This window comes from Bufo gargarizans, chromosome 7 (assembly GCF_014858855.1).
Source record: "Bufo gargarizans isolate SCDJY-AF-19 chromosome 7, ASM1485885v1, whole genome shotgun sequence".
Lineage (NCBI taxonomy): Eukaryota > Metazoa > Chordata > Amphibia > Anura > Bufonidae > Bufo > Bufo gargarizans.
In genome coordinates, this window is record NC_058086.1 from 151,191,963 (window position 1) to 151,264,051 (window position 72,089).

Below are 72,089 nucleotides of genomic sequence, written 5' to 3' on the forward strand. Positions count from 1 at the left end.
TCAGAATGCAACGGTTCCCATAATTCACGGTCTATAATGGTGGTCTGGCAAGGCTATAAATCTAATATGCACACAGTATACTCACACGGAGTATCTAAATCTGTACTCTGTTCAGGGGAACTTGTCACTATGAAAGGTTCTTTTGAGATTAGGACATCTGTTCTATGTTATAAAGATGAACTAGTGGATATACAATGTGCCAGTCTGTGACCCAAGACAGGTGACTGTGGCTGAAATAGCCACATACATGGCAAACTGTCTGCCAGGCTACAGGTTGGCACAGATTGGTAAACACTAGTCCAATCTAAAAAGGGCAGAATATCAATGTCATAATCTTAAGGGGAGCCATGCATACACCTTCTGAGTGTTATAGATGGCATCATTGGATGCTCCAACCAATTCCCTTTAGAGGTACCTCCAGTCACAAGTAGCTTCTGCAATGTTATGGCACTTACTAAGCGAAGCCTGTTTGCTATATATCCACGTCATTGCCTCTACTTGGTAATAATCAGCCAAGGGAAATCAACTGCATCGCTCTGGTTCCAAGGCTTCTGCACCCATGAGGAGCCTCAGTCTCTGCTAGGAAATTGGCAGCAGATATGGATGCCTTGGAGATAGACCTACCAACAAGTCTGGTTCCAGAAGGGAAATGCAACGTTACAGTGAAGGGGGAAAGTGGTGGCTATAACTGACCAGAAGCGTGGACCTGTAGTGGAGTATACTACGAACAGACTTCTCTTACCAAGTATCCTAACTAGCTGTTTCCATACACCTAGTCCCCTCTGGATGCAGTGGCCAGTGGAAGAAGGTCAGAGGTACCCCGTTCTAGACATTTAGAACATATCCAGTGGATGAGACATGAGAGGAGAATACCTCTTTAAAAAGACCACCCTTATTGTGTGTGAATTACGTTTCCTACATACTGAGAAAAGGCCATTAATACTAAACTCCTAGACAACCCTTTCGATACCTTGTACAATACATCCAATATTGTTTGTTTCTGGAAACATTTTGGCACAATTTGGTCTTGCGGTGCGCACTCCGACTGCTCTTTCTTGCATATGATCTCGGCAGGAACCTTTCATAATCTACTACCCCATGCTACAAGTATAGGTCATTTACTATTAGTGGGCAGTAGTACAGGGTGCACCAGTGGAGGTTCCAGATTGGGTTAGACCTTTTCAGGATGGCTAAATGCTTTAAAGGGGCAGTCCAACTGTTACAAGTTTTCCCCTATCCACAGTATGTGGGATAGCTATTAGATAGTGGGGGTCTTACCGCTGGGATACCCAAAGATCATGAGAAAGGGGACCCCGACCCCATAACCCTGGGAGACCCCCCCCCCCCCCCCAAAAAAAAAATGAAAATGGAGCAGCAGGCTGGGCAGGCGCACTACTGCTCCATTCATCTGTATGGGAGCTGCTGCAGAGATGAATAAAGTGGCAGGAGCAGCAGTGCACATATCCAAATTCTTGTTCCATTCATTTTTTTTTTCGGAGGGACCAACAGGTGTAGGGTCCCCATTCTCATGATCAGCAATAGGACTCCCACCGATCTAATAGTCATCCCCTATTCTGTGGATAGGGGATAACTTGTAACAGCTGGAATTGCTCAGGGACATAGTGGGGTAAGTCAGTTTTTTGTTTTTTCCAGTTGTGGAAGTAAAGGTTATGATTTATTGGTTGGTTTTTCAGTGATTTTTAAAAAATCTATTTTATGTATTTGCTTAGACACCCTGAAAGTGCCATAAAGTGTGCATAAGGCTGCGTTCACATCAGCGTTCAGCCTTTCCGTTCTCCTACTCCGTTATAGAAGCAGGAGAACGGAAAGGATGGATTCGGCACATAACTGAGCCGAACGGAGCCTACGGACCCCATAGACTATAATGGGGTCCGTTAGGTTTACTCTCAGAAGATGATTTTGGAGTGGAGACAAAAAGTAGTGCATGCAGGATTTTTATCTCCGCTTCAAAAATCTTCCTCTGGGCGGAAACCTAACGGACCCTATTATAGTCTATGGGGCCCGTGGGCTCCGTTCGGCTCAGTTATGTGCCAAATCCGTCCTTTCCGTTTTCCTGCTCCCATATTGGAGTAGGAGAACTGAAAGGCTGAACGCTGATGTGAACTCAGCCTAAATGGTATATGTACAATATGAATATTGGCCTCATTCTGGCCATTTAAAACTCAAGGACTTCTGAATACAGAAAGGCTGTCAAGCCAGTGTGGAAGGAATACTAAAAACTTCCCCTGTCCTAAAACTAATCCTCAAAGTAACAATAAAACTGGCTTTTATCAGCAAGTCCAACATAGTCATTCCATGATTAGAAAGCTGCATTGCTACCTTATTACAGGAATTACTACTGATTGATCGTGGATTGTACATTTCTTCCGTTCATAAAAATACAATCTGAGCAATAAATCTTTTAGATTTCCACCTTTGCACTTCTATTTGTTAAAAGGGTGGTCCAGGAACGGAAAAATATGGCCGCTTGCTTCCAGAAACTGTACCACACCTGTCCATGGGTTGCGTGTGGCACTGCAGTGCTGCCCCATTCACTTCAAAGGAGCTGAGCAGTAGAATCAGACAGAACACATGGACGGATGTGGTGCTGTTTCTGGAAGAAAGCAGCCATGTTTTTCTGATCTTCAACAACCCCTTTATATGGGTTGCTAAAATACAATCATTGGATAGTTACAGTAGTTTAAAAATGCTGTAAGAAGCTGTGTGCTGGGGATGTACACAATAGGATACCTCTGGGCGCAAAACCACAACCGTGAATGACGTCTTATAAAAAGGTTTTTATTTCTGATGTTGTGGTTTTGCGCCAAGAGGTATCAGATTGTGTACGACCCCAGCACACAGCTTCTTACAGCATTCCATCTCACTCCTTTGGAGAACTGGCAACTCCAAGGACTGAGAAGATACCGGCAGCACCAACCCCACCCCCTCCCCCCCTTCGCGAGTGTTGTACTGACGCATGCACAACACCAGAAAGTGAGCATAACAATTGACACTGCATACTCTCTAGATCTGGTACCCAAAACGTACTACCCTATGAGCGCCTTCTTTTGCCAAATTTGCAGTAGTTTAAAAATGTCTGCAATGCCTATAGCCGGTGAAAATTAGATATTGCGTCTAATAAAAGATCCACAGAGTAATAGACCTAAAAGCTATGGACACCTTTGGGGCTTTTTGTACGAGTGCATTTTCCTAATTTTCTGGCAAAAAACAAAAACAAAAAAATTAAAATTACGTTTTTTTCACTTGGTCTTTATTAAAAAAGCTCAGCCATTTCAAAGGTACAGGGGTTAAAAATCTGTCTGTTTGCATTCTGTCACTTTGTTTTCTTTTAATCCCATCATCTGACAGCTCATGTGTAGATCTTACTTTTGATTGCCTAAACCCATAAAAACTCAATTCTTAGTCAAGGAGATCAGTGATCAGAGCTACACATGAGCCGTCATATGACAGGATCCAAAGGAAACAAAGTAACAGCTTGCAAACAGACTGATTTTTAACCCGTGTACTCAGAAATGACTGAACATTTTTAATAACGACTAATGGAAAAAAGGATTTTTAGCCCAAAATGGGGAAAATGCAAACAATGCCCCCCAAAGGTGTGAATAGCCCTTAAAGAGGTTGTCCCACTATATGACTTCATTGATTAGCATCTGATCAATGAGGTTCTGACCACAGACACCCCCACCAATCATGAAAACCAGGTCCACGAGTCTCTGGAATGGCCATACTTCATTCACCTCAATGGGGCTGCCAGAGATGCCCGAGCACTGCACAATGCAGTCCCATAGAGTTGAATGAGGTAGCAGCTCAAATGTGTGACCACTGCTCCACTCACTCCAGGAACCTGTGATTGTGGAGGATTTCCCAGCGGTCAGACCCCCACTGATCAGAACTCTTACCTATGGACAGGCGACAACCCCTTTAATATAAAACTGGAATGGCAAACAAAACCAAGAAGTAATGTGAAGTCAGAGCAAAACCTAGGATTGTGCTGTACTATTCAGGTAGAAGGCCGTTATGGCTGCTCAGGGATGAGTATTGTTATCTACTGGTTGGAAACTCTTGTGTCCAGTAACATTAGCCTTGTTGAAAATCTAGACATTTACATATCTGCTCCATGTGGTTTCATGCTATATATATATATTGTTCCGTCCTGGCACATGTGGATCCACGTGGATCGCCAACAACGCTACCTCTTGCTTGTGCACAATGTGTTAAGGAACCAACCAAAAGACAATAAGTAGGAAATGCGGGAAAGAACTTCTTCTTTCTCATTTACAGGAACCCATATCAGTAATTATTGTCCATGAGGAATGTTGACTCGGTCCCTTTACAGGGAGAAGATGAAGTGTTATAAGAAAAGTAATACAGAGTTCCTGTGAGGAGATCCCAGAATTTGGAGACTGAGTGGAATGGCTCATGTCCAAATAGTTAGGAGCGATACTTCAGGATAATGGGAACTGTCAGGAAAAAAAGACAGAACATTATGTTTATTATTAACATAGTACATAAGGCCGAAAAAAGACACTTGTCCATCCAGTTCGGCCTGTCATCCTGCAAGTTGATCCAGAGGAAGGCAAAAAAAAAAAAAACTGTGAGGTAGAAGCAAATTTTCCTCACTTTAGGGGGAAAAATAATTCCTTCCCGACTCCAATCAGACTAACTCCCTGGATCAACTGAGAATTACTTTTTGTATTATTACAGGGGTTGATCAGGACTAGGACAAGATGGCTGCTTTGTATACCTGTCCACGGGTAGCGTGTAGTATGATAGCTCAGCCCCATTCTCTTCAATGGAGGATAGCCTCAATACCATGGACGGGTGTGGCACTGTTTCTGGCCTTAAAGCAGCAATGTTTTTTTTCTAATCCTGGACACTCCCTTTAATGGGTATGTGCATTCATCTGTGTAATCTGATTAATGACAAGTTGAGTAGATTTCTTAATTGCATAACGTACTTGTATTGATCTCAGGTTATAGCCTACATTACCGTCCGGGGCTGTATTCACAGCTCTGCAGGTTGCCATTGGAAACAGTCAACATGCTTGTTGTCAGACATACCAAAAAGCCACATTAAACTCTCATAATGCAGATGGACAGTTAGGCTATGTTCACAGCAGTGTTGTGAATCCGGTACCCTGATCCGACAGGCTGTCCCAGCATAAATGCAGGCAGTTGGCTGGTCAAAAACGATGCATGCAGTAGTATTTGTCCGGCCAAAATCCAGCATTTACACAAGAAAGTTGTCCGGATCGCTGCCAGATCCCATTATAGTCCATGGGGATCTGGCGGTACATGGTTGTATCTGACAATTCCGTACACGGTGAGCTCTGGTAGCCTGATCCTCAGCTGGATCAGACTACCAGAATTCAAACGTGACTGTGAACGGGGCCTAAGTGTTTCCTACATCATATTACTGTGTATTGCCTTGTGTACAGACTACACTTCCCAGAACCCCAATTGCCAGGCCAAACTGCGGAAACTGGGCCAGCAAGAAATGCTGGGAGATTACAGCTCTGAAGACTGCAGTATTGTGACTGCAGCTCTGGACTATAATAGAGCCTGCAACAGAGAATCCAAGCAAGATAAGTAGAAAAGAATGGAATAACTGCTTGCATTTCCAACCATGAGGAGACATGAAGTACAGAGAGAACGAACTGTGGTAATGTAGACTACATACAAGTGCTGCTGCTCATCAGTCACATCCTCACCTCCTCTCTGTACTTCATGTCTCCTCATGAACTCCATTCCTACTGAGATTCAGCTGAAGATCTTATTATACTGTATTCAGGATCATAATCCCTGACAAGCAGAGCAGAGAGGAGGATGAGGCAGCTCCTTAGCTCAGTGTTGTGAAGTAACTTGTGCGATTAGGACGGTGGCCATTTTATTCATCCCCTGATGATTGCTCCCCAGACTAAACAAGCCTTTATAACTAATGAAAGGTATTTAGGAATACATTTGTAATAACTTAATATTTATGTATTTTCAGTAATTTTATTTTCTTAATTCTCCGGGGAACCCCTTTAAGTGTGTGATTTTAGACTCAATTAGTAAGAGTTATGTTTTATGGTTTGTTCATACTTTCGAATATTGAATCCAGATTTTTTTGCTATTTTTTATTACACTCAAATATTAAACATTTGAACAAATAGCATTTTCCACAATACGTACCAATAATGACTAGCAGGATGAAAATGAAGACCAACGCGACAATTGCTTTCATCTGGAAGATATATAATATGTATGTCGTTATGGAAGACCTGAAAACTTTGAGAATACTCAAGAATGGAGCTTCCTACCTTACCACATTCCCCCATTTCTGAGGTCTAGCTTAAGATGTATAGGTATGAAACAGTTTGAGGACTACAGATGAGCGAATAGATTAGTACAAGCAGCTACTACATGCACAGTTGCTCTGGTAGTGGAAGCCAAGCATCTGCGCCTGCACCGCTAATTGGAGCGGCGCAAGCGCAAGTTGTCCAGCTCTATCAATCAAGCATTGGGGGGGGGGGGGGGGGGGGGGCTTCTTCAGCAGCAGGGATGGCTCCTCACAGGTGAAGAACTCTTGCTGATGAGATGAATCAATTCATACAAATCGAGTCGCTCATCACTATTGAGTACTATAGTTTAGGGATCGACCGATTATCGGATTTACCGATATTATCGGCCGATATTCAGGATTTTGAACACTATCGGTATCGGCATCTATTTTGCCGATATTCCGATAACGTATGGGGAACACAGATCGCGCTGCTGACAGCGCTCTCCGTGTTCCCCTTAGCAGCACAGGGGAGAAGGAGCAGTGTCTCCTCCCCCTGTGCTGCTCCTGCCGCTGCCGCCAATGAAAGGACAGGGGACAGGAGGAGGGGAGGAGCTATGGCCACTGCTCCACCAATGAAGATTAATCTATCATTCATTCATATACAGGAGGCGGGAGCTGCAGGATCACATAGCCGGCTCCCGACCTCTATGAGCTGTAGCTGCGATCTGCGGTAGTTAACTCCTCAGGTGCCGCGGATCGCAGCTACTGCTCATAGAGGTCGGGAGCCGGCTATGTGATCCTGCAGCCAGCTCCAGCCTCCTGTATATGAATAAATGTGAGATTAAGCTTCATTGGTGGCGCAGTGCGCCCCCCCAAGCCCCCCAGTATCAGACATTGGTGGCGCAGTGCGCCCCCCCCAAGCCCCCCCCAGTGGTGGCGCATAGGGCCCCCCCACCCCAGTCGCAGTGCGCCCCTCCACAGGATCCCCTCTCCCTTGCTCCTCCGATCGGAGCCCCAGCAGTGTAATGCTGGGGCTCCGATCGGTTACCATGGCAGCCAAGACGCTATTGAAGCCCTGGCTGCCATGATAAGCTCCATTCTGCTGTGCACAAAGAACACAGCAGCAGGGACAGTGTGAGCTCCTATTCACCCTGATAGATCTCTATCAGGGTGAATAGGACAAGGGTTCTAGTCCCTAAGGGGGCTAAAAGTTAGTTAAAAAAAAAAGTTACAAAAAAAATAATAAAAACACCAAAATATTAAATATAAATGAAAAAGAAAGATTTACAAAAAAAATAAAAAAATACACATTAACAATAAACATTAATTTTCAGCAGATTTGTGGGAATTTTTTATTTTTTTTCAAAAATGAAAATTCCCAGAATATCGGTATAAATTATCGGCTATCGGCCTGAAAGTTCACAAATTATCGGTATCGGTATCGGCCCTAAAAAATCAATATCGGTCGATCCCTACTATAGTTAGCATTGGAGGGCTGGTTTAGCTGCACTGACTGCACAGACCCTCTACCCCTGTTCATATAAATATTATTTAAAGAGCACATGCGAGAAGGATCAACCCCATTAAAACAGACCTACTGTCTGTTAAGAGTTTATTCTGCTGAATAAAATGATATTTCTCTTGTGAAAATCTGTTATGGCATTCCCGAAAAAAAAAAAAAAAAAAAATGTATAATAATAATAATAATATTATTCTTTATACAAATGAGGTTTAGCCCCTCATTGCAACCCAGGTTTCCAGTGCTGGCCACACCCCTTGGTGCACTGAAGCCCTCATTTGCATACAGAATAAAAGTCTGGAATACCACAACTGATTTTGACAAGGAAGGTATAATTTAAATCAGCAGGCTCAACTCTACCAGTCAGTACACCTAGTTTAACAGGGTTAAACCTGCTGACAGATGCTTTTTAAAGGGGAGTGTATCACCTAGATTTTTCTTTCATAATTAAAACCAGATACTCAAATATATTATTTTTTCTAATCTGGTTTTATTTTTTGATTGTAGATTTCTTTATTCTATTTTCTGTAAGTGATTATGAGGGCAGCCATCTTGCTGCCGTTAACAGCATTCAGATGCTTCTATGTGACAATAATGAGGAAGATAAAAAAATAATAATAATTAAAAAAATATATTAAAGCACTGACTGTAAAGCAAAATAAAACCCTTACCTTGCATTCCCGCCACCACATCTGTCTCCTGAGATGTCTTGCTCTGCTGCTGAATGCTGTCGCGTTATCTGATAAACTTTCTGTGGGTCAAAGCAGAAATAAGGAACGCAAAAGTGAGTAACCAGGAAAAGCAACAAAACCAGCTGGAAGACACTCTTGAGAACTGAAGCGGCGGACTGGGAGATATATAGGACATTTACATGTCTACTATGCATCTGAAAAGTCTTCAGACCCTTTCACTTATTTTACGTCATAGCCTTGTCTTAAAATTACAAAACAAAATCATGTTTTCCCCACTAATATAAACTCAATACCCTATAAAAAAGTAAATTTTTTTGTCAATTTATTTAAAGGAAAAAATTAAAAGATTGCATAGACAAAAGTATTCAGACCCTTTTGAAATTTAGCTCTAGGAGGCGCCCATTTCCCTTGATCTTCTTCTTGACTGGAGTCCAACTGTGGTAAATTGCATTGATTGGACATGACTTGGAAAGATACATTCCTGTCTACATAAGGTCTTACAGCTGACAATGCATATCAGAGCAAAAACCAAGACATCAGGAAGAAAGAACTGCCTGTAAAGTTCAGAGACAGGATTGTGTGGAGGCCTCCATAATTCTAAAATAGAGTTGACCTTCTCTATTGGAACAGATCTGACCGTTGGGCTTCTTTCACATTAGCCTTTTTTTGCGGATCAGTCATGGATCTGCAAAAACGGAATAACGCTTGCAGCGTTATTCTGTCCGCGATGGGGACGAAACCAAACGGAATGGAATGCATTCTGGTGCATTCTGTTTCGTTCAGTTCAGTTTTGTCCCCATTGACAATGAATGGGGACAAAACGGAAGCGTTTTCTTCCGCTATTGAGATCCTATGATGGATCTCAAAAGCGGAATTGAAAAACCCTAGTGTGAAAGAAGCCTTACCAAACACAGATGTGAGCCTACCCTTACTTAGCCAACTTTGCTCTGGAATACTTGAAGGTAGGACAACTCCAGACCATATAAAAAAATAATTCCACATCTAATACACTCATTATTAGGATGGCACCCAATGGCCTAACCCCTTAGGAATGCAGCTCTTTTAATCCTTAAATCGGTCTTCCAGGACTTATATATTTATCACCTATCCTCAGGACAGGTCATCAATATCAGATTTGAGGGGTCCAACCCCGACACTCCCACCAATCAGTTGTTTCAGGCAGTTGCCGACACCTGTGGTGTCAGAACCGCAGTACTCTCAAGGTTAATGATAGTTGCCAGGCTGCATCTGGACTTGCCACCAAAAACATGGTCTGGGTGAGATACCAGTGGCTTCATGCGAAGTGCAATTAGGGGCAATATACTTCACAAGGGAACCATTGGTCCAACAGCAGCTGTCTATCAGTGTCCCATCTCACCAGACTTATCTTGCAGTTCATCCAGTCTCTCTCCTCGTTCTATCACTTTGGTGATATTTTCTTGCATGACATCAATGACCTCGTCCACCTGGTTCTGCACACTGTGAAGAGACAAGTATACAAGTCAGTAAACAGGAGAACGATACATATTTTTTTTTGAGCAGGTCGATCTGGGTGGCCTCTTACGCGTCTAGAAAGTTGATAGCCTAATAACTATGGTATTTCCAACATATCTTAGATTGAGAGCTCTTCCCACTTCCAATGGCATTATAGGCAAGATACTGAACCGAGGATGATGGTGCCATCTAGATGCTTAATAATGAAGGGACAGTGGACATGGTGGGCCATGTGGTCTTCAACCTATTTACAGCACATGGATCACTTAACTCGTTCAGGAAATATTTGCCTATATGCATTCTGCAGAGTTTGTGTTCCTGTCCAGGAGCTGGGAGAGCCCTCTACTCAGTGACCAGGAGTCATGGGTCAAATACCAACACTAGGAAAACTGGATATAGGAAGAGTCTGGCCTGTGATTTATACCGCAAACACTTTCCTTTTGAAGTCCAACTGTCTCCACCATCCTTCCCATAGCCATCAGAAAAATCTACTGCAGGAAAAATCTACTGTTACGGCCAGAACGGATTTAACTATAATCCCGGCCATTAAACTCCCTTGATGCCGCAGTCGATAAAGACTGAGGCATCGAGGAAATTACTGTAAGTAAGGCGCTCCCTGTCCCTATAGGCAAGTGTAACAGCCCCCAAGCCTGCCATGACTGTGTCTATTACACTGTGTTACAGATATTATAAAAGTGGTGTCCCTTAGTGGGAATTAAAAAAAAAACTATTTTTTTTTTCATAAAAAGTGGTTTTATTTAGTTAAAGTGGTAAAACACACAGTACTCCACAACCCCTCTAAAAATAATGTTATTTAAACCATAAACATAAAAAACACAAAAAAAGTATTACATTTTTTTTGCTACCCCCGCCCTACCCCCCCAAAAAAAAAAAAAAAGAAATGTAATCAATAAGTCCCATGTACCTCACAATAGGACCAATCACATTTGATCCCTTAAAAAACAAAACAAAACAAAAAAAGGGCTATGTTAGCGGGAAAATGAAAAAAATAAAATAAAATTATTAATATTAATAATAATAATAAATAATAAAAAAAAATATATAAAAAATGCCCCGAATGACGCCCACCCATTACACTTCATAGGGGAGGAGGGGGATAGATTGACGCATGCGCATTGCAAATCAAGAGTAGCCTAGATTACAGCGTGGAGTCCTACTGTTCACCATTGAGATCCAATTACCCTTATGGATCATGCGAAGTACAGCCACAATGCCCCAGCAAGGTAGTTTTTAATGTATATGGCTCCGTTTTTAAGCACGATGCACTTTATATAACTATGTCACTATTATAATACATCGACACTAAGATTAGTACTGCAGATATGGTCACCTATATGGTTGCTACTGACTATGCACATTGCACTTATGCTTTGGTTCACATTGAAGAGTGTTTTAGGCCTAGTTCACACTTCAGTGTTTGGTCAGTGATTTCCATCAGTGATTTGTGAGCCAAAACCAGAAGTGGGGCCTCCATAGACATGAGGTAGAAGGGAAAGATCTGCTGCTGTTCTGTGTTTAGAGTTGCACCTGGTTTTGGCTCACAAATCACTGATGGAAATCACTGACCAGACACTGAAGTGTGAACGAGGCCTTAGGCCTCTTTCACACTTGCGTTGTCCGGATCCGGCGTGTACTCCACTTGCCGGAATTACACGCCGGATCCGGAAAAACGCAAGTGTACTGAAAGCATTTGAAGACGGATCCGTCTTCAAAATGCGTTCAGTGTTACTATGGCAGCCAGGACGCTATTAAAGTCCTGGTTGCCATAGTAGTAGTGGGGAGCGGGGGAGCGGTATACTTACCATCCGTGCGGCTCCCGGGGCACTCCAGAATGACGTCAGAGCGCCCCATGCGCATGGATGACGTGTCCATGCGATCACGTGATCCATGCGCTTGGGGCGCCCTGACGTCACTCTGGAGCACCCCGGGAGCCGCACGGATGGTAAGTATGCTGCTCCCCGCTCCCCACTGCACTTTACCATGGCTGCCAGGACTTTAGCGTCCCGGCAGCCATGGTAACCATTGAGAAAAAGCTAAACGTCGCATCCGGCAATGCGCCGAAACGATGTTTAGCTTAAGGCCGGATCCGGATCAATGCCTTTCAATGGGCATTCATTCCGGATCCGGCCTTGCGGCAAGTGTTCCGGATTTTTGGCCGGAGCAAAAAGCACAGCATGCTGCGCTATTTGCTGCGGCCAAAAAACGTTCCGTTCCGGAACGGAAGACATCCTGATGCATCCTGAAGGACGGACTGTCCATTCAGAATGCATTAGGAAAATCCTGATCAGGATTCTTCCGGCATAGAGCCCCGACGACGGAACTCTATGCCGGAAGACTATAACGCAGATGTGAAAGAGCCCTTAGACTGAATGAATTGCAACATTGTTAAAAGGGTTCACAGTTTTCTATAGGATGATCAATTAGTACTGATTGATTTCATGATGTATAAATGTAAGCACTGTTGCACTTTATAATTCACTTGGCTTGAAAAAGGTTCTGAGAGAGAACCGAATCGTTGCTGTATGACGTGTGAATAAATAGCACATTTTTTCACTTTTAAGGAGTGCCGTGGATTTTTGCAATTTATATATATCATCAATAAATCGCCCAGCCCTATTCAGTATGGGTATACACTGCCTGTCCAAAAAAAAAAAAAAAGTCGCCACTAAAAAAAAAGCCTTTAGATTTGATTACGACACGCATTCGCTGTGGCATTGTGTCGATGAGCTTCTGCAATGTCACAAGATTTATTTCCATCCAGTGTTGCATTCGTTTTTCACCAAGATCTTGCATTGATGATGGTAGAGTCTGACTGCTGTGCAAAGCCTTCTCCAGCACATCCCAAAGATTCTCAATGGGGTTAAGGTCTGGACCCTGTGGTGACCAATTCATGTGTGACAATGATGTCTCATGCTCCCTGGACCACTCTTTCACAATTTGAGTCCAATAAATCCTAGCATTGTCATCTTGGAATATGCCCGTACCATCAGGGAAGAAAAAGTCTCTCTTCTTACCCTGATGCACCCATCACTCTGGAACAGGGTAAATCTGGACTCATCAGACCACATCACCTTCTCCCATTGCTCCAGAGTCCAATCTTTATGCTCCCTAGCAAATTGAAGCCTTTTTTTCCGGTTTCCCTCACTGATTAGTGGTTTTCTTTTGGCTACACAGCTGTTCAGTCCCAATCCCTTGAGTTCCCTTCGCATTGTGCGTGTGGAAATGCTCTTACTTTCACTATTAAACATAGCCCTGAGTTCTACTGCTGTTTTTCTTAGATTTGATTTCAAACGTTTACGAGATCGCCGATCACGATCATTCAGGATTTTTTTTTCCCCTCCACATTTCTTCCCCGAATACGATGGGTCCCCACTATCCTTCCAGTTTTTAATAATGCGTTAGACAGTTCTTAACCCAATTTTAGTAGTTTCTTCAATCTCCTTAGATGTTTTCTCTGCTTGATGCATGCCAATGATTTGACTCTTCTCAAACAGACGAACATCTTGTCCTCGACCACGAGATTTGTCTTTCGACGTGGTTTAAAAAATGAGAATCAACTCATTGCCCCAGTTGGGGTTAAATAACTTGTTGCCAGCTGAACGATAATCGCCCATGCAGTAATTATCCAATCCAATACAACTATTTGCTTAGTTAAATCCAGGTGGTGACTTTTTTTTGGACAGGCAGTGTATACTATCTATCTATATATATATATATATATATACACACACACACATTTACAGCCACAGTTTGTATCTGTGTACATATTTGCAGTATATATCGTATACTGTATCTATATATAAACTGCTACATATATACGTTTTTACCAATGATTATTGCATTTCTCACAAGTGTTGTGTCAGCACAAAGGGTTAAGGGGGCCGCAAATGTTTTGGAATTAAGAATTATTCGCAGCTCTGTAATAGGAAAAACATCCTGCTGCTTTGAGTCATTCACGGAGCAGCTTTTATTTGCATTCCGTGTACTTCGTCCAAATGACACACGTGGATTCCTGTTACAAAGGGGCTTGCAGTAGAATAGAATTTCCTTCCCTAGCGTACACAATAACCTTGGCACCACGAAGAATCATTTCATCCAATGATAAACAGAACCTCTGCTTAGAAAGAAATTAGAAAAAAAAAAGGCTGAATCCACATTTTGAGTTGTTTTTTGTTCTGCCTTCATATCGGGGAAGCTGGATGGCAACTGATATATGGCCACCAATGCTGCTTTTCTAAGGGATGTTATCCATCTTAACAAGAGTCCTGAATGGAAAATCCACTTAGGAAATGGGAAGGAGAGCAGGGAATGTATCAACGAGGCAGATCTGGAAGGTTGGGCACCCTTAACATTCAAATTGAGTTAAAGGAGTTTTCTGGGACGATTGTTGCGGGTTGGACTCCCAGGAACCCCCTCGATTGACTGATACAAGAGGCCATGGCAGGCTAGAACAAGTACAGATCCGCATATGGTGTAGTGGCCAGGAAATGTACTGCAAGCTTAGTTCAATTCACACGTGTCATACTTCTCAGGATCTGTGAGTGATGTGCTGCTGGGGGACACATTAGTGCTGCAGCCAGTCATTGACTGCAGCAGCGCATGTGACCCCCATCCATTCCACAAGTTTACACAGTAGTGGACTGAAGGAGCCGGGACCGAGCGGTGGGGAGCAGGTAAGTAGGCTTCCTTTACAGGTCCAACTTGAGGGTGAAAAAAAAAATAAAAAAAATAAAAAAAAAAAGCTGGACAACCCCTATAACCAAGGACATGATGTCATTCTTTACAAATTCACAAACAATTCAAAAACTGAAAAATGATCTTTGCTTTATTAGATGGGCTCAGTTTTCTCATCTCCAAAAGCTTGTTTGCCCAGGGTCCTGTGTTGCCAGGATCTGCTCTGCTTCAATTTGATCATGACCACTTAGTGACTTCTACAATGTCATGAATCTGCCCAGACTTCTGTATACAGTATATACTCTGGACTCTGTATAAAGCAATACCGTATTCCCTTCTGCTAGATATTACCAAGGATGACGTAGTTCATGACACTCTCCTGTCCTAGATCTTCCCGATTCAAATCCTATGGGATTATCATCTCAGCAGAACTACTAAGGAATTGCAGGTGATGACCACACAATGCACCAACTTGAACTATGGCCGTACAGATTATTTCTCCTGCTAAAAGGTTGGGCACCGTATTGGAGGGCAGACCTGTGCCAACCAATGCCTCAATCACACAGCGCTCCACACTGACTAGATTAGTGAAAATAGTATTGCAAACAGGCATTTCCTGAGAAAAGAGAGCCACCTTGTGGAAGTGGCTACCACTCAGGGCTGGTCTCTTTAAAGGGGCTTTACCATCACATACAATGGGGGGAATATCGCTAGAATATGCCCCCATTGTCTGATAGGTGCGGTTCCCACCTCCGGGACCCGCACCTACAACAAGAAAGAAGCGGGGAAATGAATGGAGGGCGCACTGCACACGCGCAGCTGCCCTCCATTCATTATAATGGGGCCGCAGAAAATGGCGCCGGCTATTTCCGTCTGCCCCATAGAAATGAATGGGAGCAGGGGCAGCGCGTGCACTCCCATTCACTTCTATGGGAGCAGCGCTTGGTGGTGGACGCTCCCATTGTATGTGATTTGAATACCCCTTTAACCTTTTCACTACCAGAAGTTTTTTTAGTTTTTGCGTTTTCATTTTTCTTCCCTATCTTCTTTGAGATATAACTTTTTTTATATTTCCGTTCACATAGGTGTATGAGGGCTTATTTTTTGTGGGACATGTTGTACTTTTTAATGCCACCATTAATTATGGCATAAAATGTAGTGGGAAGCAGTAAAAAAAAATCAAAATGGAGTGAAATTGGAAGAAAAAAAAATTAAATTCCTCCACCGCTTTACGGTTTTGTTCCCACAGCGTTTCGTTTGTGGCAAAACTGACCCATGGCCTTCATTCTCAGTACAATTACAACGATACCCCATATGTATAGGTTTTTTATGTCTAAATAGTGTAAAAATAAATGTAAAACTTTGATCACTTTTTTTTTTTTTTTTACACATCACCATATTCTGACCCCCATACATTTTTTATACTTAGCTGGATGGCAACTGATATATGGCCACCAATGCTGCTTTTCTAAGGAATGTTATCCAGGTCTAACATTTGGTGGCCAAAATAAGAATTGGAGCATGAACGCTATCAGCCTGGTCAGTGAGGTTCAAAGTGTTCAGCGCAACTACTGATGCCTCCATGGGCCACAGGGGGTGTGTCGGTAGGAAGATTCCGGGTTTTTGCGCATTTACATGTCGTGAGCTCAGTTGATCACGGCATCTAAAGCCTTTAATTACTGCGATCGTCAATAATGTCGGTCACGGTAATTAGCCTCAGAGCCTTGCCAGCCATGACGCCTGCTGCATGTGCGAGCAGGCGCAATGTTCCTACATCGCTCCAGTGCCGAACATGTATGCATTGGTAGCGAAAGGGTTAAAGGCCACATACACAATTTTTTTTTATTACGGCATTGTACTTGTTATGAGGTAAAAATCATTTTTTTCCATTGGTCTTCATTAAAAATGTGGAGTCCTTTTCTCTGTACAGAGCTGAGATGCTCTATTTAGGGTCCATTCACACGTCCGTAATTTGGGTCCGTATTCGTTCCGCAATTTGCGGACCCATTCACTTTCAATGGGGCTGGAACGGATGCAAATCCACATTTTCGGGATCCGCATCCGCATTTTCGGGATCCGTTTTTCGGGATCCGCAATTTCGTTCCTGAAAAAAATAGAACATGTCCTATTCTTGTCCGCAATTGCGGACCAGAAAAGGCATTTTCTATTAGGGTCCATTCACACGTCCGTTGTTTCTTTCCTGATCTGTTCCGTTTTTTGCGGAACAGATCTGGACCCATTCATTTTCAATAGGTCCTGAAAAAAAGACATTGTGCTGTCCGATTTTTTTCAGGACCCATTGAAAATGAATGGGTCCAGATCTGGTCCAGATCTGTTCCGCACAAAAACTGAACAGATCAGGAAAGAAACAACGGACGTGTGAATGGACCCTTATAGTGTCTGTGATGGTCGGTCCGCAAATTGCGGATCGCACATTGCAGGTGTCCGTGTTTTGCGGATCCGCAATTTGCACATCCGCAAAACACTTACGGACGTGTGAATGGACCCCAACAGGATCTTATTTTTCCTCTCTCTTCCATCAGCCAGGGAGCTGACAGACGCCTTATCTTTGCTCTCTGACATTACAAACAATCATTAAAACTCAATCCTTATCTAACTTATAAGAATGTGGCTTTAATAAGTGTTTATGACCTCTCAGTAATTTAAATTTAGAGATAAGGGTTATTAGATGACCGACACAAAGTGAAAGTGAAGAAGGATTCACACAGCTAGAAAAACTGTTATCCCTTTGTGACAGAACGGCTCAATATTTTGAATAAAGACCAATCGAAAAAATGATTTTTAGCCTAAAATGAGAAAAATGCAATTATAAAAATAAAATTGCCCCCAAAAGGTGTACCTAGCCTTTAAGGAGAATATGAGGAGCAATGTAAATGAAGACTGCATCAGAATTGGAAAAATTATTCCTGGAACTTCCAAGGTAAGCCAAGAACATAAAAAAAATACTATGAAAAACATATTTTTCATTCTAATATGATACAACAGAAAAATGACTGCTAGTAACCTCTCACTGTATTGCACATACTGAAGACACACTATACGTGCAACAGATTATTACCCTCCAGGGCGGAAATTCAGTCAGGGACAACTTTTTGGAATTATGTAAGGAAATTATTTAACCGTTGTGAGCTTGCGGGATAATGGAATCAATCTGCTGGCGTGCAGGGCCTCGGTAATAATACCAGTTATGATAATGCTACCGACTGGAACATTCTGCAATTAAGGCCAACTTGAGACTAGCTGGCACCCGAGCTGAAATTCATAGTGACGTAGCTAAAGGGGTTAAAGCAGGCACTGTTGTGTCTGTACTATAATGCAGGGCTGCATTCACATTCTGCAGGACTCAGAGCTGAACTCTCTTAAAGGGGTTGTCCCACAATTTTTTTTTTGCAGTTTTCAAACCAGCACCCGGATCTGGATACTTTTGTAATTGCATGTAATTAAAAGATCTCGTATAGCCAGTGAGCCATTTAATAAAATGTATCTGTATAGCGCCACCGGCTTTTTTTTCTTTCTTATTTCTTTGTCCAGCTAACTGAGAAGGCCGCACATGCTCAGTTTCATCTTTCAACTGCCCCCTGAGCTGTGATAGGGAGAGCATGGACACGCCCCCTGAGCTGTGATAGGGAGAGCATGGACACGCCCCCTGAGCTATAATAGGGAGAGAGCTACAGAGGAAAAGACACGTCCCCTGAGCTGTCAGCTTGATATAAATCTAGCAGAGCAATGAATGGGGAGATCTCTGGATCCATGTCAGGTACAGGGCTGGTTCTGGCTTTGTTATAAAGAGATAGTCATATACTGCATCATGTCCGATTTTTTCGTTTTTTGCATTAATCGTGTGGGAAAAATGGTCCTACGTTTATCACAACCAAGGTGTGCTATGCCGGTCTTGATATTCCATGTGCCGCTAGAAGATGCATTTCATTCACGATGAGGTGCATGCCTTGTCATAAAGCGCATTCTCCTGCGGTCTGTGTGCCTGATATATATCTAGGCCAGCTCATAACTGGCACCGATTTCAGTGGCAAGAGCGGTATAAAAACACTAAAACGCGACAAAATTTAACTACAATGGCGATCAAAAGAGTTGAAAACCAGGAGTTTGTGTTTTGTTTTACACATGAGAAAGTGGTGTATGGGGTAGATAAAGCTCATCCTATATGACAGCAGTCAGGGAGTGAAGTACCAGAATACAGCCTATGGTGACCAAACTGGCATCAGTCATAATACCCCCAGTGCCAGCCACAGTACCCAAAATATAATAGTTACCCCCCCTTCCCCTCTATAGCAGAGGTCAGTACAGGAGCAGTATATATTCACCTATATTCCGGATACATTCACATGTGGCAGAAATTTTAGTGGTTGACACATTGATTCAAATGGGGCTTACACAAATCCATCTAAAACAACCCCATTCAGAAGAATAGAACTGATTGTCAGTCTCAGATTTCGGCAACCAATCTGCCATGTGTGAATACACCCTATGAAGAATGCGCTGACCCTGTAGAGTCAGCGCATACAAATATTTTTTACACTTACAGTAGATGTGTGTTATGTATGGATTTTGTAGCAGAATATATGTCAATCCCTCGTCCTCTCGGGATCAATCCCTTTTATTTTCCTGGGTCATAGCTTATAATGCAGTTCCCCGATATATAAGCTGGCTTTGGGAGATGTAGCAGATTTTCGTCCTGCGTGCTTGAGTGGTGCTGGTTCAGCATATAGCTGCCCATCGCCCCATCAATATCCTCTGCTCTTCACTGAATGTACACGGCACATAAACCAGGCTGCTGTAAACCTATTAATCATGTGTAATCAAGGCACCAACAGCCTTCACCCAACATGGCGCCACCACCACCTCCAACCAATGATGTGACCTCATACATTCACATAGATGTCATAACACGTCAAGCACACGCTACATCACTGCTAAACAGGAGAATGTTTCCTCTGGTAATGGATACAGGGCGGTCAGCCATCCATAATATTTTAGGTGATGCATATAGAAGTGAAAGTCTTCTTGCGTGACTTACTGGCTCCTGTTCCGCAATGGTGGGAGTCGGCATGCATCAGAGGTGGGCTTAGCTGATGTGCCTCGCTGCACACGGGGAGGGAATGGACTTGTATTCCTTAAATTATACCTTATTATAAATATATTTCCAAATACCTTTTATTAGTTATAATGTCTTGTTTTGTCTGGGGAGCAATCATTAGGAGAAATAAAATGGCCGCCGTCCTATTAGTACATACAAAACCTGTCCTAATCACACAGAAGGACAAGTTACTTCACAACACTGAGCTAAAGACCTGCATCATCCTCCTCTCTGCTCTGCTTGTCAGGGATTAAGATCCTGAATAGAGCTGATAAGATCTTCAGCTGAATTTCTGTAGGAATGGAATTCATGAGAAGACATGAAGTACAGAGAGGAGGGTGGGCTGTGGCTAATGAGCAGCAGCACTTGTATGCAGTCTCCATTTTCACAGCCCAACATCACCACAGTCTGTCCTGTCCGCCCTCTCTGTACTTCACGTCTCCTCATGAACTCAATTCCTTCAGAGATTCAGCTGAAGATCTTATCATCTGTATTCAGGATCATAATCCCTGACAAGTAGGAGAGGAAGATGAGGCATCTCTTTATTTAGTGTTCTGAAGTAACTTATCCTTCTGTGTGATTAGGACAGGTTTTCGGTGTATAATAGGACGGCGGCCATTTTATTGCTCCTGATGATTGTTCCCCAGACAAAATGAGCCATTATAACTAATGAAAGGTATTTGGGAATACAGTCAGGTCCATAAATATTGGGACATCGACACAAGTGTAACATTTTTGGCTCTATACACCACCACAATGGATTTGAAATGAAATGATCAAGATGTGCTATAACTGCAGACTGCCAGCTTTAATTTGAGGGGATTTACTGCCAATGGAACTGGTTCTCTTGTATTTATTGATGTGACTGCTGACAAAAGCAGCAGGATGAATTCTGAAGTGTTTCGGGCAATATTATCTGCTCATATTCAGCCAAATGCTTCAGAACTCATTGGACAATGCTTCACAGTGCAGATGGACAATGACCCAAAGCATACTGCAAAAGCAACCAAAGAGTTTTTTTAAAGGAAAGAAGTGGAATGTTCTGCAATGGCCAAGTCAATCCCCTGACCTGAATCTGATTGAGCATGCATTTCACTTGCTGAAGACAAACTGAACGGAAAATGCCCCAAGAACAAGCAGGAACTGAAGACAGTTGCAGTAGAGGCCTGGCAGAGCATCACCAGGGATGAAACCCAGCGTCTGGTGATGTCTATGCGTTCCAGACTTCAGGCTGTAATAGACTGCAAAGGATTTGCAACCAAGTATTAAAAAGTGAAAGTTTGATTTATGATTATTATTCTGTCCCATTACTTTTGGCCCCTTAACAAGTGGGAGGCAATAGCTTTGGGCTATTACCAAAAATTTGCTATGTTGTCTTTTCTTTGTTAAAACCAGGTAAAGTACTGAGCGAGGGCCGGTCAGCCTAGGATTATAGAGAACATTTATCATAGGAAATGCTTTCTTTCATCAAGACTTCACTCCAAAGTAGTCAGAAGAATATCCCAGTCTCAACAACGTTCCTTATCCAGCCTGGAGACACATGGGATTCCGATAGATTATCCCTTCCGATTCCTAGCAGACAGGGGCTTTATTCACCAAAACCTGATGTAACCGATTTACCAGCCACATCATTTCTGCATGGCAATGATCTTGCCAAGGGCAGGCCCAACAAGGCCCATTGGATATGGACTCTTAAAGGGGCTGCACCACTTATAACACTTATTCTCTATCCACAGGTCAAGTGTTTGATCAATGGAGGTCAGACTATTTGGGACCACCAAGCGGTCACAACAACAGGGGTCCCCAAGTGCCGCAAAGCTGGTCCATGAGAATGGAGTGCTGGTGCACGTGTGTGTCCACCGCTCCATTCACTTCAAAAGGGACTGCTAAGTACAGTGCGCGCAGCAGTACCATAGAAGTGAATGGATCGGTGGACGCACATGCACACCACCGCTCCATTCTCATGGGGCAGTTTGGCGGCACTTGTAGACCCCCGTTTCTATGACCCCTGGGGGTCCCAGCAGTTGGACCCCCCAGCAATCCTGTGTATATGGAATAAGTGTTACTACCTTGCATCCCTGAAACAACTTTTAAAGGCCCTCTGTCAGCAGATCTGTACCTATCACACTGGCTGACCTGTTACATGTGCACTTGGCAGCTGAAGGCATCTGGGTTGGTCCCATGTTCATATGTGCCCGCATGGCTGAGAAAAATATTTTTATATATGCAAATGAGCCTCTAGGAGCAACGGGGGCGTTACTGTTACACCTAGAGGCTCTGCTCTCTCTGCAACAGCCGCGCCCTCTGCACTTTAAATGATAGGGTCAGACAGTGAAAACGTTATCACGATTGGCCCTATCAAAGTGGAGAGGGTGCGGCAGTTGCAGAGAGAGCAGAGCCTTTAGGTGTAATGGCAACGCTCCGTTTGCTCCTAGAGGCTCATTTGCATATATTAAAAATTCATTGGTCTCAGCCATGCGGGCACATATGAACATGGGACCAACACAGATGCCTTCAGCTGCCAAGTGCACATGTAACAGGTCAGCCAGTGTCATGGGTACAAATCTGCTGACAGATGCCCTTTAACAGGGCCGCTATACTGATGACTTAGAAGTAGAAGGCTTGGTTCACTGCTTAGAGCTCGTGCCGGCGTATGGCAGCTCAGCCCCTATTCACTTGAAGCCGGCAGAGCCACTGGCCTGCTTCTGGCTCCATTCACTGTTTAAGTGCCTAGTGTCGGACCGCCACTGCCAGGTTGGAAAACCCCTTTAAGAGTACGTTCCAGCTTCTTTGTACTTTCTTTTGCGCTAGTGTCTACATTTATTTCCCAAGCCTTTTAGTACTCGTTACTATGCTGTAACATGTCCACCATCCCTCCGGAGGGATACCAACGGACGTGCAGAGGGGTAAATACATTTTAAATATAACCAAGGAGCAGGGAGACGTGTCAGCTGTCACCCACAGACTTACTGTCTGATCTTGTCATTCCTTGGTCCAAACTTAGGTGCAGAAGGTCCCCTCCTGGCAAAAGAGAACATTCTGTGTCAGTATCATATGGTGTGACTTCAGATCCACAGTAGAAAGCGAGAAAACAACGTAGACACAATGAAAATACGGTAAAAACTATATGAATTTTACACATCGGATCCCTGAGACTGGTGGCCGGCCAGATCTCAAATCACAACCCCCTTTCATATATCAGTGTAGCTTTTTATTTTTGCCCCAGTGGCATCTCTCTGATAACCTGATGGATGTCCACGCAATACAGCTGTATTCTGTATAAAGGATGCCGCACACTGGCGATGGGTTTTTCGGTCTTTTCCTGTGGGGCACTGACAGAATACAGACTACCATCAATAAGTATGTACTCTTCTTGGGGTCAAATGTAGAAGAAAATACACCCATTAGCAAAGAACCATTATAATTGATATTCCAGGGATCTTTAGCAGAATTAAAGAAGTTGTGGAGAATCTGAAAACCCATGGTCTCTATGTTCCACCCCTGTCCACAGGCTGTACGTGATATTGCAGCTCAGTCCCATACGCTTTAAAGGGCACCTGTCAGCAGATTTGTACCTATGAAAACTGGCCGACCTGTTGGCAGCTGAAGGCATCTGTGTTGGTCCCATGTTCATATGTGCCCACATTGCTGAGAACAATGAATTTTTAATATATGCAAATTAGCCTCTAGGAGCAATGGGGGTGTTGCCGTTACACTTAGAGGCTCTGCTCTCTGCAACTGCCAATCCCCCTCTCCAGGGCCAGGTATTGAAAATGTCATCATACTTGCCTGGCCCTGTCAATCAAAGTGGAGAGGGAACAGCAGTTGTAGAGAGAGCAGAGCATCTAGGTGTAACGGCAACGCCCCCATTGCTCCTAGAGGCTCATTTGCATATATTAAAACATCATTGTTCTCAGCAATGTGGGCGCTTATGAACATGGGACCAACACAGACGCACATGTAACAGGTCAGCCAGTGTCATAGGTACAGATCTGCTGACAGATGCCCTTTAATGACACGGAGATGCAATACAAACCTAACCTACGGACACGTGCGCTGCAGTTATTTTGCTGCCTTGCTTTTTTTTGCTTCTTTACCATAAATTGATAGATTCTGATGTGTGGTGATGTTGGCTGTACACCAATGCTTTCTGAGGGGGGTCCCAGCTGTCTGTAGAGCATAGACAGTAAATGCAGGCTGAAGGACTCGAGACAATTAAAAATTAAAGCAGGGCGGTGGACAATAAGAACAGTGACTTGCCAATGGTTGCTGCTTGCTTTGAACACCAAGGGTACGGCCACCCGTCCAGGAAGCCAAAATCAGGAGCGGATCATTAAAGGAGAGAACGTATAAAAGACAGATATGACTTCTCCTCATCTCCTTCACTTTTGGTTTTGGCTTTCAAAACTGCAACAGGAAACCTGACCGTGTGGCCATACCCCAATAGTAACGCGAGTCCTTCACTTTGTGACCACCTGCTATGGTGGTATGGATCAACATTGATGAAGATGTAGCCGTTGATCCTCTACCAGGACATTTTCATATGTAGGTGGTCACAGGTAAGGCAATAAAAGCAGGAACTGAAAATGCCATGGCATCTCATGGTGGAAATAACAGCTAAAATGCTAAATCACTGCAGATCTGTCCAGATGGGGAGGAGGAAAATGATTTGGCCACATCCACCGGGAGCCCATCTATAATATTCTGCGGTGGTCAGTTTTAGGTACTTACAAGAAGAAGTCTTCCTCTTCATCAGAGTCTTCCTCCAACAGATTTCTCTATGTAAAAAAAATTAATAAAAAAGTTACAGTAAAAGTACAAGGACTTTGACAAGGACTGGCAGGGGAGTTGCGTCAGATTGCAACATGTCTATTTCTGATCCGCACCTTCCCTAATTCCTGAGTGTCTTGTTTTCGGCGCTCGCTTTAGATTGTGTGGATTGACGGTACATGAGATAATTACAATGCACACCAATGATGCAAAAATAAGCGCATCAACCTGATAACAGGTAGCGCTGCCTTTCACTAAGTATATGTGTCACAGCCAGCTCCGATGGGACCGTCGCACCCTGGGCTCCACAGCTGAGGTTGTTGTTTTAATGCCTTTTACAGGGACGTGGCGTAAATACATCACAGATTCACGAGCGCAGACAAGTGTCTATGTCCTCCATAAGGTCCAATGCGGAAGAAATGGGCTTAAATAAAACGATAGGGTTGGTAATCTCCATCCTGGCAACATCCCCACAGTAACTGGCCTTCTGTGGCCATTGGTCGGCCCTGAGCTGCAATACCGAGTACAGCCACTATTCCATGGACGGCGCTGTGCTAGGTAAGCTGAGAGGAGGCCAGTCATAAATAAACTTGGATCCTAACTCTGCTTCCTTTCCAAGGTACCAGTACCGAAGCCGATTTCGGATCCAAGTTTTAAAATGGTTTTCCAGTTTAAAAATCTAATACCAAAGTTATGCACCCAAGTCTCACAAGATCTCGGGAATAACTCACTTCGCCTTGTCTGAGCCCATACATTTTAATGCTGTATGAAGACGGACCTCCGTACAGCATTTAACTGAAGTTTTGAGCGAAGCAACTTCAGAGCGAGGATCTGAAGCTCGTTTTGCTTATCCCTAGAGGACACAGCACCCACCGGAGCACTGGGGCCTCTTCAAAACGCCGGATCCCAACTGACCAGTATCAAAACTTTGGACAACCCCACAAAAGATTAAATCTTAAAGGTGGCCACAAGACCCAAACTGGCCAAACATACTGATTTCAGCAATGGTCATGGATAGAATGGATCACGCATGTTGAATTCCAACACCCCCAACCCTTTGTTCGTAAGGGAGACAAGCCACAGTCAGAGGCGTCTGTCAGCAGCTTACTCCCAAAACCGGGGGACTTGCAGGAATCCCTGTGGGCCAACCACCATCACCCCAGTGTCCATTTTACTTCTTTCCAGGGCTATCAAGTAGCACTGCCGGGTCAGGTGTTGAAAGGGGTTGTGCCAAATATGAATCCAAATTCAGACCCCCATCAGTCAGTTAGTTATCCCCTATCCTGTGGGCAGGGGATAATGTTCATACTTTGTTTTTTCATATACAGTGGATATAAAAAGTCTACACACCCCTGTAAAAATGTTTCTGTGCTGTACAAAAATTAGACAAATGTAACTTTAATGTGACCTATAAACTGTACCACTAAATTGAAAAATAAACTAAAATCTTTTAGTGGAGGGAAGAAAAAAAAAAATAATGTGGTTGCATAAGTGAGCACACCCTTGTATAACTGGGGATGTAGCTGTGTTCAGAATTAAGCAATCACATTCCAAATCATGTTAAATAGGAGTCAGCATACACCTGCCATCATTTAAAGTGCCTCCGATTAACCCCAAATAAAGTTCAGCTGCTCTAGTTGGTCTTTCCTGAAATGTTCTTAGTCGCATCCCACAGCAAAAGCCATGGTCCACAGAGAGCTTCCAAAGCATCAGAGGGATCTCATTGTTAAAAGGTATCAGTCAGGAGAAGGGTACAAAAGAATTTCCAAGGCATTAGATATACCATGGAACACAGTGAACACAGTGAACATCAAGTGGAGAAAATATGGCACAACAGTGACATTACCAAGAACTGGACGTCCCTCCAAAATTGATGAAAAGACGAGAAGAAAACTGGTCTGGGAGGCGACCAAGAGGCCTACAGCATCATTAAAGGAGCTGCAGGAATATCTGGCAAGTACTGGCTGTGTGGTACATGTGACAACAATCTCCCGTATTCTTCATATGTCTGGGCTATGGGGTAGTGTGGCAAGACGAAAGTCTTTTCTTACAAAGAAAAACATCCAAGCCAGAATACATTTTACAAAAACACATCTGAAGTCTCCCAAAAGCATGTGGGAAAAGGTGTTATGGTCTGATGAAACCAAGGTTGAACTTTTTGGCCATAATTCCAAAATATGTTTGGCGCAAAAACACCAAAAGAACACCATCCCCACAGTGAAGCATGGTGGTGGCAGCATCATGCCAAGGGGCTGTTTTTCTTTAGCTGGAACTGGGACCTTAGTTAAGCTAGAGGGAATTATGAACAGTTTCAAATACCAGTCAATATTGGCACAAAACCTTCAGGCTTCTGCTAGAAAGCTGTACATGAAGAGGAACTTCATCTTTCAGCATGACAACGACCCAAAGCATACATCCAAATTAACAAAGGAATGGCTTCACCAGAAGAAGACTCAAGTTTTGGAATGGCCCAACCAGAGCCCAGACCTGAATCCGATTGAAAATCTGTGGGGTGATCTGAAGAGGGCTGTGCACAGGAGATGCCCTCGCAGTCTGACAGATTTGGAGTGTTTTTGCCAAGAAGAGTGGGCAAACCTTGCCAAGTCAAAATGTGCCATGCTGATAGACTCATACCCAAAAAGACTGAGTGCTGCAATAAAATCAAAAGGTGCTTCAACAAAGTATTAGTTTAAGGGTGTGCACACTTATACAACCATTTTTTATATTGTTTTCTTCCTTCTACCTAAAATATTTCAGTTTGTTTTTCAATTGTACAGTATATAGGTCACATTAAAAGGCCTCAGGCACACAACTGTTTATTTTCACGGTCCGCAAAAACGGGGTCCGTAGGTCCGTGATCCGTGACCGTTTTTTCGTCCGTGGGTCTTCCTTGATTTTTGGAGGATCCACGGACATGAAAAAAAAAAGTCGTTTTGGTGTCCGCCTGGCCGTGCGGAGCCAAACGGATCCGTCCGACGTTGACACAATATGGTGCCATTTCAAACGGATCGGTCCCCATTGACTTTCAATGTAAAGTCTGGAGTTCTTTTATACCATCGGATTGGAGTTTTCTCCAATCCAATGGTATATTTTAACTTGAAGCGTCCCCATCACCATGGGAACGCCTCTATGTTAGAATATACTGTCGGATATGAGCTACATCGTGAAACTCAGATTCAACAGTATATTCTAACACAGAGGTGTTCCCATGGTGATGAGGACGCTTCAGGTTAGAATATACTACAAACTGTGTACAAGACTGCCCCCTGCTGCCTGGCAGCACCCAATCTCTTACAGGGGGCCGTGATCAGCACAATTAACCCCTCAGGTGCCGCACCTGAAGGGGTTAATTGTGCTGATCACGGCCCCCTGTAAGAGATCGGGTGCTGCCAGGCAGCAGGGGGCAGTCTTGTACACAGTTTGTAGTGTATTCTAACCTGAAGCGTCCTCATCACCATGGGAACACCTCTGTGTTAGAATATACTGTCGGATATGAGTTTTCACAAAGTGAAAACTTAGATCTGAAAAAGCTTTTATGCAGACGGATCTTCGGATCCGTCTGTATGAAAGCAACCTACGGCCACGGATCACGGACACGGATGCCAATCTTGTGTGCATCCGTGTTCTTTCACGGACCCATTGACTTGAATGGGTCCGTGAACCGTTGTCCGTCAAAAAAAATAGGACAGGTCATATTTTTTTGACGGACAGGATACACGGATCACTGACTCGGCTGCAAAACGGTGCATTTTCCGATTTTTCCACGGACCCATTGAAAGTCAATGGGTCCGTGAAAAAAAACTGAAAACGGCACAACGGCCACGGATGCACACAACGGTCGTGTGCATGAGGCCAAAGGTGGAAATTCTGAAATTATTTATCTTTGTCTAATTTTTTTACATCACAGAAACCTGACATTTTAACAGGGGTGTGTAGACTTTTTATATCCACCGTAACTCCGTTTTGCGCCATTTCTTTAGGCCTCTTTTACACGAGCGAGTTTTCCGCACGGGTGCAATGCGTGACCTCATAGCACCCGCACTGAATCCTGACCCATTCATTTCAATGGGTCTGTGTACATGAGCATTTTTTTTCACTCGTCATTTCTGCGTTGCGTGAAAATCACAGCATGTTCTACATTCTGCGTTTTATTCACGCAGCCCTGGCCCCAAAGAAGTGAATGGGGCTTCAGTAAAAAACGCATTGCATCCGCAAGCAAGTGCGGATGCAATGCGTTTTTCACTGATGGTTTCTAGGAGATTTTTTATCACGCGAGTGAAAAACACATCAAAACACATTGCACCCGCACGGAAAAAACTGAACGTACTTGCAGACAAAACTGACTGAACTCGCTTGCAAAATGGTGCGAGTTTCACTGAACGCTCAGTCACGCTCGTGTGAAAGAGGCCTTACTATTCCTATGAATTAACTGTCAGCAGTCTGCAATCATGGTCCACATGGGTGTTACCAGTTGAGGGTTGTGTCCTTGCACTGTCTGACATTATCCAATCTGTGCTGCCAGTGTCACCCCTCCAACTTGTAACACCCATCAGGACCTTTATTGAAAACTGCTAAATATGGATTCATAAACTTCTAGTCGGAATAATAAAGGAATTGCACAGCACAGAGTCATAAAAATAATATTGCATGGGGGATGAAAGTAGTTACTAACTGAGACATGTCAGAAGAGGTGACAGGGGTTCACCGGGGGTTTGCAAGTGTGGATCCAGTTGCAGAGCAATAGACACACAACACTTTCTTAATATACACACTTCTGACATCTGATCTCAGGGAGCGCTGCTGTGGAGGACATGTTTACATGATGCACAGGCTTCTCCATGGAAGGGATACCTTCTGAGAGAACCATATAAAGATTTTGTCCACGATGCAGTCTTATGTGTGGGAAAAACAATCCCTTTTGTGCATCAGTCGTCCCGTGGGTCCTGCAGCCGTGTCAATAGACCAGAGGCCCAAATATGTGACATTGGGGGAGATTTATCAAACTGGCTTAGTTGCCCATAGCAACCAATCAGATTCCTCCTTTCATTTCCCAAAGGAGCTCTGAAAAATGAAAGGAGGAATCTGATTGGTCGCCGTGAGCAACTAAGCCAGTTTTGATAAATCTGCCCAATTGTCTTTCTTACGTAAGCACACCATTAGTATTCCAAGCCCAGTTCCTCCAGCATCGGACATTAGGTGCTCAGACAATTGATGAGGGACGGAGTCACCCGTTCAGGGCCTTCATCTATTAGCCGAAGCGGAGAGCGGCTTTAAAGGGAACCTGGCACCATGAAATGCAAATTAATCTGCAGGCAGTATGTTCTAGAGCAGGAGCAGCGGAGCCGATGGAGATAATGGGGTCATTTATCAAACTGGTGTAAAGTAGAACTGGCTTAGCTGCCCAATCAGATTCCATCTATCATTTTTTAAAGCTTCTTTGGAAAATGAAAGGTGGAATCTGATTGGTTGCTATGGGCAACTAAGCCAGTTCTACTTTACACCACTTTGATAAACGACCTCACTAGTTTTATGGGAAAAGATTCAGTAACACGTAATTTTTCCATTTATATCCCTGTTCATTCTGGGCCTTGAAGTCCAGGAGGCGGTCCTATCAGTGACTGACAGCTACCTCTGTATACACAGTCATAGAGGGAAGGCTGTCAATCACTGATAGGACCGCCTCCTGGACTACAAGGCCCAGAATGAACATGAAGAATCCTACTGTCCGGACATACCGGGACCATAACCTGTGTGTGTAATCCTTCGGTCGGAGCGGGTGCTTATAGAATACACGTACAGTATGAATACAATACTCACTCTCTCACTTTTTATGGACCCAGTGACCTCCTCATCGTTGAGGTGCCTCTTGAACTTTGGAGGCATGGCGTGTGACTATGGGTACAGTACACGGCTGAGATTTTCTTGTTGCTTTGTAATTCGGCTTCTGGATGCTGCAAAACAAAGAGTATAAGTGAGGTGACTGCAGGAGCAGACTGACACATTGTCCATCAGAGGGTACCGCCACCCACTGTATATTCGGCAATGAAATCTGCATTGAAACCGCCAGATATAGAAGCTCAGTGCTGTCCACTGGAATCCCCACTGCCGTTCAGCGCAGATTTCAAATCCACTTCAAGAAGTGTCATGTCACACTGCGGCAATAATCCGAGGGTCAGCCCCAAATATCTGCTGTGGACATTATAGGGATTTTGGATATTAGAGTAGGACAGTGAGAGAGAGCTTACGTTATAGCAGTGCATAGAGGGAGAGCTTACATTATAGCAGGACATAGAGGGAGAGCTTACATTATAGCAGTGCATAGAGGGAGAGCGTACATTATCGCAAGACATAGAGGGAGAGCTTACATTATAGCAGGACATAGAGGGAGAGCATACATTATAGCAGTGCATAGAGGGAGAGCGTACATTATAGCAGGACATAGAGGGAGAGCTTACATTATAGCAGTGCATAGAGGGAGAGCGTACATTATCGCAAGACATAGAGAGAGAGTTTATATTACAGCAGGACATAAAGGGAGAGCTTATATTATAGCAGGACATGATGTCACCTCCAGCCACCACATAGGCTTTAGTGATCACTGCTGGGAGCACAGCCTAGGCCTTTACCATAGCACAGGATCAGGGATCCACTACACATAGATCTATACGTACTCCATGCTGTGCACACGACTACACTGACACAGCAGGACAATGAAGAAGCAGATGCACAGCCTCCAGCACGTACAGACCACGATGACTGTCTGTGAATGGAGCAGGTACTACCACTGCCTGCTTCCACCAGGACAACAACAGGACGCAGAGCAGGATGTGCCAGCATGAGGGCGCTGTTACAATACGAAACCAATTACCGATCTCCCGGTGCTGCTTTCCCCGTAGACGTGTGTAATTCTAACAAGCGCCTAACATGGCGATTCATCGGCTACCGATAGTCTCGTCACTCGGTGCTCTGCTGCTCTTCCTGTTGTGTTCTGTGATAGAACGAGATGCGAAATCTGCGCAGGCGCAGGCGCACTCGGCATTGTGAATCCTTGCCGCTGCCATGTTCGTACACCTCTCCATTCCAATGTGCGCCAACAGACTTTTTACTATAATGTTACGTTCTGAAGCAGTTTCTGTATTTATTATTGAGGGGCTCATGTTAGTACAGCTCATATACTCCAGAATGTACAGCTCCTTAATGGAACTGCATTCAAATTTCGACTCTATAGGACTAATTTTTCTTGTTGGCCGTAGCAACCAATCAGAGCTCTGCTTTCAATTTTTAGGCTGCTATGGGAAAACAAAAGCTCAGCTTTGATTGGTTGCCATCTGCTGCCCTGTCCTGTGCATGGGGGATATCTTCCGAAATACCCCTTTAACCCCTTCAGGACTGGGCCACTTTGTTTTTATTTTTCATTTTCCTTATTTACTCCCAGCCTTCCCAGAGCCATTGTTTTTTATTTTTCCATTCACATAGCCCTATGAGAGCTTATTTTTTGCAGGACAAGTTGTACTTTCTAATGGCACCATTTACAGCCGAACGGACATACGGAAATGGAATGCACACGGAGTAACTTTAGTTTTTTTCCAGACCCGTTAAAATGAATGGTTCCGCATACGGTTCACAAAAAATAAAAACAGAACTGACACGGAAAGAAAATACGCTTGTGCGCATGAGCCCTAATAATGAAAAAAAAAAGATTTTTTTCTTTGCATCGCCATATGAGATATAAGAAGCATATAAGACCCCCATGACTTTGTTATGGTTATGTCTACGGAGCTATGTGAGGGCTAATTTTTCTTTTCAGGATGATCTGTAGTTTTTATTGATACCATTTTGGAGTACGACTTGTTGATCACTTTTTATTCAATTTTTTGGGGGAGGTGAAGTGACATAAAAGTGGCGAATCGGCAATTTTTATATTTTTTTCCATTACTCCATATTTTAATATTTTGATAGTATGGCCGTTTTTGCACGTGGCCATGTCTATGATGTTTTAATTGTTTATGTATTTGTGGATCCACAGAAAATACAGATACATGCATAGCTCCATAAAAATGAATGGGTCAATGTACTGTCTGTATAAAATATGGATACCACACGGAGGAAATTTACAGTCGTGTGTGAAGCCTTAGGGGCAGGAGTGGGGTCCCATAAGATGGGGTATGCATTTTGAGAGCTCTTCTATGGTATAGAAGTATGGGATTCACTACTCCTGGGCAGAACGGCGGCTCAGTGGCTGCATAGAGTTTGTATGTTCCCCCTGTGTTTGCATGGGGTTCCTCTGGGTGCCCCGGTTTCTTCCCACACTCATAAGACATACTGATAGGGAACATAAATTGTGAGCCCCATTGGACAAGTAAAATAAATAAATGAATGGGAAACGAAGACCGTTTTGATAAATGAGACCCTTTGTCCTGACATAAGCAGATGGGGAGAAGGGCTGAGGGACATTGTGTATATATACAGACATTCTAACAGACTGCTCCATGGTCATACTTCAAGTAGTCACCAACTCCCTCATTAATGACACAAGTCCTTCAGCCGATTTTTCACACACCCCTCAGAACTTGCGTAGCTGTGACAACTAAATTCATACGTCCAATGCACTGGTTGTGCTAACTGCAACCCAAAAAAAAATTCTATGAATGCTAGACTGAGTGCTCATAAATTTTGGCAAGACCATTCAAACAGCGGATCGGCAGGGCTGCCAGGAGTCAGACCTCCACCAATTAGATATTGATGACCAAGTCTAAGGCCTCTTTCACACAAATGTTATTTTGTTTCCGTTTGCGTTCCGTATACGGAACCATTCATTTCAATGGATCCGCAAAAAAACGGAAGGTACTCCGTATGCCTTCCGTTTCCATTTTTCCGTTACGTTCAAAGATAGAACATGTCCTATTATTGTCCGCATCAGGGGCCAGCTGTTCCGTTCCGCAAAAAAAGGAAATGCACACAGACGTCATCTGTATTTTTTGCGGATCCGTTTTTTTGCGGACAGCAAAATGCTGAAAAAGCTATACGGCCGTGTGCAAGAGGCCTAAGGATATTGCTTCAAAATTCACCGCTTGGCACAAGGAACCATCACAACATGAGGATGAATAGGAATCTTCTCTTTTTTTTTATTTATAAATATGCAAATTAACAATGCGTTTCGGGGGATACACAGTGCCCCGTCTTCAGGTTGCAATTGCAACAATGCTAAGGATAAGGGTACTTTCACACTAGCGTATTTGTTGGATCCGGCAGGGTTCAGCAAAAACGCATCCATTATGAACGGATCCGTTTGTATTATCTTGAACATAGCCAAGACGGATCTGTCATGAACCCCATTGAAAGTCAACGGAGGATGGATCCGTTTTCTATTGTGTCAGAGAAAATGGATCTGACCCCATTGTCTTGCTCCGCATCCCAGGACGGAAAGCAAACTACAACATGTTGCGGTTTGCTCTCCGGTATGGGAACGCAACTAAACGGAACGGAATGCATTTTGGAGCGTTCAGTTCAGTTTTGTCCCCATTGACAATGAATAGGAACAAAACTGAAGCTTTTTTTCCCGGTATTGAGCCCCTATGACGGAACTCAATACCGGAAAACTAAAACGCTAGTGTGAAAGTAGCCTTAGCCATCAATATTGTACTCCTGATAATCCCCTTCAAATACTTTTACTTCTGGGAAGCAATCCATACCCATGTCAGTACTATTTCTGAGAAACATAGTCTGACATCTGGAAACAAACGTCAAATCTTTACCAAAACGTTCTACATTTAGAAAGTCAGTTCCGTAGTACTACAGTTCTCAAAATAATTGCCACCTAAATGGATCATTACATCATCAGGATCTGGACAGAAATCACTGATCTGTATAATGAAATCAGTCTAAGGCCTGCTGCACACAACCGTAGGTGTCCCATTGCCGTATTGCGGACCGCATTTGCAGATCCGCAATACACGGGCACAGTTCCGTGTGCATTCCGCATAATGGATGCGAACCCATTCACTTCAATGGTTCCGGAGATGTGAAATGGTGCGGAACAGAAACCTACGGAAGCACTACGGAGTGCTTCTGTGGGGTTTCGTCCCGTACTTCTGTTCCGCAAAAAGATAGAACGTCTTATCTTTTTGCGGAACGAGCGGATTGCGGACCTATTAAAGTGAATGGGTCCGCGATCCGCTGCGGCTGCCCCTGTGGCCGGTGTTCATGCATTGCGGCCCGCAATGCAGGAGGCTTAACCTTGTCTAACCTGGAACTCCTGCCCTCTGCGATCCTGGAAGCGATGCCGCCGTGAAAACCATTCCTCTCAATCCACTGCAGATTTTCCTCCTCTTCGGAAACCAGTGGACTCACCACATGTGAAGATGAAGAACATATTGCTCATTTTCATCCTTGCCAGTTTCTTCAAGATTATCTCTCTTCTTGGATTTTGCAGGATCAGGATTTAAAGTTCACATGGCAAAATCAGCAGCAGAAAAATCTGTAGCAGCTCAGTAGCTGAAAAGAGGTCACTTTTGGTGGCAGATTTAGAGGCGTATTACACGTGTTTTAGAAGAGTATTTGGTTAAGAATTTAGAGTTTTTCGAAGAGGTTTTGCCAGTGTTTCTCTTTCTCGTTTCTCTGGGATGATTCAGCATTTTAGTGGCGGACACATCGCTATAAACGCTTCTAAAACCGCTAGAATTCTTTTCTGCTTCCTCATTGACTTCAGTACAAAATCCACTAACACGCACATGGTGGAGTTTTTTCAATTGAAGTCAAGGGAAAGCTACTGTGGCATTTTCATTGCGGATTTTGTAGCGGAAAATTGCAGTTTTCCGTGACGGATTTAAGTCGTGTGAACATACCCAAAGGGTTAGCAGAGAGATGTGGATAGAATGGGCACAGTGTAAAAACTTAGAGCTGCCGAATTTGTTTTCTGGGGAAGACTCAATTGTAAGCCTCGTCTTAACCGCACAGAGAAGATCGGCCCGGACGCCTTCACACACTAAGGCCCCTTGCAGATGCGCGTGAGCGGATCAGGTCCGGATGCGTTCAGTTATATAATGCATTCGCATCACCCATTGCACCCGCGCAGAATACTCGCTCGTGTGCCTAAGCATGACTAAACATCTGTTATGCTTCTCTGTTGGGTGGAAATACTAGCAGAAAACTTTACTTTTCGAAAACTGCAAATATGTTCCAAGTGCTGTACTTGTGCCTGGAAAAATAAGCGTACATTCCTGCCCGTGACAGTTCCATCCACACCCTGCCCCGTACATCACCTCGGAGCCATAGACTGGTATAAATATCCCACTAACGTTCCATTGGATTTTCAGATGCCTCTGGGAAAGTAATCAGCTTTCTTGAATAATACGCCAGGTTTAAGCCAGTAGGCGATTCCAATGCATAACCCAATATTACAATGCTCAGGTTACTTCTTCTGTATCTTGGTTATGGAGGGTTATGTCATCTCTTTCTTCTGGAAACAATACAGCATTCAGATTCCTTTATTTAATTATTACATTTCTTTTAAAAATATATTTAACCCCTTCGCAATTGTACATCAGGGTGGTGCGAGAGCTGTATGGAGGGAGGTCATCAGCTGATCCTGACTATACGTGGCAGTTGCCAGCTGTATAATGCAGCCGGCGACTAGCTGTAATGATCGGGATCAGTGATGATCCTGATCCCAGTCATTTAACCCCTCAGATGCCACGGATACTAGCAACCACGGCATCTGAGCAGTTAGACCTTTGTCCGACAATCGGAGGCCCCGCGTTGCTATGAGAGCCTTGGGTCTTGTGATGGCTCCAAGGTCTGTCATAGTAAGCTGAAAAGTAACAAAAAATTTCATTACAAAATCTTTTACATAAAAATACAAAGAAATAAAATAAAATAAAAATCTCCCCTTTTTCAATTTTACATATAAAAATAAACCAAAAAAATAAACACGATAGGTATATCTGCATCGGAAAATGTTAAAACTATTAAAATTTAAAAAAATCTTCTGCCTAGGGGAAGAACTCTTGTAACAAAAGAAAATAAAAAGGCATGATTCACCATTGTTCGGTCACCTTGCCACTTACAAAAAAATTTAAAAGCAAAGTAAAAAGTGATCAAAAAGTTGTATGTACACCCAAATGGTACCAATAAAGCCAGAGCCCATCACACAAAAAATAAATAAAACCCCAACACAGCTCTGCAGACAAAAACATAAAAGGTTATGGGCATCTAAATATGTCAATGCAAAGAAAATGTACCGGTATACTTTTTCAAAGGGTTTTGTTATTTTAATTAGTAGCAGTAGAACATAATAAAAACGACATAAATTTTATATTAGTGATTGTTGCTGGATTATACAAGTGACATTTATTATCTGGTATTCTTATGTTGGATTAACTATGTAACATCACAATATGAATGTCAAAGTTGGACTTTGCAAATCTTAACATTGTTCTGGCTTATGCAAGTGACATATTTACTGTCTGATTTTCTTATGCTGAAAAATCAATAAAACTTGAAAGTAAAAATAAAATAAAAACTACATAAATTTTGTATCATACTGACCCGTAGTATAAGCTCATTATGTTATTTTTAGCATATAATGAATGCCATAAAAACAAAACCCAAAAATACGTGGCAGAAATTTTTATTTTTTTATTTCACCTAATAATGTTTAGTGAATGAAATGGTGCCGTTAAAAATACAACCAAAAATAAGCCCTAATAAGGCTGTGTGAATGGAAATGTAAAAAAGTTCTGGGTGTTGGAAGGCGGCGAAAAGAAAACACAAAAACAAAAATTGCCCAGGTCCTTAAAGGACTGAAAATAGAAAGATAAGTTGAAAGGGGTTGTCTAACCAGTAAAATAAAAAAGGCTCAGTAAAATAAAATAAAAAAAGCAATACTCATCTCGCTGATCCCCCACTGCTCCTGTTCTGATGCTTGTCTGATTCTTCACTGCTCTGTCTGTCCTTGTCCCTCACCTGGACATAGGACTCTGCAGCCAATCACTATCCATAGGAGGTCACCACTGAAACCAATGATTGGCCAGTATTCTGTATTCAGAGGGACCAGGTGGGGATCCGAGAAGCATTAGAGCAGGATCGGCAGGTGATTGTTACTTTTTAATTTTCTTTTTAAAACATTCCAAGCCTTAAAAAACACTGGAAGGACGATCCTTTTAAACAGGTATTCTTATCGCAGCCTTTCATGGCCGAGATGGGAATAACCTGAGTCAGCACCAACCGGGTGTTGGTGAAGTTACCTGAAATGTCTGAGCCCTGTTTCCGTAACTCAAAGTAGTTAATGAGAGCTACCCTGTTTTCATAACTTCTGAGTTGCTGGAACCAGCAGGAGCTATACTGGTTGTGTAGATTACATTCACTGCTATGATATGGAAATGGCAGTGTGCAGCCAGCTTGGATGTTCCTGTAACTCTGGCCAAACCCTGACTGGCGCCTACCCTGGTTATTATTATTCCCATCTCAGCCATGAAAGAGATAGGAATAACCCTTTAAGGCTACTTTCACACTTGCGGCAGAGTGATCCGGCAAGCAGTTCCGCAAACGGACAGCGTTTGTAGACGGATCCGTTTCCTTTCTTACAAATGCATTGCAAGAACGGATCCGTCTGTTGTAGTCCTTTGTAGTCAATTACAGCCTGAAGTCTGGAACACATAGACATCACCAGATGCTGGGTTTCATCCCTGGTGATGCTCTGCCAGGCCTCTACTGCAACTGTCTTCAGTTCCTGCTTGTTCTTGGGGCATTTTTCCTTCAGTTTTGTCTTCAGCAAGTGAAATGCATGCTCAATCGGATTCAGGTCAGGTGATTGACTTGGCCATTGCATAATATTCCACTTCTTTCCCTTAAAAAAATTCTTTGGTTGCTTTTGCAGTATGCTTTGGGTCATTGTCCATCTGCACTGTGAAGCGCCGTCCAATGAGTTCTGAAGCATTTGTCTGAATATGAGCAGATAATATTCCCCGAAACACTTCAGAATTCATCCTGCTGCTTTTGTCAGCAGTCACATCATCAAAAAAATACAAGAGAACCAGTTCCATTGGCAGCCATACATGCCCACGCCATGACACTACCACCACCATGCTTCACTGATGAGGTGGTATGCTTAGGATCATGAGCAGTTCCTTTCCTTCTCCATACTCTTCTCTTCCCATCACTCTGGTACAAGTTGATCTTGGTCTCATCTGTCCATAGGATGTTGTTCCAGAACTGTGAAGGCTTTTTAGATGTCATTTGGCAAACTCTAATCTGGCCTTCCTGTTTTTGAGGCTCGCCAATGGTTTACATCTTGTGGTGAACCCTCTGTATTCACTCTGGTGAAGTCTTCTCTTGATTGTTGACTTTGACACACATACACCTACATCTTGGAGAGTGTTCTTGATCTGGCCAACTGTTGTGAAGGGCGTTTTCTTCACCAGGGATAGAATTCTTTGGTCATCCACCACAGTTGTTTTCCGTGGTCTTCCGGGTCTTGGTGTTGCTGAGCTCAACGGAGCGTTCCTTCTTTTTGAGAATGTTCCAAACAGTTGTTTTGGCCACACCTAATGTTTTTGCTATCTCTCTGATGGATTTGTTTTGTTTTTCCAGCCTAATGATGGCTTGCTTCACTGATAGTGACAGCTCTTTGGATCTCATCTTGAGAGTTGACAGCAACAGATTCCAAATGCAAATAGCACACTTGAAATGAACTCTGGACCTTTTATCTGCTCATTGTAATTGGGATAATGAGGAAATAACACACACCTGGCTATGGAACAGCTGAGAAGACAATTGTCCCATTACTTTTGGTCCCTTAACAAGTAGGAGGCACATATGCAAACTGTTGTAATTGCTACACCGTTCACCTGATTTGGATGTAAATTCCCTTAAATTACAGCTGACAGTCTGCAGTTAAAGCACATCTTGTTTGTTTCATTTCAAATCAATTGTGGTGGTGTACAGAGCCAAAAATGTTAGAATTGTGTCGATGTCCCAATATCATAAGTGTTTTCAGTCAACGCTCAACTACTTTTAAGTCTGTTTGTACTGGGTGTCGATGATCCATAGAATAGAGGTGAATGAACTTTTGTTAGCTGAAAAGTTTACAAAATAAAGCCTGTGAGAGTAATGGCCAATGCTAACTTATAGTTCACTCATCAAGTGTTTTAGTCTGTGATTTCCATCAGTGATTGTGAGCCAAAACCAGGTTTGGAGCCTCCACAGACAAGGTCTAAAGCAGGGATCAGCAACCTTCGGCACTCCAGCTGCTGTGAAACTACAACTCCCAGCATGCAAACATGCTCAGTTGTTCTTCTAACTCCCACAGAAGTGAATGGAGCACTCTGGGAATTGTAGTTTCAGAACACCTGAAGTGCCGGAGGTTGCTGATCCCAGGTCAAAAGGAAAGATCTGCACCTGTTCTGTGTTTAGAGCCGCACCTGGTTTTGTCATGTGAATGAGGCATTAAAGGGAACCTGTCACCGGGATTTTGCATATAGAGCTGAGGACATGGGTTGCTAGATGTCCGCTAGCGCATCCGCAATATCCAGTCCCCATAGCTCTGTGTGCTTTTTTTGTTTAAAAAGACCGATTTGATACATATGCAAATTAACATAAAAGAGTCATATCTTACTTGTGTGACCAGAGAAGAGTCATATTTTCAAGCTCTGACTCATCTGAGGTTAATTTGCATATGTATCAAATCGATTTTTTTACACAATAAAAGCACACAGAGCTATGGGGACTGAGTATTGCGGATGTGCTAGCAGCCATCTAGCAACCCATGTCCTTAGCTCTATACACAAAATCCCGGTGACAGGTTCCCTTTAACTTGTATAAATAAATGGCCCATAGAAGAAAACCTGCTGAAAAGCTGTTCCATGAAAAATCCTCTCAAAAGACAGAAGGACACCCCTTAGTCTTGTGGGGGGGGGGGGGGGACTTCAATCTCCAAGGGCTTTTTTTTACCTTAAGGCCCCTTGCAGATGAGTGTTCCTCCCGCAGCGAGTCCGCATCGCAGCTCCCAGCCTGACCTCCCAGCACTGACGGGATTCACCTAGCATTATATTGATTTATGATGCTATGTGACCCTTACAGTTCTGGAGTGTATTGGATAACAGTGTCAGCATTATGCCAGTGTTATCCAATACATTCCAAAAATGTAAGGGTTGCATAGCATCATAAATCAATATAATGATGTGTGACCCCCAGCAGCGCTGGGAGGTCAGGCAGGGAGCTGCGTTGCGGACTCGCTGCGGGCGGAACGCTAGTCTGTAAGGGGCCTAAGGCCTCTTTCACACGAAGCAACTGCATAGCATCTGGACTGAATCCTGACCCATGGGTCTGTGCACATTACAGCTCCCTTGCGGTCTTAGATTTGACCATTTACTACAGGTGTGAGGAAATTATGAATGCGATGGGCCTACCAGCCCTTCCTCTTCCCCGCCCACTTTTGTAGACCTGACGTGAGCGGGGAAAAGTCGTAGATTGCGCCACAATATTTCTGTAAGTAAATAACCCCCTTTGTTTTGAATGTTGGTCCAGTCTGATCATTACTTGGGACCATGAGGGAGAACAATGGGAGGCGGATTCCAGTGGCTTTTTTAGTGCAGAATCAGTGCCAAATTCTGAATTTGTGAATGGGGCCTTAGGCAGATTGCCACCTGGATTTAACTAAGCAAATAGTTATGAGCCTCCTTTTGGATAATTACTGCATGGGCGATTATCTTTCAGCTGGAAATAAGTTATTTAACCCCAACTGGTACAATGAGTTGCTTCTCATTTCTTAAACAACCATGTCGAAAGACACATCTCGTGGTCGTGGAAAAGATGTTAGTCTGTTTGAGAAGGGTCAAATCATTGGCATGCATCAAGCAGAAAAAACATCTAAGGAGATTGCAGAAACTACTAAAATTGGAAGGACAGCGGGGATCCATAGTATACGACAAAGAAATGTGTCCGGAAAAAAAAAATTATCATGATCGGAGATTACTTAAACATTTGGTGAAATCAAATCGAAGAAAAACAGCAGTAGAACTCAGGGCTATGTTTAATAGTGAAAGTAAGAGCATTTCCACACGCACAATGCGAAGGGAACTCAAGGGATTGGGACTGAACAGCTGTGTATCCATAAGAAAACCACTAATCAGTGAGGCAAACCAGAAAAAAAGGCTTCAATTTGCTAGGGAGCATAAAGATTGGACTCTGGAGCAATGGGAGAAGGTCATGTGGTCTGATAAGTCCAGATTTACCCTATTCCAGAGTGATGGGTGCATCAGGGTAAGAAGAGAGGCAGGTGAAGTGATGCACCCATCATGCCTAGTGCCTACTGTACAAGCCTATGATGGCAGTGCTATGATCTCGGGTTGCTGCAGTTGGTCAGGTCTAGGTTCAGCAACACTATGTGCAACACTATGTGCTCCAAGAATGAGGTCAGCTGACTACCTGAACATACTGAATGACCAGGTTATTTCATCAATGGATTTGTTCTTCCCTGATGGCACGGGCATATTCCAAGATGACAATGCCAGGATACATCGGGCTCAAATTGTGAAAGAGTGGTTCAGGGAGCATGAGACATCATTTTCACACATGGATTGGCCACCACAGAGTCCAGACCTTAACCCCATTGAGAATCTTTGGGATGTGCTGGAGAAGGCTTTGCGCAGCAGTCAGACCCTACCATCATCAATGCAAGATCTTGGTGAAAAATGAATGCAACACTGAATGGAAATAAATCTTGTGATATTGCAGAAGCTTATCGAAACAATGTGTGCCGTAATCAAAGCTAAAGGCGGTCCAACAAAATATTTTTTGTTTGGACGGGCAGTGTAGCATACAGGCAGTGTAGAGGGCATTTACACATAATGGTAGCGGTGCAATTGTGGTTTTACCATTTTACAAGGACAGACCCATTTAGCTTAGTGGCTGCAATTGAATCTGATGAATGTTGCGTCAAACCCTCTTCAGGGCACCTGCTCAAAATGCAGATTGCATGCAAAGTACAGTGCCTAATGGACCCAATAGACCAGGGATCAGCAACCTCCGGCACTCCAGCTGCTCCGAAACTACAACTCCCAGAATGCACACTTCCTAGACTGTTCTTGAAACTCCCATAGAAGTTAAAGAAGGATTCTGGGAGTTGTAGTTTTGGAGCAGCTGGAGAACCGAAGGCCGCTGATCCCTGCCATAAACCAAGTGGCACCGCAGCACATCTGCACCAGCAGGGGTCCTTAATGAGGGCACAGTGCCCTGCAGAGCAGTGGGCGGCCATAGTGCACCTTAGGAGCTACATAAGGCTCCTGAATTTCCAATTATATGAACATTTTTTAGGCTTCAGTAAAGAGTTTTTTTATTTTTACATGCAAGGTATGTGTATTAGGAAACAGCTACAGATAGGGCATATACTGTGGTTAAAAATAAAAAAAAGCACCATGCCCTAAGGCCTCATGCACACGACCATATTTTTCATCCTTGTGCCATATCTCAGAGCTAGCACTCAGGCACATTCATTTCTAGGGGGCCACACACATCTGTATTTCTGCAGATCTGTGTGGCCGCAATGCGGATAAGACTATTGATGGGAGTGACATAAACGTGGAATGTATAAGGAAAGTCTCTGTGGTTGCGATTCGAAATGTAGACACGGCCATGTGCATGATGGACATATCTGTAAGGGGATTTAGACTTTCAGATAGATGTCAATATGTCATCTCCGGTCCATTATGCCTATAGTATTGGTCCTTGTGCCTGCGGTAAGGCTGTTAACAGCAGCTCAGGCAACATGACTGCCCCCAGTGGAAGATTAAAAAATCTACAATCAGATAATAAAACCAGATTAGAAAAGGAATTGGGTTTTAATTAGTAATATTACACTATGCTACGGAAGTGCTTTGTGGCCTTCCACTCTGTGTCTTCCAGATTGCAGACTCATTGTGAATGGGTCCGCATCCTTGGTATGGTGGGCACACGGCCGATGCCCGTATATATTGTGGATCCACTGTTTGTAGGCTGAAATACAGGCACGGCCGGTTCGTGTGCCTGAGCCCTAAGTGATACATTCCCTGTACTACTTAGGCTGGGTTCACATCACGTTTTATGCCTCCGTATGACATATACGTTACAAAAAAAAGGATACAAAAACGCAGCATATCAGATTCTTGTAACCTGCAGTCTGGTTAAAAAATAAATAAAATAAAAAATCTACATTTTTTTTTATTTACAATGGAACTTTATGGCGAACGGATGACAACTGCATGGCATCCGTTTGAGGCATCCATTTAACGTATACGTTTTTTTGTATACGTTAAACAGACGGGAAAAATGTGATGTGAACTCACCCTAATGTACTCATCTCCTTTGAACTTAACTGCTTTAAAGGGGTTGTGCAAGAATGGGGTGGTTGGGAGTTGGCAAACATTCCCCCCCTCTCTTGGCCGAATCCGTAAAGGAAAGCTTACTTACCTGTTTCCCGGCACTGGCTCCCTGCTCCTTCTTCTCCCGGCCTGCAATGCTCTGCTGGGCTCCCTCGTGGTACACATCTGGTGTTACATCGTCTGCAGCCAATCACTGGCTGCAGCGGTGATTGGATCCCATTGCATCATATGACCCGCGTGTCATGACTAATTGGCGGCAGACAATGTCAAACTGGATGTTTACAGTGAGGGACCCGAGGGGATCATCGCAGGTGGGGAAAAGAGGAGGGGGGATTCAGCATCAGGAAGCAGGTAAGTAAGCTTCCCTTTACAGGTAAGGGGGGGGGGGGGGTTGCCAAAAAACTCCCCATTCTTGCACAAGCCCTTTAAGGAAACGTTCACTATGCTTGGTTGTATGAAGCTGTATATAATAAATTGCTCTGCCAATCCTCCTCTAAGCAGTTTTATAGAGTTCCTCTCAATGACTTACATGCGCTTATTTATATTGTTTCCTACATAAAACCGAGCAGTTCTCAACATCATAAAGAATTATAGAGCTGGTTTATTGAGGATGATTGAGTCATAGTCCTCAGTATGAGGAAACTTAACCTGACGGATCTTGTGACTCAGGAAATATCATTACAGTGTGGTTTATAGGACTGGCTGAGGGGTCGCGTCAGTACTTGGATATAAACAGGTGCATGTTTGAAGGTCTGGCCACAGCAATAGCTTTGAGATCTAACCTGTTACAGTGCAGAATGTGAATTTACATTTTATTTGCATTTGACATCTGAATTTAAAGGCTACGTACATCTTTGGGGGCAATTTTTTTTTAGGATTGCATTTTACTCATTTTTGAGCTAAAAATCATTTTTTTATTGGTCTTGATTACAAATATGGAGCCCTTTTATCTGTACAGAGCTGAGATGCTCTAGTAGAGGGATCTGGATTTTCTTTCTTTTCCATCAGTTGGGGAGCTGACGGCTCCTTATTTCTGATCTCTGACATATAAACGCTCATTATAGCTCAGTTCTTATCTTACTGCTAAGAACATGGCTTAAATAAGTGTTTATGACCTCTTAGTAAATTAGAGATAAAGGTTTATTAGATGACAGGCACAAAGTAAAAGTAAAAATTACTATTCACACAGCTAGAAAAACAGTTAACCCTTTGTGACAGAGCGGCTCAATATTTTTAATAAAGAGCAATAAAAAAATAAAAAAAATGATTTTTAGCCCAAAATTAGTAAAATGCAGTCATAAAAAAATAATTTGCCTCTGAAGGTGTACATAGCCTTTACAGCATTACTACTAATTAGATTGACCTGCAAAGGCATCCGGTGTGGCTCCTGCAAGGACCATTACTTATTGTTATCATCCTCGCCTTTGAAGTCAGTGTTTTTTTAATCTTTCCATCACCTTAACCTTATGAGGGCTTTTTTTTTTTTTTGCTGGATGGGTTGTATTTTTTAATGACATCACCATGTGATCATGCTGGGAGAGCGCTGTGACATCATTACGATCAGTGCAGGTCCTTAGGCAGGTCTTTTCCATTCAGGAGCAGACTGTGTATGCGCGAGTAAAAGGATGAAGTTTTTTTTTTCGTTCTAAGACAACTCTAGCCACCATTTTGGGAAAAATGATTTGTTACCACGAAGCGCAAATCCAATTTTTCCTAAACTTCAGATCAAATTCCACTTCAATTTACTTAACACTAGTCATTAGTAAAAAGCCTCTTGAAAAACCGCTTTAACACCCTCTACTCATCCCTGTTGACTGTACAAATGATTTGAATGAATAGCTTTATTTTAGCATTAACTTTCATATTACTCATGATTCCCATCCTACTTTACTTACAAGCCCCCCTTTTAACGAAGAGAGAAATGTGCTGAAAATGATCATGTAAGTACCTCAATACCATGGGCACAGGAGTAGTACTCAAGTACTGTGTGCATAAGTAACAGCAAACTGAACTGTCACAATAGTAGAGGGGGATTTGGATTTCTCCCTGTATTTGCCGCATATTTCACCAGTTTCACTGCAGGGGAATGCAAAATAGCTTGTTTCTGTAGTGACCCCTACAGCAAATGGTATGATCCACAGCATAAAATCAGCATAACATACACATGCTCTCAAAGCTGCATTTTTTCTGAGGAAATGTAGCGTTATATACTAGCCAATAAATAAAATGTCTGACCATGTAATGTACGGATGCATCGCAGGGGGTATCCTGACTGAGGGACGCCTTCTATATTATCACATATAGAAGATTTGTATAATGCTAATTTTTACAATATTCTAACAGAATAAAGATGTGAACCTCTTGATAGAGTAGGTATGAATAATTATGCTCAGAGCCATAGATCAGAAGGCCTCGCTATTACAAAGATTTTCCAGGATTTTAATACCGATGACTTATCTTCTGGATCGGCAATCAGTATCTGATCGGCGGGGGTCCAATCAGCTGTTTGAGAGGGCACAGGTGCTCCTGCCTTCTCTCAGCCCGCCAAGCACAGCTCTGTACACCGTGTAGCAGTCCAGGCCCATTCACTTGAAGGAGGCTGAGCTGCTCCTAGGCCATGGGACTGATGAACGTGTTGCCACTGGCCTAGGAAAAGCTGTAAGAAGGCGGCGGCGCTCACAGGAGCATCGCTGCCTTCTCAAACAGCTGATCAGTGGGGGTCCCGGGTGTCAGACCCCCTCCAATCAGATACTGATGACCTATCCACAAGATCGGCCATCGGTATTAAAATCTTGGAAAATCCTTTTAATAGTGAGGCCTTCTGATCTATGTCTTTGTTACATTTTCATCTTGAGAGCGCAAAACAGTATTACTTATTTCCGGACAGATGGTGACTTTTGTAAGTCACTAGGCTGCAGGTTGGCAAAGTTTAAGGAAACGCGATGTTGCCAGGGCCGTTTTGTTCTGCCTGGAAAATTACTCATATACTTACAGAAAGCCTGTTATTTAGGACATATTTGTTGAAGATTTCCCCCATTTCTGCTTGCATAACCCTTCTTCACAGACTTCGCACCTTCTCAGTGTCCTAGGACTGGACTGCCATAGATCTGAAGATGAAACCGATCGGCTTTTTTTTTTTTTTTTTTTACACTGTAGGATTTTACAGTCTGAGTTAAGAATGGAGAGCTATTTTTTCACGGTCTGAAAATACAGTATATTCACTTACAAAGACTGATATTTGTGACATATTTCTGTACACTTATGGGGTCATTTATCAAACTGGTGTACAGTAGAACTGGCTTAATTGCCCATAGCAACCAATCAGATCCCACCTTTCATTTTGCACAGCTCCTTTGGAAAATGAAAGGTGGAATCTGATTGGTTGCTATGGGCAATTAAGCCAGTTCCACTTTACACGTTTGATAAATGACCCTATTCGTTTTTCGATACTGGTGAAAAGGAAAATTAGCGTAGTTGCCCATAGCAACCAGATTCCACCTTTCATTTTTCAGAGCTCCTTTGGATAATGAAAGGTGATAAATCTCCCTCTTACAATCGCCCATATTTAGTAACCCCTGACGCTTCAGCAACGATGCACCTTGGTCTCTGCCAGTGTTTTTTTTTCCCGGCACAGGAAGCTGTTCTGCAGCAGTTCCTGAACTACACAGCTCCACCCATGGTGTAGCCTAAACATTTCATTGGGAACCGCACTGCAGGAACCAGCTCTGTCCACTACACAGTGGATGGAGCTGTGTAGTTCCAAAATTACGCACCCCGTACTTTACCTCCCGGCTTTGGTAAACTTCTTGAACTTTGTCATCAAACATGATTGGAAACAGACCATGGCATTGTTGGGGATCAGAGTGCCAACACCCCCGCCAATCAGCCGTTTTGGGAAGCTGCTGTGCTCACCGCAGCTCTGGCGAGTGGGACAGCCTCCCAGGTGTTTACTAAGCACAGCGCCATACACTGTATATTGGCTGTGCTTGATATTGCAGCTCAGCCCCATTCACTTCAATGGGGTTGATCTGCAACTAGGCCACATGACTGATGTATAGTGACGACTAGGGATGAGCGAATTGACTTCGGATGAAAAATCCAAAGTAGATTTGCATAAAACTTTGTTTTAATACTGTACAGAGCAGGAGCTCCGTACCGTATTAGAATATATTGGCTCAGATGAGCCAAAGTTATTACTTTGCAAAGTCTCGCGAGGCTTCACCCAATAACTTCATAAATTAATATGTACTGTAAAATACCATTACCCGAACTCGGGTTCGGTTCTAAGGTACCAACTGGAACCGAACCAGAGTTCGGAAAATGTTTTTTTACAGTACATATTCATTTATGAAGTTATTGCGCCAAGTCTCGCTGCTAACTTCGGCTCATGCTCCGAACAGAATTAGAATGAAGTTTTATGCGAATCCACTTTGGATGTTTCATCCGAAGTCTATTCGCTCATCCCTAGTGATGACATATGGCCTAGGAAGTGGCTGCACCCAGGACCCCTGCTGATCTGATATTGATGGCCTGAGGATGGGAATTAATATTAATTCCCAGGTAACCCCTTTAACTATACCCTTAAAATTGAATTAAAAAGACAATATTTCTATAAAAAGAAACCACTGGAGTTTATTGAATGTTTTGCGCCATATATCAGGACATCACAAGAGGGTTGCAGTCTTCAAGTCATTAGAATACAGTCTTCACAAAACTCCACAGATATCAATTCTGGAAAGACAGTAAAGAAAATCCCCAAAATAATTATGTTCATCAATAATAAACCAGTTTAACAGAATTAGTAAAAAATAAATAAAAAAATCATTTACTAACAGGAATTCACCTATTTTTGACGTTTTTCTTGCACAGATTCTGGTGCAAAGGCTATCTGTGCCGCAATTGGCGACTTTTCCCCTTCATATGCCACGTCTAAAAAAGGGGGCGTGGGCGGGGAAGGGCGGCAGGTCCGTCTCATTGATCATTTTCTATTCCTGTTTTAGGTGTAAAAAAATGGTCTAAAGGGGTATTCTGGTGTAGGTATACCCCTTTAAGCGAGCAAGGAAGCTGGCGTAGATATAGACAGACAGTGGATGCGCTGAAGTTATGTAGAGGTCTGCGCCTCTTCATAACTTCAGCGGATCCACCGCCAGCGCACGGGGTTGCGAAGACTGGTGTCTAGAACGCCGGTCTTAATAAATGACCCCCTTCGTGTTTTTAAAACATATGGATATTGAACCAGTCACGCTGAACATGATGTCTGATATACAGCCTTGTATAGAGCAGAAGCTGGGCAGATTGATATATGGTCCTATATATTAGGTTGTCCAGATTCATATAGCTTTTAAAATAACCCCACCTGTTGAGAGAACAGAAGCATATCTGCTCCCTGAAGCTCTGTTTCGGCTCCTCTGGTCCACTGCTGCCTTCACTGCACTGCTATCCCCGCATGTAAACTTCTATTATGGACGACATCATGTCTGCCGCCAATGACTGGCAGAAGCGATGAAGTGTCCCCAAGCGGCACATCACTGCTGGCACACATGACTCCTATGCTGGCAGTTCACATGCAGGGACAGAAGTATGCTTTACTGGACAGGTCCCGCTGGGAGTGGGGGTGGGGATATTTGAAAAACTGTATGAAGCTGAAGAATCCCTTTAAACAAAACTTGTATTTTATTCAATTAAATCCCTGCATGGGAGCATGTTGCCCAACCGTGTGCTCACCACATCACGGATGCGATGTGAATGGGTCCGCAGTCTGGAAGGCATGGAACCCCATGGAAGCACTAAGGAGTGCTTCCATGGTGTTTCTTCCGTGCCTCCGCACCGCAAAAAAAAAAAAAAAAAAAAAAAAAAAAAAAAAAAGAACATTTCTATTTTTTGCAGTGTGGACTGATCACGGACCCATTCAAGTTGAACGGGTCTGGGTCCGTCTGCGGAATCCACATGGATGTTGCCCGTGCATTGGGGACAGCAAATTGCGATCCCCAATGCACAGAATGGCTGAGCAACAGCCGTGTGCACGAGCCCTTAATGAATAAAATACAGGTTATACTGAATCTTTTCCCACAAAGTTACAGATCAATCTGCTCAGCTCCTCCTGCTCTACGCCAGGCTGTCACAAATAGGACTGCACATACAAGGTGACCGCTATCCTGTGGGGACCCTCCGATGGAGTAAAACATCCTCTCACCCGGATCCATTGCGGTATTATTGAAAAATGTTATCTTTTACATATGAGGCCTAAAGTGCACTCAGGGTGGGCCCTGGCAGCTCAGTGCACCTCAGTGACTCCGCTCTGCATCGGTAGACACTCTCCCTCCACTTCATTGACCGGAACAGGCGAGATGACTTCTGATGCCTGTCCCTGTCAATCAAGTAGTGGGAAAAGTGTCTAATACTGGAGGTGCTAAGGTGCACCGAGCTGCGAGGGCCTGCCCTGAGTGCACTTTAGGCCTCATTTGCACAATTTTAAAACAAACTTCTCAATAATGCCACAAAGAATGGGGGTAGTAGTGTTTTACCCAGCTGGAGCAGCCCTACCAGGTACTCTGGTGACAGAAGCTCTTTAAAGTTTGACAGGAAAACCCTTTGGGCCCCTTCCTTTAATTTATTCTCGACAGAGGCAGCAATCTGTATAGATCGAAGGGGTGATCAGTTTCCTCCGGGTCCTAGCTGAGGAAGGCAGGTATCTATCCCGCGTGCCCACCCATTACTGTTCAGGGGGCCACCAGAATCTCATTGATATCAGTCATGGATAGCCCCGTGTTGCTGACATTGGTTTTCACACCACTAAAGACTCACATGACGTTCTTTGCCTTAGACTTTGGGAGCACCGTTCTGTATAAAGTGATCTGACATTTCTCTCAGGGCTTTGTACCGATGGGAAATGGTATTCTTCACTTCTTTCGGCAGTTCTGCATACCTGTACAGAAAGATAGATTGTGACACGTATAAAACGGGATATCAAATATGAAGAGATTGTACTTCCCCTTATGTATACAGTATACCACCACATCATTACATTGTATATGTGGAGACTAAAGAAGCAAGCCACATGGAGTTTCTCAATCCTTATCCACACGCTGGCAAATGTCCTCCACACACCATAAGGCCTCATGCACATGACCGTGTCCGTATTTCAGTCCACAAATACGGACACCTTCCATGTGCACCCTGCGTTTTCCTCGCTCTCATCACTAGTAATGACTATTCTGATCTTCAATACGGACACAAAGAAATGAATGGGTCCATGTGCGATGTGCACAAAACACGAATGCAAAAAACGGTTGTTTGCATGAGGACTAAAAAAGCATTAGGGTAATACAGTAATTACGACTGTACTACTGTATAGTCAGATTTTAGTTATATTAATTTAAAGGGGTTGTTTGGGCTTTTTCTATTTATAACCTATCCTGAGAATAGTAAAAAACAAAATGGCTGCACACCATTATACATACAAACAATAGAGCTAAGAAATGGGGATCATTCTAAATAAAAGTGGTACAATACAGACTATAAATGAGTTAATGGAAGTTCTTAGCACACATATTTGTTCAAACATGTGTCGGGCCCATCTACCAGGCGTCAAGGTGGCTTCCGCAGATGGGTCCCTAACACTAGTATACTGCCTCTCTTTGGACTTACTTAAGCCTACAATGACCCCCATTTCTTAGCTCTATTGTTTGTATGTATAATGGTGTGCAGCCATTTTGTTTTTTATAATCATGTTTGCTTCATGGATATGCACCTGTGATTCTGAAGGTTCTAGTCTAAATTTTCTTGTGGTATATATTGAGGGTAGCGCCTTTTAGACTGAGCACGCCCATCTACCTGGGGCTTCTGAGCAGAGTACTTATGTAACTGGTTCCTACACTGCCCTGAATATTGTAGGCTTTGGTAAGTCCAAGGAGAGGCAGTATACTAGTGTTAGGGACCCATCTGCGGAAGCCACCTTGACGCCTGGTAGATGGGCCCGACACATGTTTGAGCAAATATATGCGCTAAGAGCTTCCATTAACTCATTTACAGTCGGTATTGTACCACTTTTATTTAGAATGAGACCCATTTCTTAGCTCTATTGTTTGTATGTTTAATGGTGTGCAGCTAATTTTTTTTTAATATATTTTATATAATTATGTTTGCTTCATGGATATGCACCCGTGATTCTGAAGGTTCTAGTCTAAATTCTCTTGTAGTACTATCCTGAGAATAGGATAGGTAAACAATATCAGATCGGTGGGGTCTGACACCCGGCACCCCCACGATCAGCCGTTTGAGGAGAGGGCGCGCACAGTGCGCTTGTACCATCTCCCTTCTCTCATCTTGTCTGCTGCTGCTGTCCCAAAGACATATAGCGCAGAGCAGGAAAAGAGAAGGGAGATGGCACATGCGCACTGTGCGTGCCCTCTCCTCAAACAGCTGAACGGCAGGGCTGTCGGGTGCCGGACCTCTGCCGGTCTGATATTGATGACCTATCCTGAGGATAGGTCATCAATAGAAAAAGCCCAGACAACCTCTAAGTAAAATAAATTTTGGATATAGGCGTTGTCTGCTTTGGACAATCGTTTTTTGTTAGAACGGTCTACTGAAAATATGTTGAGCCGCTCTGTGCACTGAGGAAGGGTCTAAGCCGCTCTGTGCACCGATAGCCCTCCTTGACTGACAGGGTGAGGAGAGATGACTGTGCAGAGACCTGGCCCTCCTAAACAAAATGGAAAAGGAGTGGCTGACCGAGGAGGCAGGAGGAGCCAGGGTGCACAGAGTGGCATTAAGGATGATGGATTTCAACTGGCGGATGCTTCTGCTCTCTGGCTACAGCTTTCTACCCTCTCGTATTCACAACACTTGTGCACTAGGTCGCGCCAATTGTGCATGAGGCGGATTGGGAGTGAGATCCGAGAGTTATCTCACAGGAAGCCCAGTGTCCTTTGGACTTTCATCACAGGGCTATGAGTCGGCATACCATTTTTTTCCCCAGCTGTAATGCTTTCTACAGTAGACCCTATATGCAACGTATGCCAATATACCTTGGGAACTTTTCTCAAAGTATACTGCCAATGAAAGGCTCAAAGGCAGTGTGAACAGAGGCCATTTCAAGACACTTGCAAGTAGTCAACCATTGCATTGTAGTGGCTTCATCAAACTCATATTGCAGTGGCTGAAAAACAAAACAAAAAAAACCCACTAAAAATAAAATAAAAGTTGTGGATAAATAAATTGGATTGGTATGGATTTCATATAGGCCTCAATCACACGTCCAAATTTTGGTCAATATTTTGCATCATCCCTGGTTTTAGGTAATACTGGTGCATATACAGGAGTGTGTAGGAGGACTTAAAGGGAACCTGTCATGTGGATATTTGATTATAATCTAACTAATTATATACAATCATTAACTACTAAAAAGTGCCTTAGATGTATTCACTTACTGGTGCCAGGGGCGTTGATAGGGTCTGAAAACATCCGGGGCACAAGCCCAATGTATCACGCCCCTGTGAAGCCACGCCCCCACCCCATGAAGCCACGCCCCCATGGGCCTTCACAGTAGTTATTAACCCCTTTCAGCAGTCCTCCCTTCACAGTAGTTATTAAGCCCTTCAGTGAATGGAGGACTGCTGAAACAGGTTAATAACTACTGTTAAGGGCCTAGCCGTCTGGACAACCCCACAGATCATCCCCTCAGTAATCCGTATCCTGCAGTAACTTAACTTTAAATCAGCGCACATCTCATTACTATCTTGACTTAGACACTCAGCTCCAGTAACAGGCAGTGCGGGCGGCTCTCACTCACTGACGTCACGCACCTACGCCTCCTAGTGGGAGGAGCAGGCGCGTGACGTCAGTGAGCGAGCGCCACCAGCACTGCATGTTACCGGAGCTGAGTGTGTAAGATAGTAATGAGATCATAAGAGCTGTTTTAAAGTTCAGTTACTGCAGGATACGGATTAGGACGGCGGGGCTGTGCAGTGCAGGAGAGTCAGAGCGGCCGACCCTGCCAGCCAGGGGCGTATCTAGAACTGACTGGGCCCCACAGCAAAATTTTGTATGGGCCCCCCCCCTCCATGACTATCCTGGCATCCTATATGTGCATATGTAAGGGAGAGTTCACATCACATTTTTGCCATCCGTTTAATGTTTACGTTGGAAAATGGGATACAAAAGCGCAGCACACTACGCTTTGTATCCTGCAAAGTCTGTTCAAAAATTTTTTTTATACATTAATGTATCATTTTTTTTGATGGTGTCAGTCTGAGTCACCTGTTAACATATACATTTTATGTATACATTACCAGGGGTCAGCAACCTTCGGCACTCCAGCTTTTGCGAAACCACAATTCCCAGCATGTTCCATTAATTTCTATGGGAGTTATGAGAAGAGCAGAGCAATAATGCATGCTGGGAGTTGTAATTTCACAACAGCTGGAGTGCCGTAGGTTGCCTACCCCTGCATTAGACGAATGGCAAACCGTGATGTAAAACCGGCCTTACTGTGCCATGATAGTGCCAAGTGGCAAGCACTAGAGACAGAGAAGGGAGGTTGCAATGTACAGGGTACAGGGGGGGATGCACAGTGCAGCATAGGGGTACAATGCAGCGCAGGGGGTACAGTACAGCATAGCAGGCGCAATACAGGGCAGGGGGCACACACAGTGCAGCATTGGGGGCACAGTGCATTATAGGGGGTACAGTATAAGGCAGGGGCACACAGTGCATTATAGGGGGTACAGTATAAGGCAGGGGGCACACAGTGCATTATAGGGGGTACAGTACAGGGCAGGAGGCACACACAGTGCAGCATAGGGGGCACAGTGCATTATAGGGGGTACAGTATAAGGCAGGGGGCACACAGTGCATTAAAGGCAGGGGGCACACAGTGCATTATAGGGCAGGGGGCAGAATACAGCATGGGGTGCACAGTACAGGGCAGGGGGCAAAATACAGCATATGTGGTACAGTAGGTATACACAGTACAGCATGGGGGGGGGGGGTACAGTACAGGGCAGGGGGCAGAATACAGCCAATGCACCTAGAAATGCTCCATTCACATGTCCTACCTCAGGAGTTGATAGTTACTAGTGGGCAGAAGGACCTTTCATGATGTCAGGAGCATGTGATCAGTCACATGAGTGGGCGGAGTCAGGCTCCGGGCTGTGCAGGAGATTGTGTGGAAATGACTGCCAGCATAACATTCGGGGCACTGGTCAAAACATCCGGGGCTCAAGCCCCGAATGTTTTGACCCAACGACGCCCCTGGGTGTGACAGATGGTTACCTCATAATATACACAAAAAGATGCCACATGCCGTATGCTAATGAGCTGATTTGAGTCCAGCGTGATGTCAGTGAGTCCAGCGTATATTTAATTAATAGCTATAGCCACTCCCCTGCCCACCTGCTGCTGATTCATATGGAAACAAACTGTCATTCAGCAGCAGGTGGGCGGGGAGAGTCAGGAGCTCATGAATATTCATGACTCATCATTATCAGCTGGAGCTTTTCAATACAAGATGTTGGCAGATTGACTGGGTCAATTAAAGAAAGTGACCCAGCATTTTGCTAAGAGAATCAGTCCTTAGTTAGGACACCATAAAACTGGTGACAGGTTCCCTTTAAGCTTATATTACACCGGCAGATTTTCGGGAGGTAAGAGTTCCTTCCCGGTAATCGCCTGCTCGTTAGCGGAGGAGACCGCTGCTATTACATGCAGAGATCTCCTCCTCAGTATCGGGAGGAGCGATCACTCATGCCATCGCTCGTCCTTACACCGAATCACTGCCAGCAATTTTTGAACCTGCTAAAAGATTCCAATTTTCTGAAGAACGAGCATTTGCTCATTCATCAGGTGAATGCAGTATTAGGCTAGGGCTACACGACAGTGTGTCAGGCAACATTTATTGTAATGATGGTCTACGGTGTTGCATTGCGACATGCGACTGACACAACAGTATAAGTTGGATTTTTACGCGACTGTTGCATCGCAGTGAGACGCCATTGACTATCATTACAAAAAATGTCACGCGACATGTCGTAGTGTAGTTGTACGACACATATCACCGTGTAGCCGGAGCCTTAAACAAACGCTTGCTAGCGATGATCGTCACAGGTGTAATATAAGCTTTAGACTCCATGATTGTAGACTGGAGCCAGCTTCTAGAGAGATATTCTGCAGGTAATAAAGCGGTAATGAAACAGTGACACCTTGTGGGTCATAACACACACTGCATCGCTGACAGGTTCAACACTGTACAGCTACACAAATTGTTAAAAATCCCTCAAATCTGTTGATCTACCTATTTAAGCCACATTTATTACTAATAAAAGAAGATATACTGGAATTGTAGAATAAATCCACTCCAGGAGCTAGTTTGGCATTTTTATCATTTCATTTACAAAACCTCAAGCTCCATAGACAAACATTAGCAGTAAAATGGTCAGTAATGAGGATCTCAATAAATCTTGGTTTGGCAGATGCCAGGAAAACGCTTCTGGACGGAATTCATATGGACAACTGTAAACTATGGTGAGGGAAACATAATGGTCTAGGGCCTGGGTTCTTAACCTGTGATATAGGTGCCTCAAAGTGTATATGTGAGGTCTCTACAGGGCTTTAGGTGTAGCATAGTGTATGATCGTACCCTTAATATCAATTATTGGAATAATGGGTACTTAAAGGGAACCTGTCACCGGGATTTTGTGTATTGAGCTGAGGACATGGACTGCTAGATGGCCGCTAGCACGTCCGCAATACCCCAGTCCCCATAGCTCTGTGTGCTTTTATTGTGTAAAAAAAAAACGATTTGATACATATGCAAATTAACCTGAGATGAGTCCTGTCCCTGACACATCTCACGTACAGGACTCATCTCAGGTTCATTTGCACATGTATCAAATAGGATTTTATGTTGCTTGTTTAAATATATTGACATGGGAAAACGGGATTTAAACAATAGGTCATTTTCTGAGGACATTCCCTTTAACACCCAGAGACAGAGGTAAAGCAAAGTTTAGGTAACCTAGTACCCACTCTATAGGTAATCATTAGTTGATCGGCAGGGGCTTCTGGCAGCTTTCCAAGCACAGCTCTGTAGACTATATAGCGGCTGTGCTTGGTATTGCAGCGCAGCCCCATTCACTTCAATAGAGCTAAGCTTCAGCTAATCCATGTGACCGATGTACAGTGACGTCACATGGCCTAGGAAAAAGCCACGGCAATCACGGATCATCGGCCTCTTCTTATAGCTGATCGGCGGGGGTCCGGGTATCCAGAGGATAGATCATCAATATAATTTACCAGATAACGTATTTATTCTCAGTATAAGATTAGTAATGCGTTTACAAACATACTAAACATTACACGAGAATAGAGTTGTTGCGATACCAAAATTTTTATTCAGTTTCGATACCATAAAAAGTATTGTGATACTCGATACCATGTGAAAAAAATAAAACAAAAAAGCCACGTGCATTCTGCATTTTAATAGTTTGGACTTTTCGGACGTGGCAATGTTTATTTATTGTTTATATATTTTATATGTAAAATTGGGAAAGGGGGTGATTTATACTTAATATTTTGGTGTGGTTTTTTTTTGTTTTGTTTTTTACAGTTTATTTAATAACTATCCTGGGATCTTCTAATCCCTTTTCCTATTTCCCACTCTGATAGAGATCTATTAGGGTGAATAGGACTTCACATTCTCCCTGCTGCCCTGTGTATAGTACACACAGCAGCAGGGAGCTTACCATGGCAGCCAGGGCTTCAGAAGCGTCCTGGCTGCCATGGTAACCGATCAGAGCCCCAGGATTACACTGCTGGGGCTCCGATCGGAAGCTGCCACTGCACCACCAATGAGAGGAGGGGACCCTGTGGCCACTGTCACCACTGGGGGGTTGAGGGGGGCGGGTGCACTGCACCACCAATGATAATTAACCCTTAATACAGGAGGCGGGTACTGGCAGCAGATCAGCGGCAGTTAACCCCTCAGGTGCCGCACCTGAGGGGATAACTGCCGCTGAACACAGCTCCCTGTCAGAGGCAGGGTGCCGGCTATGTGATTCTGCACCTGCCTCCTATATTAAAAAAGTTAAAGACGACCTTATATAGGTCTGGACTTTGTTAAGCAGCAGGCTACACAGAGCGGCGCTCAGGGATCTCCCTGCACTTACTATTATTCTTGGGCGCCGCTCCATTCGCCCGCTGTGCGCCTGTGCCCCATTACAGTCTCCTGCAGTCCTGCTCCATATGCTAATTACTATCGGAGCGATAGGGGGGAGACAGCAGCTTCTCTAGTGGGCGTTCCTTCTCCTCTGGCTGTAGCGCTGTCCAATCGCAGCGCAGGGAGAAGGAACGCCCACTAGAGAAGCTGCTGTCTCCTCCCCATCGCTCCGATAGTAATTAGCATATGGAGCAGGACTGCAGGAGACGGTAATGGGGCACAGGCGCACAGCGGGCGAACGGAGCGGCGCCCAGGAATAATAGTAAGTGCTGGCCCATTCCTGGGCGCAGCTCTGTGTAGCCTGCTGCTTAAAGTCCGGACCCATGGAAAGTAATATCATTGGTGGCGCAGTGCGCCCTCCCCTCCTCCGCCCCTCTCTCCCCTCATTGGTGGCAGCGGCAGCACAGGGGGGAGGGAGAGACTGATTCCTTCTCCCCAGTGCTGCTGAGGGAACATGAGCGCGCTGAGATCAGCGCACTCATGTTCAGAGATACTAGACTGCGCAGGAGCGCAGCCCAGTATCGAAGAAAAAAAAATGGAAATCCCGGTATCTTATCAATACCGGGACAAAAGTATAGATTGGGTATCGAAATTTCGATACCCGCAACAACCCTACACGAGAATATAAAAGAAAACTCTCACTGATGTTTAAGAGGCGTGCATATACATTTAGCTGCTTGCTTAGTTCTCAGATGGATCCACTGTCAGTGGTTCGTCACTTCTGTGATGGCACTCTGGTACTTTTAGGGTGCCGACATGCTGAAACCCGCCAGCACTGCAAGAAAGAGAAGTCCGATGACGCTCGCTGTCCTGTCTTCCCCTGCCCTGGACAACGACTCGCAAATAGTGGCCAATAGGATGGAGAAAGGCGCTCATAGGGTGAGTAAGTTCAGCAAATCAAATTTCTACTAAAAGAAAACGGTTTGCTCACCTATTGGGGTTGCATCGATTGGACGCAACCACAATGAAGGTCAAATATGGATGAGTAACGGTTGGTGCAGCCTAGATTTGTCCGATCGCCTTAGGCAGGGGCCACCCTGCCACTCGGGTAACGGTATGAAAGCAAGAAACGCTGAACTTTATGTAGAGCGCATGGACCACAAAGGGCGCACAAAAACAACCGGTCACGGGCAAAGTTTTTGGTTACGGCATTGTTTAATTTATTCGTAAGACAACGCGTTTCGGGGTGCTAAAGTCCCCTTTATCAAGTCTAAAATAAAGGTTGATAAAAAAGAAACATGCATAGGAAAAAAAACACAAAAAAAATCTGTGCTCATCTGTAAGAATATATATACAAAATAAATAATGAATGATAAGTATAAAAAAAATTATATATATAAATATATACATATCTAAAAACTCGACAACGACTGACAGGTTTCTTTCCAATGCACAACAGGAAAGACACCAATCACTCATCGTTCGGAAACGGGGGAGGGCGGGGCTAAATGAGACTCATCTCCTACTCAACGCTGGCGCGTGGTTCAGCATCAGGGGCAGACTGGGAAAAATACTAAAAGTGGCCCCATTTTGTAGTCAGGTCCAACAATACCATATTGTGGCACTTATACCTCCACAATAGAGCCAAATGCCACAGTCCATCACAAAATACTGCTGCCAGCAGCACAAAATACATCCCCAAAAACATCCACTGGCTGGCCGTGAGCAGGGTTCAGACGGCCCCTTAGGCAATTTCCCAGGGTACAGTCAGACCCTTGCCCAATGCCTGTTTTTTAGGTTGATATAGATATCAAAAATTGGAAGTTGTGTCTGACTGAGAAGTTGCTGTGAGACAACAGCAACACTGGTGACTGGCAGTGGCGCGGCTCTTCATGTCATGCCAATGGGGGATACGATATTTGGATTGTCAGCCGTAAGTCCTTTCAGCAGACAATTATCAGAACCTACTTACGTTTGTTCAAAGCCTTCCGGTTGGAAACATGGATCCCAACCAAAGTCACGAGGCCCACGCGGAGATACTATCTGTCCCTGTAAATAACAGCAGAAAGTCAAATAAACCAGATAATAAAAAGTAGCTACAAAGAGACAACTAGAACGGACACGGGTGCAGGGTCCCTGCCAGCCATACCCACCGGGGTTTTTCCTCTGAACAGTAGTACAGGGTCATCTGGCTGTCCAGTGCTATACGCAAATGTGCACAGGGCATAAGCAGATTTATCCTCAAATCCGGCCAACATCCGATGCAAGCCTGGAAACAGAAGCACAAATACACATTACAAGACTTATTTTCTGCAAAAATACACATTTCTTTTATGATAAATTCTACATGACCCATGTGTGAAGAGAAAACCAGCTATCCAGTGCCATGAATATAAAGGGGTTTTCCATTATCATATATGGTCTTTACCACCTCAGTCACATTAAAATTGGAAAAACCCTCCCAAAAAATTTCACTTAAAAAATAAAATAAAATTGTATATCTTTATCATGTGTCTGAAGTAAATTTTGTTGGCGCACAACTCAGGGGACACAGTTGCATTTTTAACCCCTTAGTGACAATTACGGTTATTTTATCCTTTAACCAGTAACATGTACAACCTTTATGTTCCAGTAGTCTTAACTTTTTAATTTTTCCTTCTAATTATTTTTTTTATTTGCGGGATGAATTTTTTTTTTTTTTTATTAGGAACCATTTTGTGGTACATATAGTGTATTAACTAGCTTTTATTATTTAATTTTAGGGGGAAAGATAAAAAATAGCAATTATTACATTCTTTTCTGGAATTTATTCACACTGAAGGCATCAAAACTATGAATTAACACATGTGGAATTATATACATAACAAAAAAGTGTGAAACAGCTGAAAATATGTGATATTCTAGGTTCTTCAAAGTAGCCACCTTTTGCTTTGACTACTGCTTTGCACACTCTTGGCATTCTCTTGTTGAGCTTCAAGAGGTAGTCACCTGAAATGGTTTTCACTTCACAGGTGTGCCCTGTCAGGTTTAATAAGTGGGATTTCTTGCCTTATGAATGGGTTTGGGACCATCAGTTGCCTTGTGGAGAAGTCAGGTGGATACACAGCTGATAGTCCTACTGAATAGACTGTTAGAATTTGTATTATGGCAAGAAAAAAGCAGCTAAGTGTCACGAGGGTGTCGAGAGCCACGCCTGACTCCGTTGTACCCGGGGTCAGGAGGTCGCAGCGGTTGGCTGCACGCTCTATGTCAGATAGGGAAGTTTCCTTATTGTAGCTTTCTGGGTTTGCTTTACAAACCCTTTTGGCTCACTCAGGGATCCGTAGCTCCTTCTCTCAGCTGTTCCTTGTCCAGCACTCCCAATCCTCCTTATATTCCCCTCTCACACTTCTCTGGTTGCCAGATATAGAGCTTCCTGCCTGGACATCTATTCTGACCCACTGGAGCTGTGTTGCTGCGTTCTCTGAGTGTTGCCTTAGAACGCTACCCTCCGGATCCCTGTTGGACCTTTGTGGACATTGTTGCCGTCCACCTGGGTGTTTGTGTTTGTCTGTCCTCTCCCTGGTGTTTTCCTCTTAGTGCAGTGGTGAGGACTAGCGATCCCACCGGCCCGTTCATTATCTAGGGCTCATTTCAGGGAAAGCCAGGGTTTAGGCACGTGATCGCCGCACGGGTGAGGAACCCGTCTAGGGACGTCAGGGCAGGCAGGTGCCAGCTGCAAGGTGAGTTAGGGGTCACCACCTTTCCCTCTCCCTTGGGCAGGGCTTTCCCTGTTTTCCTCCCTGTGTGTGTTGCCGGTCATTACACTAAGTAAAGAAAAACGAGTGGCCATCATTACTTTAAGAAATGAAGGTCAGTCAGTCCGAAAAATTGGGAAAACTTTGAAAGTGTCCCCAAGTGCAGTCACAAAAACCATCAAGCTCTACAAAGAAACTGGCTCACATGCGGACCGCCCCAGGAAAGGAAGACCAAGAGTCACCTCTGCTGCGGAGGATAAGTTCATCCGAGTCACCAGCCTCAGAAATCGCAGGTTAACAGCAGCTCAGATTAGAGACCAGGTCAATGCCACACAGAGTTCTAGCAGCAAACACATCTCTAGAACAACTGTTAAGAGGAGACTGTGTGAATCAGGCCTTCATGGTAGAATATCTGCTAGGAAACCACTGCTAAAGGACAGGCAACAAGCAGAAGAGACTTGTTTGGGCTAAAGAACACAAGGAATGGACATTAGACCAGTGGAAATCTGTGCTTTGGTTAGAACAATGCAGGAGGTGGTGTGATGGTGTTTTGCTGGTGACACTGTTGGGGATCTATTCAAAATTGAAGGCATACTGAACCAGCATGGCTACCACAGCATCTTGCAGCGGCATGCTATTCCATCCGGTTTGCATTTAGTTGGACCATCATTTATTTTTCAACAGGACAATGACCCCAAACACACCTCCAGGCTGTGTAAGGGCTATTTGACCATGAAGGAGAGTGATGGGGTGCTGCGCCAGATGACCTGGCCTCCAGTCACTGGACCTGTACCCAATCGAGATGGTTTGGGGTGAGCTGGACCGCAGAGTGAAGGCAAAAGGGCCAACAAGTGCTAAGCATCTCTGGGAACTCCTTCAAGACTGTTGGAAGACCATTTCAGGTGACTACCTCTTGAAGCTCATCAAGAGAATGCCAAGAGTGTGCAAAGCAGTAATCAAAGCAAAAGGTGGCTTCTTTGAAGAACCTAGAATATGACATATTTTCAGTTGTTTCACACTTTTTTGTTATGTATATAATTCCATATGTGTTAATTCATAGTTTTGATGCCTTCAGTGTGAATCTACAATTTCATAGTCATGAAAATAAAGAAAACTCTTTGAATGAGAAGGTGTGTCCAAACTTTTGGTCTGTACTAATATATATATAAATTTTTATTTTTTTTACCATTTTGTCTTTCCTTCTATAGGCTGTCACCTCTGCAACTACTCCCTATCCTCCTCCAGACTGAAGGTGAGGGGGTGGCTGCTTTAGTGGATTGGTAACAGAGATATGGGCTTTGTATTGTTTGGAAGCTGACATTCCAAACAATACCAAAATCACAGTTCTATCTTCAGTGCATGGGAAGATATTGCTGTTAGAAATCAGGATGCAGTGAATGCAGCTAAAAGCGAAAGTAAATGCAGGTTTTACCACGTTTATTCTAGACTCTATGGCCCTTTTCACACGGGCGAGTTTTCCGTGTAGGTGCGATGCGTGCGGTGAACGTATTGCACCCGCACTGAATCCTGACCCATTCATTTCTATGGGGCTGTGCACATGAGCGTTGATTTTCACGCATCACTTGTGCGTTGAGTGAAAATCGCAGCATGCTCTATATTGTGCGATTTTCACGTGACGCAGGCCCCATAGAAGTGAATTGGGTGCGTGAAAATCGCACAGCATCCGCAAGCAAGTGCGGATGCGGTCCGATTTTCACGCATGGTTGCTAGGTGACAGTCTATTCACTGTATTATTTTCCCTTATAACATGGTTATAAGGGAAAATAATAGCATTCTGAATACAGAATGCATAGTAAAACAGCGCTGGAGGGGTTAAAAAAAATAAAAAAAAAATAAATTTAACTCACCTTAGTCCACTTGATCGCGAAGCCCGGCATCTCCTTGTGTCTCCTGTCATCACATGGTACGTCACATGATCTTTTACCATGGGGTGATTCACCATGGTAAAAGGCCATGTGATGACCAGAGTGACGTCATCAAAGGTCCTTTACCTCTATTTAATGCTCACCACAGGTCCTAGTCAACAAGTGCGCGATCAAGTGGACTAAGGCGAGTTAAATTATTTTCTATTTTTTTTAACCCCTCCAGCGCTGTTTTACTATGCATTCTGTATTCAGAATGCTATTATTTTCTCTTATAACCATGTTATAAGGGAAAATAATACAATCTACAGAACACCAATCCCAGACCCGAACTTCTGTGAAGAAGTTCGGGTTTGGGTACCAAACATGCGCGATTTTTCTCACGCGAGTGCAAAACGCATTACAATGTTTTGCAATCGCGCATTTTCCCGCAACGCACCCGCCTCTTATCCGGGCAAAAAAACTGACGCCCGTGTGAAAGAGGCCTATTTCTAACAGTGATATCTCCTGCTGTTCTGCTAATGTCAGCTTTCAAATAAGACCAGGCCCATGTCACTAGCTGCTACCAATCAGGAGATATGATCAGCTGAAGCAGACCCCCTCTCCTTCGCCTTCTGCCCAAGCTGGACACGGGCAAAACAGTTAAGTACTTTTCCCACAGCCCGAGCTGAGCTGGGGCAAAACAGGTGTTTAAAGTTATTTTTTTTTACTCTTTAGATACAGATACCTGACAGGTCACAGATATCAGATCGTTAAGGGTCCAACACCCCCACTGATCAGCTGTTACCTGCAGCTGGCGGGTCCAGAACTACTACTGAGAATGGAGCCAGAGGTACAGCTCCTCTCTCTGTGTAATGACTGCCAAGTAAATGGAAGCAGAGTTGCAGAGTAACAGCACAGCCACCAAACCATGGACGGAGCCTTCTGTTTCCTACTCCGTCCAGGGTTTTGTTTCCGATGGGTGCTGCTAAAAACAGCCGATTTCTGGGGGTGCCAGGTGATGGACCACCACCGATCCGATACTGATGACCTATCCGTAAGACAGGTCATTAGTATCCAAAAAGTGGAAAACCCCTTTAAAGAAAATTTAAAAGTAAGCATACCTTCAGGTTTTAACTTCTCAAGGAACCATTTTCTGCAAAACAAGAGAAACACGTAGTTTAGCCATTAAAATCTAACCTAACTGGACAATGTCTGCTTTCAGTGCCACCATTATTAACCCTTTCATGTCTATGGACTTTATAGCCTAAACGTGACTCTACAGCACATAGGACACAAAATAATTGTTCTTTTGTACAGTGTTTTATTTATTTTTTTATACCTATTTTTAAGTACTTTGGACCTATTGAGTTCAATCTAGTCTGTCTGGCAATCAAAAGGGCCAAAAAAATAGGAAATGTCACATTTTTGAATGGACAGTATTCATGAGCCTTTAAAAACAGCCGTGTGAGTAGCCCCATAAATAACAGTCATGTGAATAGCTACAAAGACTTACATAGATCTTGTTTTCTCTCTCTCTGTAAAACAGCCTAGTGCGGCTCTAAAGACCGGCCATTAGTGAAGATGACGTCACCGGGAACACTGCTAGGCGGAAGCCTCTGTCTAGCAGTGTAAAAAGGTAAACAGCCCTTGCCCTTCGCGATGCAGGCCAAGGGAGAGCGTTGGAGCATGAAATGCTCTGATGCTCCACTCAGAGGGGCTGGAGGGGTGAAGAACAGCTTATGTACTGGTTCAGATCTGAACTCGGACAACCCCTTTAACCTCATAGATGTACTCAACCGCTATGATAACCAGGGGTATGAGCGGCTTGTACAGGGTACACAGCAGCCCCCAACCAGCAGAAATAAAAAAGAAAATAGTCCCTACTGCATCCAGTGTGTAAGTAGGTTGTCTATCAGGTACAAACCGGAGCTTGCAAAGGGTCAAATAAGTGCAGAGAATGGATAAACACTTGAACCTACAATCGCCCTACGGATGAGTGCTGTGCTGGCTCTAAAAAGCCTAACCACAGATCACCCATCCCGAAAAGGTGATAGGGCTTTGCCAGGGCTCCCTTTAATGGGACTGAGCTGCACACAGGCCATGTGGCCAACGAATGTGACACAGTGCTCAACAAAACACCACGGCCTCTTCAAACAGCTGATTTTTGGGGGGTTTCGGGAGTCAGACCCTCACCGATTTGAGATTGATGAACTATCCTAAGGATAGTGCAACAATATTTTACTCCCAGAAAACCCTTTCATGGCAAGTTTCACATCAGATTAAAGACGCCAGTAAGGATTCTCGTATAATTTATACAAAGAGTAGAAGTGATTTTTTTTCAAGTCATCCACTTACATATAAGGACCAGGAAGACCACCCAGAGCGTTAAAACACAAGCATGTGTCTTCTACTATGACTGGACCTTGAATCTGTAGACAAAAAAAAAAAATTGAAAAAAATACAAAAAAGCTTGATTATCACTATTTTTTTTAATGGCTTCATGCTAACAAGTGGTAAACTCTGCACAGGCTTGCGGCTAGAGTCTTCTCCTTGTCCAATATAGGGCAATGGAGCACTCCGCAGTTTTTGGGTTGTGCCAAGTATTAAAAAAGTTATCCCCATCCACAGGACAGGGTATAACTAACTGATTAGTGGAGGGGGGCTGATCGCTGGGACTCCGACGATCCTGAGAATACGGGTTGCAGCTATTTCACCAGTCCCATGGAGAATGAATGGAACAGTATAGAGCATGCTCGACCTGTCGCTCTATCAAGATAGCGGAAAAGGACTCCAGTTCTCGAGATTGTAGGGATCCCAGTGGTCAGACCCTCACCATTCTTTGGATAGGGGAGAACTTTAATACTTGGAACAACCCCTTTTACTAATGTAGTACAAGCACTGTGAGGGATATAGACATTGGGGTTTGTCGGGTTTTGCCTCGGAGTATTCTCTAACTTGGCTTGCAGGTTCACTGACATCTTGGAGCTATGGAGTAAAAAGACTATTCCCATCTCAGAACAGGAGCCCCCCAACCCGACCTCCTAACGCTAGCTCGGCTATTTCCGTCGGACCTATAGAAGTGAATGGAAATGGTGGCCACGCAAGCGCAATGCGCTCCCATTCTTTTCTATAAGGATTTAGAAAATAGCTGAGTGCGCTGCTCGGCTATTTACAGCGGGCAGCCAGTAGGAAAGATTGATGGTGGCCGGACCAGGCACTGACGGCCATCACTTTGCCGGCTTTGTTTAAGATACAGGTGGGGGTCCCATACAATGGGGGCATATGCTAGCGATATGACCTATTGCCTGAGATGGGAATACCCCTTTAAGGCATGTCCTGTAGATATGCAATAAATGCTTGAGATGGAAAAACCCCGTTAATGAGCAGATGACATGGGACGCTGAGTCGCCATAGACAGGCACAAGCAGAACTGAGGGTTATGTTGTGTACCTGTCTTGCGGCCTCTTTACACTTCTGAACTGAGATTTCATCGGGTTCTCCTTGGTACTCGGGCACTGATTAGGAAAGAAGAGAAAAAAACATTACGCATGGAATTTTTATATATTTTTTTTAATAGTCAATTTTTCTTGTTAGAAGGTCATTTTATTTTACACTGGTAAAAAAAATTGATAGGGTTGAGGACAGGCCATCAAGATCTTGGACAATCCCTTCGAGCCAGGCTGAACAGCGTCACCAATGTGTTGCCAAAATAACATTTACCAACGTCACATTAAAAACTCCCATCACTTCCTTCATAACCAGTTACTCTGAGTCAGGAATGTACTTACAGTCAATTTTCTTGGCTATAAGTTTGCAAGGAAATTTGTCTCCAAGTATCTGAATCACCTGTGGAAAGAAAAAACAAAAACTGAAATGAGTAAAGGTGCCTTCACACGTGGTGGAAAAAGCCACCTGAAAATCCGCCACATGGGGGGGCCCGTTCACACAGCAGAATATGGTGGCGAGATTTTGTATTATCTGGCTCCCATTGTTTTCCGTCGGAGCTGGCGCTCAAGTTCGCGGGCTGGTCGTTTAAAGCCAGGACCAAGAAGGGACCTGTGCTGCTCGGCTCAGCGTGAGGACAACAACCGTCACTTTCAGCGCCTGTCCACTCCATCCCTTGATCGGAGCTAAGCCGCAAGAGGGTCCCCGGCACATAAAATGAATAACCGCTGCGGCCTCTGCATATATGTGGTGGATTTTTTGACAGCATCAAAATCTGCCTTGTGAATGGGCCCAAAGAGTATTTTGAGGATCAGATGCAGACCCACGCATTTCAACGAGGCCGCCAAAGATGCGGACAGTACACTGTATCCTGGCCGCATCCATATGTCCATTCCGCAGCCCCACAAAAAAAATATATATAATTATGAAAAATAAATAAAACTTATCCTATTCTTTTCCGTTTTCGGACAAGAATAAGCATTTATAACATTGTACGAGACACGCACAGCCAGTATCCGGGTTTTGCGGAGGAGGCCTTATACGTACAGGTCGGCCAGGTCGCGCCTACACTCCAGGAAACAAGGAGACTAGAATGACTCCTGGAAGACCAGGCTTTCTCCTGGATTACCCTGGTGTCATCGTTGGTTGGGTGACACTGGTCTATGCTATCTGCACAGTGAAGGGGTCATCTCAGCATACATGAGTACGTGCACGCTCGGTACTATGCAGGCATGGTTAGGCTATGTTCACATCTCTTGAAGTAAAAATTAAAGGGGTTATCCTACAATTTATATTGATGACCTATCCTCAGGATAGGTCATCAATATCAGATCGACTCCCGGCAGAGGTTAGAAGAGCCCAGGCGCTCCATGAACGTCGCCGCCCTTTCTTAGGCTAGTGACGTCACGTTCATCCGTCACATGGCCTAAGACGCCTCTCAGTCCCATTCCAGTCAATGGGGCTGAGCTGCAATACTAAGCACAGCCACTATATGATGTATGGCGCCGTGCTTGGTGAGCTGCTGGGAGCCCGCACCAATCACCGGGGCTCCGGAGAGCACAGAGGCTCCCTGAAAAGGCTGATCCGTGGGGGTGCAGAGTCCTGATCCTGAGGATAGGTAATCATTTCCTGGATAATCCCTTTAAACATGTCCAAAGCCTTCCACTGCCAGATGGAGCCCCACAGAGTCCTCTCAACCTCCGTATGTCAGGACACCATAAAAAAAACGTATGGAATAGTGAAAGCAGATTACACTATCCCTTTCCATGGTGTCCAGATACTATAACGCACTGCATGGCTTCAGTCACGGGCCTCCGTTACCCGTCTGGAAGCTATATGGTGTTATATATGCCGTTATCACCGGAGCTAACCCATGAAGCGGATTCCTCCGAGCTGTACCGTCATCCAAGCCCTATAGCGCCTCCTACTGGCTGTGCTCATGCGTAGGCAATAAGAACTTTTTCAGAGCTGTGTTCTGAGGGGTGAGCCATTTGTTACATTATAAACAGCGCCACTCTTATAAACAGGCAGTGCCTGGTACTACAATACTGAAGAGCAAGGCAAGATCTGCAATCCAGAGCACATTCCTTATACATGGTGCCCCCTCTGTGTCTGAGAGATCACATACCTCCTCCAGCTTCTTGGCATTGCCAGTCACAAACACAATACCCCTGCCAGTCGCTGCTGCCATCTCCACTGTTACCTCTGACAGACTTTTACATAGACAGCATGGAGAAAGATGCCTCCTGCTTCCTTGCACCGCCCCCAAAGACAACACGACCAATCAGAATTCAGCTATAGCCCGTCCGGGAACTCGCACGACCCGGAAGTGATTGTCTGGCCGGGCTGTAGGCACTGATGGTGTCATCAACATCACTGCCACTAGATGGCGCGGTGCACATGAGCTATGAGGCAGTGTACCGGGTGTGTGGGGTTTTCTCAGCAGCACATGGCTTTCTCTGCCAGTAGACATTCTACTGAAGTCTGCTAATGTAGTCTGTCCTAGGAGCACCAGTGACATTGTGTGGGGGGCAGCTATTTCTCCAGACACCACTGTACACATGCATGCTCGGCAGATTGCGCATATTTATTTTAACGCAGCGGTTTATATCCGGTGATAGAACGGAATCTGCCATGTTGAAATGCACAATCCTTCTCTTACCCAATATCTGATGGGGGCAACAGGAATAGGACATGTTCTATTTTTTGGGGGAAAGGAATTGCGGACCCGGAAGTGTGGATCCGCATTTCCAGATCCGGACAACACATTGTGTGGCCCCATAGAAATGAATGGGTCCGCAATTCCGTTACGCAAAATGCGGAACAGAATTGCGGACGTGTGAATGGAGCCTAAGACTGTGCAGGTACACCCCCCCACTTCCGGGTCCGGAATTCCTTTCCCCCAAAAAATAGAACATGTCCTATTCTTGTCTCTGCAATTGCGGATAAGATTGGGCATTTTCTATTAAGTGCCGGCGATGTGCGGTCCGCACATTGCCGGTGTCCGTGTTTTGCGGATCCGTGAATGGACCCTTACTTTATCCAGTGAGTGCTGCCATTTTCAGACTGTGCAGGTACACCCCCTCTGTACCCCTAGTGCAGGCTAATAGCAATGATTCTAGCAGGAATAATAGAGGAAAGGCACAACCTGGAGCCATAAGAGCAGGTGCTCCAAAACTGTTATTACACGGGGAACGCATGAAGCTATTAAAACAGACATGTGAGGAGCGGTGAGAGGTCCTCTATAAGTGGTGACTATAGGATCTGTGGGTGCCAATGGCACAACTGCTGTGCCCGCTGTATGCCCACTACATAACTGAACGCCAAGGTCCAGGAAATTAGCTCTTTCCTCCACGTAGTTATGCTGTGGTGCAGGAAGGGGTTAATAAACTTTAAGGGGTTATCTAAATAATTGCCTGGCTCCTGGATAACCCCTTTCAAGAGCAAAGAGGGACTTGGGTCAAAAGTAGGGACATTTTGTGGCTTTTATGGCAGGTTCAGTTTACCATTACACACAGCGATGCAGCACGTCAGTCGGATTTGGTTGGACTTTTGTGAAAATTGCACTGTGTACACAAGGTTATATGTGATCTACAGCGCTGGGTGGTAAGTGGACATGACCACCACGTCCCGGCTCACACAGCAGCCCCCCTCCCCCCAGTATATAATCTCACACAGCAGCCCCCTCCCCCCAGTATATAATATCACACAGCAGCCCCCTCCCCCCGTATATAATCTCACACATCAGCCCCCCAGTATATAATCTCACACAGCAGCCCCCCCCAGTATATAATCTCACACAGCAGCCCCCTCCCCCCAGTATATAATCTCACACAGCAGCCCCCCAGTATATAATCTCACACAGCAGCCCCCTCCCCCGTATATAATCTCACACAGCAGCCCCCCTCCCCCCAGTATATAATATCACACAGCAGCCCCCAGTATATAATCTCACACAGCAGCCCCCCTCCCCCAGTATATAATCTCACACAGCAGCCCCCCAGTATATAATCTCACACAGCAGCCCCCCAGTATATAATCTCACACAGCAGCCCCCTCCCCCCAGTATATAATATCACACAGCGGCCCCCCCTCCCCCCAGTATATAATCTCACACATCAGCCCCCCAGTATATAATCTCACACAGCGGCCCCCCTCCCCCCAGTATATAATCTCACACAGCAGCCCCCCAGTATATAATCTCACACAGCAGCCCCCTCCCCCCAGTATATAATCTCACACAGCAGCCCCCCCTCCATACAATCTCACACAGCAGCCCCCTCCCCCCAGTATATTATCTCACACAGCAGCCCCCTCCCCCAGTATATTATCTCACACAGCAGCCCCCCTCCATACAATCTCACACAGCAGCCCCCTCCCCCCAGTATATAATCTCACACAGCAGCCCCCCAGTATATAATCTCACACAGCAGCCCCCCTCCCCCAGTATATAATCTCACACAGAAGCCCCCCAGTATATAATCTCACACAGCAGCCCCCCAGTATATAATCTCACACAGCAGCCCCCTCCCCCCAGTATATAATATCACACAGCGGCCCCCTCCCCCCAGTATATCTCACACATCAGCCCCCCAGTATATAATCTCACACAGCGGCCCCCCTCCCCCCAGTATATAATCTCACACAGCAGCCCCCCAGTATATAATCTCACACAGCAGCCCCCTCCCCCAGTATATAATCTCACACAGCAGCCCCCTCCCCCCAGTATATAATCTCACACAGCAGCCCCCTCCCCCCAGTATATAATCTCACACAGCAGCCCCCCAGTATATAATCTCACACAGCAGCCCCCTCCCCCAGTATATAATCTCACACAGCAGCCCCCCAGTATATAATCTCACACAGCAGCCCCCCAGTATATAATCTCACACAGCAGCCCCCTCCCCCCAGTATATTATCTCACACAGCAGCCCCCCTCCCCCAGTATATTATCTCACACAG

At 44.2% G+C, this 72,089-nt stretch overlaps 2 protein-coding genes across 3 annotated transcripts; both read right to left on the bottom strand.

Moving 5' to 3' along the window:
• Positions 1-2,078: 2,078 nt before the first annotated feature.
• On the bottom strand, positions 2,079-31,563 carry VAMP4 (vesicle associated membrane protein 4). Of its 2 annotated transcripts, none has more exons than XM_044301231.1 (8): positions 31,440-31,563; positions 30,389-30,522; positions 24,533-24,579; positions 22,772-22,822; positions 9,875-9,975; positions 8,476-8,555; positions 6,195-6,246; positions 2,079-4,481 (listed from the first exon to the last, which is right to left on the bottom strand). In XM_044301231.1, exons 2-8 carry the CDS (start codon positions 30,452-30,454, stop codon positions 4,453-4,455), a joined length of 426 nt encoding a protein of 141 aa, XP_044157166.1. In that variant the 5' UTR covers positions 30,455-30,522; positions 31,440-31,563; the 3' UTR covers positions 2,079-4,452. The 2 variants fall into 2 exon arrangements, with proteins under 2 accessions (XP_044157166.1, XP_044157167.1); XM_044301232.1 differs by lacking the exon at positions 31,440-31,563 and adding an exon at positions 31,243-31,360.
• Positions 31,564-48,532: 16,969 nt separating this feature from the next.
• Positions 48,533-69,388, bottom strand: ITPA (inosine triphosphatase). Its single transcript, XM_044301828.1, has 9 exons — positions 69,256-69,388; positions 67,472-67,529; positions 67,134-67,198; positions 66,039-66,112; positions 64,805-64,836; positions 60,235-60,350; positions 60,054-60,130; positions 50,731-50,851; positions 48,533-48,657 (listed from the first exon to the last, which is right to left on the bottom strand). The coding sequence occupies exons 1-8, from the start codon at positions 69,316-69,318 to the stop codon at positions 50,746-50,748; spliced, it is 591 nt and encodes a 196-aa protein (XP_044157763.1). The 5' UTR covers positions 69,319-69,388; the 3' UTR covers positions 48,533-48,657; positions 50,731-50,745.
• Positions 69,389-72,089: the final 2,701 nt, after the last annotated feature.

Bases quoted from the DNA above. Each gene is read 5' to 3' on its own strand.
- VAMP4 (XM_044301231.1), bottom strand. From the start codon at position 30,454: ATGCCTCCAAAGTTCAAGAGGCACCTCAACGATGAGGAGGTCACTGGG. The intron at 24,580-30,388 runs GTGAGTATTGTA...TTTTTTACATAG, and splicing joins GGTCCATAAAAAGTGAGAGA to AGAAATCTGTTGGAGGAAGA. The intron at 8,556-9,874 runs GTGAGATGGGAC...TTTGACCCACAG, and splicing joins TGAACTGCAAGATAAGTCTG to AAAGTTTATCAGATAACGCG.
- ITPA (XM_044301828.1), bottom strand. From the start codon at position 69,318: ATGGCAGCAGCGACTGGCAGGGGTATTGTGTTTGTGACTGGCAATGCC. The intron at 67,199-67,471 runs GTAAGTACATTC...TTTCCTAATCAG, and splicing joins TATAGCCAAGAAAATTGACT to TGCCCGAGTACCAAGGAGAA. The intron at 60,351-64,804 runs GTATGCTTACTT...TTCTGTTTCCAG, and splicing joins TGAGAAGTTAAAACCTGAAG to GCTTGCATCGGATGTTGGCC.